The sequence below is a fragment of the Rosa chinensis genome, chromosome 2 (genome assembly GCF_002994745.2).
Source record: "Rosa chinensis cultivar Old Blush chromosome 2, RchiOBHm-V2, whole genome shotgun sequence".
In the NCBI taxonomy this organism is placed as follows: domain Eukaryota; kingdom Viridiplantae; phylum Streptophyta; class Magnoliopsida; order Rosales; family Rosaceae; genus Rosa; species Rosa chinensis.
In genome coordinates, this window is record NC_037089.1 from 23,132,345 (window position 1) to 23,204,433 (window position 72,089).

At 39.4% G+C, this 72,089-nt stretch overlaps 3 protein-coding genes across 4 annotated transcripts; all 3 read right to left on the reverse strand.

Moving 5' to 3' along the window:
• Window positions 1–36,602: 36,602 nt before the first annotated feature.
• On the reverse strand, window positions 36,603–36,986 carry LOC112183940 (probable disease resistance protein At4g27220). The gene has a single exon (XM_024322257.1). It carries the CDS (start codon window positions 36,984–36,986, stop codon window positions 36,603–36,605), a length of 384 nt encoding a protein of 127 aa, XP_024178025.1.
• A 2,988-nt stretch (window positions 36,987–39,974) lies between these two features.
• LOC112187641 (ubiquitin carboxyl-terminal hydrolase 17) lies at window positions 39,975–45,431 on the reverse strand. 2 transcript variants are annotated; one of them, XM_024326518.2, is made up of 12 exons: window positions 44,778–45,431; window positions 44,214–44,332; window positions 43,422–44,122; window positions 43,244–43,332; window positions 42,775–42,860; window positions 42,491–42,653; window positions 42,275–42,389; window positions 42,010–42,167; window positions 41,607–41,691; window positions 41,281–41,493; window positions 40,923–40,984; window positions 39,975–40,840 (listed from the first exon to the last, which is right to left on the reverse strand). In XM_024326518.2, the coding sequence occupies exons 1-12, from the start codon at window positions 45,068–45,070 to the stop codon at window positions 40,288–40,290; spliced, it is 2,637 nt and encodes an 878-aa protein (XP_024182286.1). In that variant the 5' UTR covers window positions 45,071–45,431; the 3' UTR covers window positions 39,975–40,287. The 2 variants fall into 2 exon arrangements, with proteins under 2 accessions (XP_024182286.1, XP_024182285.1); XM_024326517.2 differs by having other exon boundaries at window positions 44,211–44,332; window positions 44,778–45,430.
• A 2,739-nt stretch (window positions 45,432–48,170) lies between these two features.
• On the reverse strand, window positions 48,171–59,892 carry LOC121051200 (putative UDP-rhamnose:rhamnosyltransferase 1). Its single transcript, XM_040513308.1, has 4 exons — window positions 59,743–59,892; window positions 59,421–59,660; window positions 59,102–59,346; window positions 48,171–48,489 (listed from the first exon to the last, which is right to left on the reverse strand). The coding sequence occupies exons 1-4, from the start codon at window positions 59,890–59,892 to the stop codon at window positions 48,171–48,173; spliced, it is 954 nt and encodes a 317-aa protein (XP_040369242.1).
• Between the last annotated feature and the right edge of the window lie 12,197 nt (window positions 59,893–72,089).

The following is a 72,089-nucleotide window of genomic DNA, read 5'->3' on the forward strand; positions in this document are numbered from 1 at the left end:
GTTCCAAAATACTAGGTAATGGCTAATCTCTATTACTATACGGTTTCATTTGGTTCACAGAAATAAAAGTAATTCCTTTGTTTTTCTCAAGGTTCTAAAAACCGCTAGGCGCTAGTCGGGTTGTGGTCAGGGGATTAGCGCCCAGGGATCTAGGCTGGTGCCTAGGCGGTTTTATTTTTTTAATTTTATTTTTATTTTTATAACATTTATTTATATAATTATAAACGTATAAAGACTTTTTTTTTGTTTTGAGAAAGACAACATAAAGTCATTGGTCAACCCAAAATAAAAAATTAAAACTCTAGCTAATTATGGTTGGTAAAATATATATATATATATATATATAATTTTTTTATTTATGTTAAGCTTGTCAAAATGGAGCAGCACGTGGCTCCTTACTAACCAAAGATTCAATCAATCTTTTCTTAACCAACTACTTCACATCTCTTCGTGTTGCATCACACCTCTTCGTGTCCCAGTATTTCCTCGTTCTTCCCTGCCATTCGCACAAAGCCCCAACTTCATTCTCAGCAACTCACTCCCCCCATATTTTAATCCAAACCAAATATATCGAGAAAGCCGCTAATTATAGGAAAGATCAGTGCGACGATTCGCTAGATTAACAAAATCAGTGCAGAGAGAGAACTTACGAGGAGAGAGAAAGAAAGAGATTGATTATTCGAGGAGAGAGAGAGGTACTGTTAGGCTTGGCATTTAAACCCGTAACCCGCAAACCCGCACTATACCCGCACGCTAAAAACCCGCACAAACCCGCTCGTTTATTAATCCAGGCTAAAAAAAGCTCGCACGCAAAAAACCTGCAAATTAATGGGTTTTGCGGGCTAAACCCGTTGGAACCCGTTAACTTAAAATCCTTCCCAAAAACCCATTACCCATATGGGTTCCCCATTTTTTTTTTTCAACCAGGGATTTTTATAATTTTTCTTATTCCCCATGAGGATCCGACAGTTGGATCTTCGTATAATTATGAAAAAACGATTCAAAAGGAGATCCGTGAGGATTCGACCGTTGGATCGTCGTATAATTTTGTGAGGATGATTCTAAAGGCGATCTGGGACGATCCAACCGTTGGATCTTCGTATAATTGTACAAAGATGATTCAAAAGGTGATCCGTGAGGATCCGACCGTTGGATCGTCATATAATTTTGTGAGGATGATTCTAAGGGCGATCCGGGACGATCCAACCGTTGGATCTTCGTATAATTTTGAGAGGATGAACCTAAGGGCTATCCGTGAGGATCTGACCGTTGGATCATCGTATAAATCGGTAAAGATGATCATCTAGGTGATCCGTGAGGATCTGATCGTTGGATCGTCGGATCGTCGTATAATTTTGAGAGAATGAAACTAAGGGCGATCTGTGAGGATCTGACCGTTGGATCATCGTATAATTTTGAGAGAATGAACCTAAGGGCGATCCGTGAGGATCCGACCGTTGGATCATAGTATAAATCGGTAAAGATGATCCTCTAGGTGATTTGTGAGGGTCTGACCGTTGGATCGTCGTATAATTGTGATTTGTGAATTATTTTTTGTCAAAATGAAAGGAAAAAAAATCTAAAAAGATAGAAAATAAAAAATTTCAAAATAGAAAACCAAAAAAGTTCATATAGAGAAATTGGGGTTATATACATAAGTCTTAATTAGTTTTAGTTGCTTTGATAAAAAGTTTAAAAAAAAAAAAATGTTTACGGGTTCCAACGGAAAACCCGCAAACCCGCCGGGTTTGGCCCGCGAAACCCGTTAAGCTAACGGGTTCTTACCGGGTCGGCCCGTTAAGAACCCGCACCGTACCCGCACTATACCCGCACGTTGCCAGGCCTAGGTACTGTCAAAGAGAGGTACTGTCAAGGAGAGAGAAGGATTTTCAGAGTCAGATTGGCGGCCTATTGAAAGAGAGAGGAGGCGAGAGTTGAGGAGAGAGACATGGGTTAGCTGGCCCGCCTAGCCGCCAACCAGCCCAGAACGCCTAGGCTCCCGTCAAGCTCTTCTAGGCGTCCGCTTAAATTCAAATACGATTTTTCGAGCGACTAGGCCTTAATCGGGGAAGTCATCTACCTTCCGGCGCCTAGGCCGACGCCTAGAGCGTTTTTTAGAACACTGGTTTTTGTTATAGGAAGAGAAATAAATTCCTAAGAATTTTCAATTCTGATGTTTGGCAATGTAAAGAAAGTTATTAAAAAATTTATAAATAATGTAATAAAATAATATGTTGTGAGTAATAAATGCAAGGAAAGAATGAGGAAAAGTGATTCCTTTGGTGTTTGAAATGAACCACTTTCCCTCATATTTTCCCTTCCTTCAGGAAATGATTTCTTTTCCTTTTGCATCCCAAACGCAAGAAAGGAATAAGTTTCATTTCCTTATGCTTATTTTCCGTGAACCAAACATGCTCTAAATGGAAGCGGTTGTTTGGTGTCAAAAGGCTTCACCAAAATACGAACTACCCAAATTACCCATCTGTTAATGTATAAAGTCATGCATGTAAATAGTATGCTCATGGGTTATTATGGTAAAACGTTAAATAAAAATAAATCAGAAAATTAACAGCAATATGCTGGAGGACACGGAAAAATTCATGGAACGTGAAATATATAAACTGTTCCCTCCCACGTTTGATGGAGCAGTTCAGTATCAACTGCTACCATTTTACACATATACATGCATGAAGGTGGTTCTCCAAAACTGAAACAAAAGGAGGAAGTCGGTGAGAGTGCCGGGGAAGAAATGCTGATCGAGATCGAGCTTGCTTTTGAAAAAGAAAATGAATTGATGATTTCGTTTATCGTTGATTTCAATTCATAAAATTTAAACAAAGAACTAAATTCAGTTAAGTCCCTCAAACTTTGGGGCTAAAATCAGTTTGGTCCTTTTTCTTTTTTTTTAATCAGTTTGGTCAGCACCATCAGCACAATTCCCATGCCACCAAGGGGAAGACTGAACCGATTTCGTGGTCCTGGGTCGACCCGATGCTTGAAGGCTCGACGATGACATCGTAGACGAAGCCAGAGACGACCATGAAGTAGGTGAGGAGGATAAGAGCGTAGACGGTCATCAGAGAGGGGAGGGTTAGGATTGGGAGCTTAAGGCGAAGGCGACGAGGTCAGAGGAAGCTATAGGGGAGGATCTGGATTAGGTGGACAATCGGGTCGATGGAGCCCGAGGACTGGTCGGAGTGGGTAGTGGCGATAGCCGCCTACAATGACTCAGATTCGGGTGACATTTTGGCTGGATCGGATTTGGGTCTAGCGATTGAATTGAAGGAAGAGGAGGAGGAGGTTCAAAGGCTGAAAATGCCCTTTGATCAAGGAGGTTCAAAGGCAAAAAGTCCATTTTACCCTTCTTGGAGGGTCAAATGCTGAAAAGTGGGGCCCTATGTTAGCTCTAACTCAGTACATGACGTCATATTCGGAGAGAAATTTAAAAAACAGACTCAACTGATGTAATTTGAAAAAATAGAGACCAACGTGATTGAAAAAAAAAAAAAAAGGATCAATCTGATTTTAGCCCCAAAGTTTGAGGGACTAAATTGAATTTAATCCTTAAACAAACCTTACCCAGTTTCTGGCCGAGCTATTGAGGATTTGGAGTTCCAGTTTTGTACCTGAAGAGGCTATATTATTTTTTTCTTTAGTAGTTTTCTTCTCTCTTAATTGTATGCATGGATCTGGTTCCATGTTTAGTAATCAAGGCCATGACTATTGTTTGCTGTAGAATTTCTGAATTTTACAATTTTCTGCAGGAAGTAGTTTGTGTTCTTTATAATTGATTTTGGTTTGACATAAAGAAGGTTCGACAATTAGAGAACCAAGGTATGCCTGCATTTACTACCTTGGTTTCATTAGAAACCTAGCTTTGTTAATTACTGATATCTTTCTCTAAATTTTGCTACAGAACTTGGGAATTAAAATCAACACCTAAATTCATCAATGGGCATTTCAACTTCTCCACCTCAACACTAGGAACTCGGATCTTCAGCAACTTCAAAGGGTTGGTAATCGAGGCCTTCATGGTTTCACCAAGGGTTTTTTTTTTTTTTTCCAATGACTTAGTTCATATAAGAGCAAAATGGCAGTAAACGTCAATAGGAATATAAGAAGTTAGTGAATTAAAGAAGAAGATAACAGCTTAAGAGAGTCGGTATATATGATTATGCAAAATAGTAGGTTTTTTTTTTTTTTTTTAACACTGCAAAATGGTAGTTCATGTCAAAAGGAATTTGTTGTATATAATGTCGTACTTAATTGATACAAGTTCTTAGCATATTTTGGCATATTCTAACTCAATGATATAGTTCCTGACCATAAAAGATGAAAAATGATGTAGAAATTTTCTTTTCTTGCGCACTAATTGTGAAGAATTGAATTAAGTATATACATTTCCTCTATGTTTTAAAACAACATTTGCTCTTAAACAAGAAGTTTATATATATATATATATATATATATATATATATATATAGACACACACACACACCAATGAACCTATGAGAGACTAGGTGATGTTCGTAAGAAACAAAATGAAAATCCATATCATTGTAAATAAAAAACGTCCGCATGCGCAGGAAGGCTAGTAATGGATTAATTTCAAGGAATAACCTAAACAGGAAAACTATTTGGGAAAAAAAATATCCGCTTACTGATAAAGGAAAATCTATCTAATAAGAATAAGTAGAAGAATTAATTACAAAATACTCCCCAGATTATGAAGTTATTTTTATTTTTACACCGAATTATCAAATTTTTGCATTTACATACTTCAAGTTTAATTTTATTAGCATTTTGATACCCTAACCACTAACACCATTATAATCTACTGATAGTCAAAGGCAAGCAATGAGTCAATTCATCAACTTTGTAATTAAAAATAAAATTTCTCCATTAGGATTGTTTCTGCTATGGCTTAAACCCGAAAATGCTTATTCACCGATGGACATCAAGACCAATGGGTTGCTATAATTGAATTGTTTCTTATTGGCTTCTAACTTACTCATATGATAGCAATTGGTATGGAAGGGTTGTTTCTTCTTTTACTATTTGTTTTAGTTTTGGTCTTGTTCTTTTATTTTGCTTAATTTATTTAGGGTTCTAGCCATTTTTCATTCATAATAATATACGTTTTAAAAAAATAAAGTGTATTGTAATTTTGGTGTTTTGTTGAATCTTTTGACAAACTACTATATTTGATAATTTCAAATAAGGGCTAAATACTAGTTACTACCTTGTAGTTTAGGTTCAAAATCAATTCAGTCCCTGGACTTTCAATTTCATCAAAAACACCACTGGACTATCATTTCTCATCCAATAGGTCATTCTGTCATGTGTCCGTGAGATGAAGCCGTTAAATGTCTGACGTGGCATGCCAACTCAGTTCAAGTGGGGCCCACATGGAAGGCGAAATTTCAAAATTAACCCTGCTCTTTTCTAACCCAGATTACACTCACAATCCCTATTACACGACCTCTCCCTAAACAAACAGATCAAAAAAAATCTATGCAAACTCCAGAAACCAAACTCTTTTCATTTGAATTTGTGCGACACCCAAAAAACCCATAAGGCTGATTTGGGTGAATGAATTCTAGGAAGTTATAAACTAAATAGACCAGAATATTCAACCTAAGAAAGCTGCACACTACCAAATTTGACATCACAAGACGAGCATTTCAATTGATTCTCGTTGACCTGCTCCTTGTTTGATTTGAATATTTTCACTCTTGTTTGAAGAATCTGACAGTTTTTTGCTACAAATTCACCACCTACATCACAATCTTAAATCTCAACGAACTCACACAAATTGATTAACAAAGACCCATTTCAATACTGAGCTCAAGCAACTAGTATATTCATTAAAATTGACAAATTCCAAATACCCAGATCAAAATCATGAATGTAAATCCCAAAGAGAAACAAACTAGAAAGGAACTGAAGCAATTTATTGGATAAAAGGGAAAAGTTGGGTCCTTTGAAGAAGGGGACTATGATCGTACTTGAAGCAGAGGCACCGTTGGCAATTGCAGAAACGCTTACAGACAATGTTTGCAGGCGGCGTATTTGCGCCACTCAAGGTGTCGGCCTGGCACTATTTCGGAGTTTGCCCAGCACTTTCTCTTTGCTTTTGGGTGGAAGAATCGTGGCCTATCTTCGCTGTTACTGCTACTATTGTTACTGCCACCATGAGAACGATGAGGATGATGAGGAACTACTCATCTCCCTCTCTCTCTGTCTCTCTCTCTTGGTGATTGGTTTATGCAATTGTTCTCATCGTTCTTCATATGTTATACACATTTAACAGTTTATGTATTTGGAGTTTTGATTTGGGACTATGTTTGTTTAGGGAAGAGCTCGCGTATAGGGACTGTGGGTGTAATCTGGGTTAGAAGAGAGCAGGGTTAATTTTGGAATTTTACCTTCCATGTGGGCCCCACCTGACCTGAGTTGGCATGCCAATCAGCGATTTAACGGCTCCATTTGACGGACACATGACGGAATGACCTATTAGATGAGAAATGATAGTCCAGGGGGTGTTTTTGATGAAATTGGAAGTTCACAGACTGAATTGATTTTGGAGCCAAACCGTAGGGTAGTAACTAGTATTTAGCTATTCAAATAATATATATATTTTGTTAAAGTAATTGTCAAAAATCATAATTTCAATGAAGTGACGGAAATGCCCTTGAATTTTAACAGTATTAGTAGTCAGGGTACCAAAATGTTAAGGCAATGAAACTTAAGGTATGCAAATGCAAAAATTTGATAATTGGGTATAAAAATGAAAATAGTCTTATAGTTTAGGAGTTTTTTGTAATTATTCCTAAGTAAAACTATTTTGGTAAAAAATAATTTAGGAAAATACTTGCATCCGAACCAGTGTGTACGACTGTACGTGAGCATCCAAAGTCGATCTCTTATTTACATATAGTCAAGCAACAATCTAAATCCATAATTTAACCGTTCAAAAGTTAAATCAACATTAAAAGATGATTTCTGCTAAAATTCATTGTAAGTAAAAATTGCTTACTCATGTGATTGCATCAAACAAATGAACAACTACGGTGAAAGTTAACAGTCTCATGACAACCTTCCATTGGTTTGATGCAATATTCAAATGAGTGAACGAATTTTGTTCACAATGAAATTTTTCAGAGATGATCTTTAAATGTTGATTTAACTTTTAAACGGTTAAATTATGAATTTAAATTGTCGACAATATGTAAATAAGAGAGAGTTTGATGCCGTATTGGTTCGGATGCAAGTATTTTCTAGGAATTTATAAGTTTTAAGATGTGTATTTTTTTTTCTCTCAAAATGCAAATATATATATATACATATATATATATATATTATAGTCACACACATATTGTTGATAGCATTCTAGAAAGTCAATCAACACTACCAATGTGCTTATAAAATAAGTACAAACAAATGTGTTTGAAGTACTTTTTAACACCTAGCCTGCATGGCAGAGTGTCTAAGATATTGGGTGGATCTGTTTGCAAGGATAACCTAGATAAATAAGGAAAGCATCTGGATCCAAATCCATAATGTTTCAACTGCGGTAACGTACATTCACAATTTGGCAACAATAAATGCAACAACAAATTAACAGAAGTTTATGAAGTAGAGCAAAGTGCAAAGTAGAAAATGGAGACACAGAAGAAACAGAGAAAATGAGAACCTGTTGGGTTGGAGTTGGGTCGACACAAGAACTGAACCACCAGCAAGTACCGATTAAGCTGCGGAAAAGAGTAATGAGAGTAGTCTTCTTTTCAATTCATCGAGTTGGTACGATACTTGGCCCCGATATCATCTTGGCCATGCAGGTGGGGTCGGATTCCCTTTCCTCTTCAGACTCAGAAAAGAGGAAGGGTGAAGGGTATTGATGCCCAACCACAACTGGGAGCTTGATGAAATTCTTGAGGGAACGGTTGCCCGGGTTTTTATGATGTGTAATTCGACTGAATCTTCAGTTAGAAAGAAGAAGATGAGACATTCTTTTGAAGTCTCGCCCAATTGAAGGACAGTTCGAACTCTGTTAAAAAGAAAAAAGAAAAAAAAAAAATCAATCAGGCCCCAATAGAGAATTTGGGAAGCTGTGTATCATAAAGAATTTGAGTATTCACATTTTTTTGTCATAACACTTCAAAGAATTTTCATCACTGTTTTTGTTTTGTCTATGTGGAAAGTGTATGGTAATATGATTGTTTTGTTCTTTTTAATTAGACTCTATATCTCAAAATTAGAGGGGTTCTATTCAAACCTCCTATAATAGTATTTGGACCTCCTCATACTTTTTACCACAAAACTTTCCATTTTGTCCATTATTTTTCTATTTAAACCTCCTATTCTTCGAACCTCTGTAACTCTTGTGCCTTTCTCTAGCAACATTAATTTTCCTCTCTATTGATTATCCATTTGACAAACTGTTCTTTTAATTGGATCAATTTAGATGTTCCTCCTTGATGGAACGAAGAATATAGAGGAAACAATGAGGTTGAGTTTAATTAATTTGTAGATTTGTTAGCAGCCAGAAGTCATGGAGGAATGATAGGAACTGATGGAGTGGTAAAAACTCGCACTTACCTAGTATAGGAGGAATTCAGTATAAACTTGATTGATTAAGAATAAAACAGAAACATATACCATACATGTCTGCATATATATACAACCAAATTGAAGCACTTTTTCATTCAACCAAATACTGATTGAACACGACCATTGGAGCGGTTTAAGAAATTGAGGACTGAAAGTTAGAAAACATGGAAAATTAGAAGAGTTGAAGGGAGGATTATAGAGGAATTAGAGAAGAGAATAAGAAATGGAGATGGAAAGGAAGAGGAGAGACAGTAAAACGGAACCACAAAGAGGAACTAGGACGATGAGAGCGACATAAAAACGTCAACAATATTATTATTATTATTATTATTATTATTTTTCAGTTTAAAAGAGGGGCAATATTGGATTTTAAAATGTCCAAAAATGAGAGGAGGTATACATACCAATAAATGAGGTATGAATAGAAGCACTCCAAAATTAAAGCAAATGACGTAAAATGCGGGAGAGATAAAGAACGTCATTTTTGTTATTCAAATTCAAAAGTGTCAGGTTACTTAAAGAGCACGGCTAATCAAGTCATCTTTACTTAGGGTTAATTTCTAGATTTCTAGAGTCTCTAGTAGTAATTTGATTATATCGGGTCCACTACAAGTGGGTTAATGTGTATTGTTTGCCTTTTTCTACCAATTTATTAAAAATAAATAAAAATCCTTGTAAGTGTGGACATTTACCAATATTCATTTTCTTAGATATTTTTCATATATGGACTGCCGACATATAAAACCTTAACTGAAACTTCAAGCCTCATATGGACTAAAAGCAGTTGGAATCAAATCAAAGGGACAAAGGAAAACCAGGAAATCTAAACGCAAGGATAAAGCTAGAGTGTGCTGGGAGCACATGCTGCTGCTTGCCTTGTATTCCTGGCTTCTTGCTTTAACATAATATTATGGCAGTATGATTCCTCCTTTTTTCGTTATTAAGTTCTACTTGTCTGGATTAGAAAAGTGAGGTATGCCGTAGTAAAAGAGATTCCTTCTCCAAGCTCTGTTAGGCCATCTCCAACCCAAAGGGCTAAAAATGGCCCTGGGGCTAAATTTTAGCCCTAAATTCTGTACTATTCATTGATCTGACATCAACCGTCTCCAACCCGTCAAGGCTAAATTATAGCCCTAAAATATATTTTAACATTTTGAATTGGTTATATATATATATATATATATGTGCTTATTTTTTAAAGTCAATTGACTTATAGTAATTGAAATAAATTATATGATAAAAAATATTTTTTCGGTTGTATTTTTTTTATAAAGATAATTAAAAATATCTTTAGCTAATTTTGAAATGAAATAAAACTGGAATAGAATTTTTAATATTTATTTTATTCATGACATAAGCATTTCATGTACAAAACCACTTTATTCCATTACAAAATTTTCGTGATATTCCAAGAATCATATTCAGCTTTATGTCATTCTTTGCCTTCACGTACAAAACCACTTTATTCCATTTCAAAATTTTCTTGATATTAGACTTGGATGCATTACAAGACTTGACAAGGAAAATTTATTAATAAAAGATAAAAGTTACAAGCAAAGTTTATTCATAATAAATAAAAGTTACAAGGAATTTTTAATAGATTATAACAATTTATTTGGGCAACATTAATTACTCATCCGAGTCATTGAATGACATTTCAGGGCGGTACTCATTCGACGTCGAACCAGATGACGGAAACAACTCACGGCGCCGAATTTTCTCCATTATCTCCCTTTTCTTTCCGTCATAATACTCTTTACTCAAAGGAGTAAAATTGATGGTTTGCATTGCTAAAATAGCTTCTTCCCTATCACGCTCTCTTCTCTCTTCCTTGAGTCGATCTCTTCTTGCTCTTTCCTCCTTTGATTTCTGGAGATCTTCTCTTAGTTGATTTAGGTGTGCCACCATTTCTTCTCCAACGTTACTTTCGGCTTCTTTTCTCTTGGCAAGTCTTCTTCTTGCTGCATTTCGCCCAATTGGCCTAGGATTTTCAGTTGGAGAAGTTGTTGGTGGAGAATGGGTGGAACTTGTGATGATAGGTTCAACATCATCATCTAATTCGAATGAAGAATTTTGTTGTGATGTTGGTGTGTTGTAAATAACTTGTGGTGTATCTTGAAAAATCGCCCAATTACATTCTTTGGCCAATTTGTAACAATTGAGAAAATTAAAATTTTTTCCTCTATTGTCGTCCCGAAAATACTCTTCCGCTTGGCGTTTCTATAAAATGTATGTTGTAAATGATGAGCATAATTAAATATAATCTACATAACAATATGATACAAAATTTAAAAAATCACATTGTATTTTAAAATAAATTTTTCTTTGAAAAAATACTCACTTGATCTTCAAGATTGCCTCCACTTTGGTTCGTCCTCTCGGCACGTTTGATGCAAGAGTGTCATTTGTTCATTTGAGGAAAAATGTGTTTTTGCCACCGAGATTTGCAACTCTCCCACGTCCTTTGTACCAAAATTGTATTTTGGATCTCCATGAATTTTTGTTGGACTTGGATCCAAAGACCATCTTCCGATTGACTTGTACCATTGACGGAATTTTGGGATACTTTCACGAAAGCAACGGTGAGTGCTTCATCTTCCAATGGTGACCAATTCACACTTCTTTTCGACGAACTAGCCATTTTCGATAAATGTAAAATAAATGAGAGATTAAGAATAGGGAGAAAATAAAAGATTTAGAATAGAGAGATATATATGAGGAAGTAGAAGGAAGATGTGAAAAAGAATGTTGAAGTCATATATATTTATAGTGTAAAAGTTAAAAAAAAAAAAAAAAATTTGTTTCCAACCAACGGTCAAAAAAAAAATTTATTTTTTTCAAACCAACGGCTGGCTATATAGCCAACGGTCAAAAAAAAAAAAAAAAAATTTAAAGCCAACGACTACAAAAAAAAAAAAAAAACTAGCCGTTGCTGACGTCATGCATATGTCACACAGCACTACACGGGTGGGCCTCCCATTTCTGATCCATTTGGCCCTAAGGGCTAAAGTGCTATCCTAAGGGCTATATTTGCCTCTTTGTTTGGCCTTTTGGCCCTAAATTTTACCCCTTTGGCCCTCATTTGTTTGGGTTGGAGACCAAGAAGGCTAAAAAAAAGCCCTTTGCCCCTTTAGCCAAACGGGTTGGAGAAGGCCTAAAGGCTATGGAAGAAAAAGAGAAGCATGTGTTACACAAGGAAAAGAACTTGTTTTACAATTTTCTTTCAGCATAGATTATATATATTATTATTATTAATTTTTTTTTTTTGGGATCAAAACAGAATGGTGTGATTAGGTTAGGATAAATGCTTAACAGGAATCTCTGTAAGTTCTTCTCAATTTATATCATGGTTAACAAAATCCTGTACGTGTAACCTTTTCAAAGTTCATCTTAGTGAAACTCCCAAACAAACACAACATAGTTTAGGTGCGTTCTTATGCGATATTGATGTTAAGGGAAAACTTGCCACGTTAAAAGGTAGGCCGATGTAGATCTCTTCCACCACTATTTTAGATAGCATCCAGTTGTTTTAGATCTATAAAGAAGTGTGCTTTTGTTTCTTTAGTTTCATGTCTGCGTTAAGAATTGTCATTTTTTTGGCTATTAATTTGACGTACTTATTTCATCCCTGTTTTAGGAAAATTGAAATTGAGTCGTGATTTCATTGATAATAAGGGTCTATTTATATAGAGGATTACAAGCATAGAGATAGAGTTGAACATAGAAATATAATCGTACATTGATTAGATATCTACTAAGATTCTCTGAGATTATCTCTAATACAAACCCTATTACAACTAGAGTAAGTAACCTAGAGTTTGGGCCAGACACATATTCTGAATTTACTTGAACACTCCCCCTTGTGTCTCCCAATCGTGGTGCTCCTCTTGTTGCCTCGTCAAAAACCTTGCCGAGTAACAAAAACCCAGTGGGACAAAAATAACCTCGGTCAAAGGAGAAAAATAGTACAACACACCCTTCACGTTTCGAGACCATATATGTACACACACTACTAGAAAAACCCCTCAGTGCACACGGATGAGAATCTGTGTGAAATCATAGTATTCCACACGGAAATCCGTGTGTATTGGCCTATTCACACGGTACAGTGACGGATTATATATCTGTACGTATTACTTGCGTTGCTAATGCTACTTACACACGGAGTTATCTGTCTGTGTGAATATATTCGGTGGGTCCCACTTAAATCACAACTCTATCAATTATTTCACAAAAATAAAAAATAATAGGTGTGTACGAAATATATTTATTAAACTTTATTCAATTATTTACATATTTATTTTTTGGTCCCTCAAGTTTTTGTCTTTTTTCATCCCCAATACCAGCGTATCAATACCACCAATCCATGGGGCAAGAAGAGTTCAATTACAACTTGTGCTGCTGGATATCATATCTTCATAAACGCGACCTAATCCATTCATCTGAGCTGCGACCATTCAATATAAGCCACTACTCCTGCTTCTCACCATTTACACAAATTTTCGCTGCAGTGAGGAAGACACAGATCAAAAATCATAAATTTAAAATTTGAGTAGCAAGCAGGAACTGAAACCTATTATCCATATAAATTCACATAGAAAGAGATAGCTGAGTTGCTCAGATCTACAATATGAAGGCTCTGGAGGGCTATAAGCATCCCAACACCACTTCTTCTATCTTAAGGCGGCCACAGAACCCAGAAAACTCTATTGCCAAGCCTGTCGCGAGTTCGAAGTGTTGGATCCAAAGGGTTATGGCTTGAGGCAGAAGACCCATACTGATTTGAATCCAAATTGGAGGATATTGGAAGAGAAATGGGTCGAGAGATCCTATTAAAACCAGCAAAATTAGATAGATCTACGAGAAATTGTAAAGAGATGAAATTGAAATACCCATTTCTTACCTGGGGATTTGACATCTTGAAAAACATATATGAGCTTTGTAATCGGCGATAGAAAAGCAAATTGGAGCAAAAGGGTTTCAGTTTCAGTTAATGAAGTGAGAACCCAAATCGCGATTGTGAAGAAGAAGCAATAAATCTAGTCGGCAATGAATCGTGTTCGCAGAGGGTAGCAACGTCGGCGGGAGGAGAGGCTTGCTCATCCGCGGTGGCAAAACTGGAAGCAGCTTCTGGGCTTGGATTGCTCCCTCCAATGCCAGATTAGTCAGAGAGAGAGAGATTAGAAGAGATGAATGTTGAGAGAGAACTTCGAAGAGAGAGAGATCTGTGTTTGAAGAGGACATTGGACTTATCGAAAATGCTTCACACAGATATCTGTGTGAAAAAAAATGTTTCCCAGAGATAATTCCCAAATATAATACGTTTATTAAATTTATTTACTTTTGTTTTATTTTAAAATAAACATTCACACTGATGTCCGTATATACAATTAAATAATAAATTTTGATACTTATGGAAAATCTAAAAAAGTAGACGAATTAAATTTTCACACCGACATCTGTGTGAGTTTCTGACACGTATGCACACAGAAATCTGTGTATTATCATAATTCACACGGAAGTCTGTGTGTAAATTTTCGCGGCCCCACTTTTAGAATATATTTCACACGGATCTCTGTGTGAATGTTGTTTTCATACAAAAATCTGTGTGTATTGCCGGTTTACTCATACAGAATCTTATCTGTGTGAATATCCGTATGAATGTCATCTGTGTGCATTGGGGGGTTTTTCTAGTAGTGACATCTCCCCCTGATGTCTACGGTCATGGGAGTTCGGATAACTTCCGTAAACGATGCTATCAACATGTTTCTGAAAAGTGGAATTTAGGCAATGACTTAGTGAGCAAGTCTGCCACATTGTCCTCAGATCGAACCTAGTTCACCTTGATTTTAAGGAGAGTCTGTTGTTGTGATGATGCTTGGTGTTGTCGCTTTTGATGTAGCATTGCTTCATTTGTCCAAAGCAAGAAGTATTATCCTCATAAATGCTCGTAGGCTCATCTGTGGTAGATTTCAGATGACAATTGCTTCGAACATGCGTAATCATGGATCAATCTATATACATTCACAAATGACTTCGTGAAGAGCAATAATTTCTGCATGGTTCGAGGATATAGCGACTAAGATCTGTTCTGTAGACTTCCAAGATATCGCGGTCTTACCCATGGTGAACACATAACCAGTTTAGAAATGACCTATGTGTGGGTTAGAGAAGTACCCAGCATAACCAGTTTACACATGACCTATGTGTGGGATAAAGGATGCAGGCCAGTGTTGGCGGCGTTTCTGGTGTGTGATGAGTCCAAATCCATTATCTCTCTGTAGGGATAGAACAAACTCATATCAATCGTACATCTCAAGTATCGAAAAATATCTTTTACACCAATCCAATGGCGTTGCGTTGGCGCAGAGCTATACCTAGCTAACAAATTCACTGCAAATGAGATGTCCGGTCTTATGCATTGAGCTAAGTACAATAATGCACCTATTGCACTTAAGTAGGGCATTTTTCCCTCTAGCACGTCTTCGTCATCATCCTTTGGACGAAGAAGATCATTTTCAAGATCAAGACTACGGACGATCATGGGGGTGCTTGAAGGCTTGACCTTGTCAAAACGCCTAAGCATCTATCAACATGATGCTCAAGTTCTAAACCGAGACATAATCGTGTTCTCCCAAGATATTTCATCTCAAACTAGGATTTCAAGTGTTCAGCGGTTTCCCTTAACTCTTTAAGGGCTTCCAATGAAGATCATGTCCAACATGAACCGGTATAGAATCCAAAACTTGTTATGGAAACGCGCGGCCATTTAGATATCCCTTCCCAATCAAGTAGTCACTTTAGTAAGCATTTCAACCTCATTACAAACGCGCTCCATGGTCAAGAGCCACTTGACTTGGGTAAATGAAGTTCACTATGAACCTTCATGTATCTAGATCCCCATAGAGATACGTAGTGACCACATTTGTAAGCTGCATGTTTAGTTATTCAGAAACTACCAAACTGACAAGGTAGTGGAGTGCAATGATATCCATTACGAGAGAGTATGTATCATCATAGTCGATTCCAGGGTGTTTTGTGAGAAGCCTTGCGCCATAAGGCAAGATTATCATCTCTTTTTATCATCAACCTTTCTAACGAAGACCCATTAGTCAATAGGTTTTATGTTAGGAGGTGTCGGCATCACTGGCTCGAAAACCTTCCTCTTCATTAAAGAATCCAACTTAACCTGGGTCGCATCTTTCCATTTTGGCCAATTTTCTCTACGTTGGCATTTATTCATCAACGGAGCGTGGCTCGATATCATCGGACTCAACAAACTCATGCGCAATGAAATGTGCGAATAAATCATCAATCATGATGGAGTTTCTATCCCACCTCTCATGTACACTAGTGTAATTTTCAAAGAGCTCTATATTCTCAGGAATAAGTTCTGACATTGAGGCGTCCCCCAACGATAACCATAATCCGGAAGATTTTCATGAGACGAATTTTGAGTGTCGATGATCCAAGGAATGGGTTGTACCAAAGTATCATTCGAACCCACGGGCCTTCCACGCATCCTAGCTGGGGCCATGGCCTGTAATGCCAGAGTGCCACTCTCTACGGATTTGGCGCCATGCCTACCTCCATGTAGGGTGGCGCTATGTCCTTTCGTAAGGACGTCCATCCTTGCAGGCATGTTTGCAGCAGATATGTGTGATCTCGTCACCTTAGCGGGGATCAAGATAAGACATAGTGGGGACAAACCACGACAATTCCTGTCATTCATGCTGAACATCCGTGTTTTTATCTCCCCCCTAACGATGAGAAGACTATCTCATCAAAGTGACAATCTGCAAATCTAGCAGTAAGGAGATAGCCTAGCAAGGGCATTAAGTGGCGGATGATTGTTGGAGTCTTAAATCCAACGTAGTTGCCCATTCGTCTGTAAGGACCCATCATCGAGCGCTGTGGCGACGCAATTGGCACATAGATGGCACACTTAAATATGCGTAAGTACTAGATACTGGTACCTAGTCACTGGCTGTAATGCAGAGGTAGATTGAGTGGCGGTGGATGGTAGACGAATTAGCACAGCTGCATGAGATATTGCATCACCCCAAGCGGATATAAGGAGATTGGTGCGCATTACCAAAGTCCGGGCTACCATCGTAGTCGTTTCCGTGAGACCATTTGGGTGTGTTTATGAGAATATGATGTCCAACATCAGTCCCAATGCAATAACCATCGAAAGTCTTTGATGTTAACTCTCTAGCATTGTCAAGTCCAATTGACTGAATAGGACGATCTAGGGAGTGAGCCCGTTGTCATATGTTATGTGCTAGGAGTGTAGCAAAAGCAGCATTACAAGTGGACAATGGCACAACACGTGACCAGCGAGTTTGCGTGTCATAATGAGATATTTAAACGTCCGCAAGTTAGTTGAATCAGTTCACAGAATCCCCACGGATTCTATGTAAGAACAGAATGAGTATGTTCATATCCTTTGCATAGGACGGTCTCAGTCCTAATTTCCCTAAGGAACGGACTTTGTAAAACGAGCGAGAGGCCTTAGAAGCAACCAATGAGAATTTTGGTTGGGCCTAAGCGTCTGAAACGCTATTTGAAGCAAAGTTGGTGATTACAGCATCACCTGGGGGACCATCACCATGATGGATGCCATTTATGGCATCATGGATAGGGACTGTGCCAGCCCTAGGCTGGTAGTGGTCGGCGATGGCGCCAGAGGCAACAGCGAAGGTCACACTTAGTCCAGGAATCAACTTTTGTTCATACTTCTTTTCGCTCGAAAGAATGGATGTCTGTGTGAAGTCTTTAGTAGATGAATCATCATGACTAGGATGACCTATCCTATCGTGACAAAGTCATTATGTGTCTAAATCCAAGAGATCTTCTCTCATAACTTTATTGGATTTAATAGCTCGAATAGTGACATAGAGTCCACTAGAGAGACACATAAACTTCTCTAAGATGTGCAATATTGGTTCTCAATCATTAGATGTATTGCAAATGAGCTCATTTACATTCTTTACATGTATTTCTGCATGGAATCCGTTGGCTCGAATGGCTCAATAGGGTTTGATTCGCCCTAGGAGTATAGAGAGTTTTTGTGACAATAATCAAGGTGTCATTTGGCAAATAGAATTTGGGCTATTCCGCGTCCTTGAACTAATCCTGATGATCGAGCCATCGTAGTCACAAAGGAATATGCTCAGAATTAAAATGGAGTCATAATGAAAAGAACTCAAAATTTTATTCATAAGCCAACGGTGTACATCATTGTCTCTTAACCATTAAGAGAATTTAATCCAAATGCTAGCTAATGCAAAACAAAGGTAGTTGTTTGACTTCTTTCGGTAACTCCAAAATAAATATGACCAGGTGAGTAGAAAGATGTCGGTGGAGCAAAGCTCGCTTAAGTACCACTTATCTCAAAACATTCCTAGACATCATACTCATTTTGGATGAGCCTATGTGAAGAAAAACTAAACCAATGACATTTACTACAAAGTATATGGCGACATTTACTACAAAGTATATGGCAATTGCCTATTACATCTCTTGGAAAAATAAAGACTTAAACAGAATTGGCGATCTATTGATCCCAGCCAGATTTGAAGTCTTCAACCCTTCACTCTAGATCATCTTCTTGATCTTCTTGTTCCACAGAGTGAGCTTCTCTTGCTTCACAATATGCTTTGTAAGCGGTGACAATTTCTTCACGAGCTTTACAAATGTGTGCCCAATGACCGGATACTCCACATTGGGAACATTCATCTCTGTGCTCAGACTCCACTGATTGAGACGCTTTGAAAGTGTCATTTGGATGGCTCTTAGTGTTGGTGGGGCCACCAACATGGGGTTGCCTCCCTCTCTTTTTCCACGTTGACCTCTTCGGTTCCATGTCCGCATATTTTGGTAGTTACCTTCCTCATTAGAGCGAGAATATGGATCATCCAGAATTGTCCCTAGATTTAGGGTTTCGCTCTTTGTGCCCTCCCTTAGGGGCACGACTATAATTGGACTCCGGAATATGCTATGTTCCCACAGGTCTCAAATTATAGTTTTTCACAAGGATATTGTCATGCTTTTTAGCGACATTCATAGCTCCAATGAAACCTTGTGATCCGTCCTGTAGTAACATTAATTCGATAGTTCTTAGCGACCATCAATGCAGAGATGGAGAAGGTAGAGAGAGTCCTCTCAATCAACATCGCATATGTGATATCTTTTCCACAGAATTTTATTAAGGATTTAATGCGAAGTGCTTCCGAGTTGTATTCAATAACTGACTTGAAATCACAGAAGCGGAGGCTATGCTATCTCACTTCTAGTTCAGGAAGCAGGGAGTCACGGACGTTGCCAAATCTTTTTTCAAGTGAGACCCACAGCCTTCTGGGGTCTTCTTCATTCATATACTCGTATTGGAGCGAATCATCCATATGACGAGTCATTAGGATGATGCATTTCGCTTTATTTGCCTTCAAGGCTGCTCTATTTGCTTCCAAAGCTTGAGCTTGCTAAACAGTTAGCACATCCTGGCTAGGCTTGAGAATCGTATCCAGGATTCCATCAACCTTGAGATGCTGAAGGACATCACGAACCCACTTGTGATATCTAGAGCCAGTTGTTCCCAACGGACCGAAGTCCAGTTTGTTCAGGTTACTCATCCTGAAAGAGAACAAGAAAAAAGGTTAGTTTCGGAGCGAAAAAGGTACCACGAAAACATATAAAATTTTTGGGTGTAATCGCTCCCAAGAAATTAGGGATTTCTGAGTGTAGTTGCTTCCAAGAAATCCGATTCCAAGAGGTATTGGATTAGATCGAAACAATGATGTGTTTGTGGTCGATCATAACTTCTCTACAAACTCTAAGTTTGGAGGACTCTATAAGCTCCAAGTTTGGAGTGAGCACGAACCCCCACAGTTTGGCTTTTGGTCTCCCCTATAAAGAAGAAGGGAGGTTGCAAGTCCCCGAGGAAAAAGAAGAGAAAAACAATAAAAAAAACTTCAAAAACCGGAACTAATAGAACCTTTAAAACATACCTTGAAAAGTGTAGAAAATTGCCGGAAAAGTCGCCGGAAGTGGCAGAAAATAGTCGCCGGAGCTTTGCGGTGGTTGGCCGGAATTGTTTGGCTGTGGGCTGCCCTTCCTTTTTTTTCTTTTTTCTTTTAGCAGTGGCCCAGGCCTGATTCCCTTTTATTTTATTTATTTATTTTTTTCCTCTGGGAATGAATCTGACGGTTCAAGGATGTGTAGTGGTTCTGTAGCCCGGTCCAATTCTGGGAGTCACGTTTCCAGTTCCCGGATGCCTGTGTCAGGGCACCAACAGTGGCCAACTATGACGGTAGGAGGCAGTCTGGAAGGATGTGAACCGGGCAGTGATAGTTTTTCTCTTCTGAGGGCCGGTTCGGTACTTTTCCGTCCGGTTCCGGTGACTCCGCCGGAGGTTTTGGGCTCCTGGGATTGGGGGCTACAAGGTGTGCTGCTGTGGTTGCTCAGATTTAAGGGCTACAAATTTAGGGTTTCAGGGTTAGGGTTTCGTGCTGATAACGTGTCTTAGGAAAACTGAAATTGAGAGAGAATTGAGTCGTGCTTTTATTGATAATAAGGACCTCTTTATATAGAGGATTACAAGTATAGAGATAGAGTTATACATGGAAACATAATCGTACTGTAGATACCTCTACTAGCAAGGCTATTTTCTATGTCACCAAGCATAAGTAACACCCTCTTGGGGAGGGGGGGCGCAAGCCACGATGGGACCCAACCGTGACATGCATCTTGTAGCCCAATGTCCAAGCTAAACCACGGTAGTTGGAAGTGGACAATACCTCGCCGGGAAGCTACCTTCCCGGTCTTGCCAAGTTACCTCCATAATATGACTTCTACACTAGAATGGTGGGTTTAGCATCCCACATGGAAGAAAATGTAAGATGGAGGGGTTCCCTTACCTATAAAAGGGACCCCTCTTCCCACTTAAACACCATCCCATTACATCTTCATGTAATCCCCTTTGGGCCGCAAGGCTCAAACACACTAGTTAAGCTTTCAAGTGGACGTAGTCTCCCGGTAAGGCGGGAGGCGAACCACTATACTTCTTGTGTCTCTCTCTATCTCTTACTCTCTATCTTTAACGTTAATTAGACCCCTCGTTCACTAACATTAACACGTACATTGATTGGATATCTACTAAGATTATTCGAGATTATCTCTAATACAAACCCTATTACAACTAGAGCAGTAACCTAGAGTTTTGTCCAAACATATATTCTGGATTTACTTGAACAATCCTTAAATTTTTCTTATTTTTTTTTCAAAAGAAACGATGATAATGCATTAATCATAAAAGTTGGTTACAATCATGAAACGAAACGAAACATCCTCTAGAAGAGACGGGAGAATGATCAACAACAGCAATGGGAAAATAAGATGAAGGAGACAACCGGTGCGCCACTATGTTGCCTTCACAGAAGTTATGGGAGAAAGAACAACCACATAGCTTTGAAAAGAGGAGAGAAACATCGAAGCTCGTAGACCAACCGAAGATGAACAGCAGGATCCGGGTTGGAGACCCACTTAAACAAGCTGGAAACACTCCAAAGGAGAGGTATTCCAGGATCAAGTAATCGGGTCAATCAATTATAATACAAACCTCAAAGTTGTCGGAGAACACATGGAAACAACGGTTGTGGGAGTGGTCAAATTCTATTGGGCCCGCAATTAAGGCGATTAACCCTGTAGTTAGTATGGAGTTAAATTTCAGTCGTGAATGCGGCGATTATTACGATAATAATACGCACAATGATTATGATTATAAGTGCGCAATGAATGACTATCATAAATACGCAATGAATGACGGTCGTAAGTACGCAATGATTAACTGTTATTAGTGCAGCAATAATTGTCATCATAAGTGTGTAAATAAATGCAGCAATAAAAGTAGAAATAATGGCAGCTTGTTCCCCAAGTAAGTCATCACCTATATAAAGGAGACTCGACGTCCAGGTAATCCATCTGATTCTAATTCTCTCTACTCCACTACTGAGAAACATACTGACTTAGGCATCAGAGAGTTTTCTGCAGGTACCCCCCCTCCTCCTCGAGCCGACGGTCAAACTTCAAGTCAACATTCCAAGGAAGCTTCTCGATCAATCCCTGTCAGCTCCCTCTCTAGTCCGCATTTATTGGTGAGTCAAACTCCTCTACAGAATTTTTCGTCACCAACAACGGTCTGAAATGATGAGGTCTTGGGCTCTAGGCATCCACCTATCCTTCCATATGGCAATAGATTTTCCATTCCCAATTTCCCAACATCCACCTATATCCTTCATGAGCTTGTAGGATACTACGCCAAGTGTAAGAAGGCGAGGAGCCTAGTGATGCATCCGAAAAAGGATTTGGACTGAACATACTGAGCTTTGTAACTAATTTTGTATCATACATTACGCTGTCACATTTAACAATCTATATATAACCAGCCAAGTGGACGTAAAAGAGGATGTCAAGGAGGAGGGTGTGCAACATTACAAAGTGCAGGGAATGAGAGAGGGAGATGAAATTGTGTAGGAAAAAACAATGGAGGGCCAAATTGACAATTTCATAAGAAATTTTGGACCAGTATGTATACAAGGCCTCATAATTTATTTGACTCAAGAAAAAAAAAATGTTATTCAATAAAATCTATATCAAGAAATTGGAGATTTTTATATAAATCAAGGGAAACATAAATGACGAAAAGGTGGTCAACTTAAATTTGATAGCAAGAAAGGAGCAATAGCTATCAGTAACGCTTAATTAATTGATCAAAGTATAAGTCTACGGTGAACAATTAACTGAGCTTCTTTGCTATACAAAAATTTAACTTTGCCAATCACCAAACCTTCCTCTACTTGACAGCCAAGGCTGCATTACGATCTGGAAAGTTAACTTCCTGAAGGATGAGACAATCGTTTAGCCCTCGCAAGATCGGCAAGCTTTTGTTCTATATCTCTCATCTCTGCTTCTTTGGCACTTAATTCTTTCTGCAAACGTCCTATGTCTTCATCGAGCTTAATAGCTAAGCTTTGCAACCATGGTTCAATTTGTACACCATCAAGTTGTATTAATTGAAGTTGCTTGCCTTCATCTGTAATTCTGTATTCAAAGGTTCAATGCAGCCCTCTAGCTTCCCTGCCAAAATCAGCCTCCTAAACATTCTTTGAATTCTTGGTGACAATGTGCTTAATAGTGATTTAGGTCCATAGCTTCAGCATGCTTCATGTTTTGCAAATTGATAGGAGTTTCTTGAATCACAGCTTCAACTCCAACTTCACTTTCATCAATGCCAGGCCGTAAAGGCTCATCTTTGGTCGGCTCAGCTTTAAGGCTGTCATCAAGGAGTTCTCGTGCATTAAACTCAACAGGTTTCTATTTTTTTTATCACACTTGATGCAATGTTCAGTTAATCTCGTTGGGAGGATCTCGATAGGACGGAACCCTTCAAGGAAGATTTGAGTGAGGAGATATTTGTTCAAGGGAAGATCTGAGGGAGGTACAATCCCTTTAAGATACAATCTATTCGAGGCACAATTCCTTCGAAGAAGAATCCTCCCGAAGTGGATCCGAATGAGGCAAAATCAGTTAGCGGGGTATTAGCTCATCCGAGTCTGAAGCAAGTGGAAACACTTTCCCACGTTATCCAAAGAGTGGTGTCATGGGTACACTCAAGCTTGCAGACCAAACACACCACTACGTGAACTAGTCAGGATATTCGCTCGAACTCGAATATAAATACTTGGTGGAGAAAACATTCGAGGTAACCAATCAACTCCATCAACACTCACTGCAACTCAATTGCTAACTTAGTCATCAGAGTGCCTTTTGCAGTTACCTCCTCTATTTTCAAACCCAACTTGCCAGACAGAAAATCAAACATCATAGGTTGCTGACCAATTTCTCAACCGCAAAGCTTTCATTTTCACTCCAGTCAGAAGAAATATGTGAGGAAATCATCCACAGAATTTTTTCGCACCAACTGTTGGCACGTTATGTGGAAAACTCATTTTCCCAAAAACTAAATTAAAGGGTGGGATTGGAAGATCTCTTCTAGATCCACCCGACGAGATTGGATCGAGTGGATCGTGAAACAACCAGAATGCGAACATTCTCGAAAAGATGAAGATGGAGAAGGAACTCGCTCAGCTGCGATAAAAAAAAGGAAGGAGCTCCGAGAAGCCTGTAAACAGAAGCGGTAGGAAAGTGGACAAGAACCAATTGAAGATTCAAGCGATGAAGAAATAGAAGAGGAGGGCATCAAGAAATCTACTCGTGGAGACACCGAAAATTCAGCATAAGGAAGTTCAGGATCCGCGCCAAGGAACCACCAAAAGAGTCAAAGATGAGAGCTGGAGGTCTCAGATAGAGAAAATGCTTAAAGAAGTATGAAATGCTAGTCCCAAAGAATTGAGCGCGGCCACTACAAGGAAATAGAGCTCAGCGTGGAAAAACCACGCAAGTTCATGTCGCCCATTTTCCAACAATACGACGGAACCACTGGCTCAGTAGATCATCTCAAGAAGTTTATGCAACAGATGACCATGGAGACAAATGATGAGAGACTTTTCTACAAGTTTTTTCCCTCGAGCCTAAAGGCGAAGCAGCAACGTGGTTCCACGACCTAAAAATCATATCTATCTTCAATTTCAAACCACTGAGGGAGTCTTTAATCTCTCAATACTTCTGCAACGAAAAACGCAATAAAGACATGGCAGCCTTATTCATGGTGAACAGAAAGTGGGAGAAAGACTTAAGATGTTTTACGACAGTTTTTGGGCCGAGCAAACACAAACAGATGGGTGCACGTCTGAATATGCAGCGGTGGCATTCTGCGAGGGACTCCTTTCCAACTCACAGATATATATGTTGGCGTTAGTTTTCCTGTTTTCTTGTTTCCTAAGTTTCCGTTCAACAGGTTTGTTAATAAAGCCCTATTCTTCAGGGATTTGCAGATAGGGTTTAGACTTCTTTTAATTAGCCACCACATTGTAGGCCGTGAAAAACGTGGTTCTTATTACTGGTTTGTTTTCCTCGTATTGTAAGGCTATAAAGCCAACAGCTTGTTCTTGAATTCAAGAAGATATTCTCTCAGCAAATTGGTGTAGTGTGGTATTATTTCTGTACTTAACAATTGGTATCAGAGCCCCATCACAGGGGCCTGATTTGTGAGTGTGTGTGTGTGAGAGAAACAGTGAGTGAGTGAAGTAGAATGGCGGAGAGCAGTAGTAGTGGTTTTGTGCAGCCGGCCATCCCCAGATTTGACGGTCACTATGACCACTGGGCGATGTTGATGGAGAATTTTCTCCGCTCCAAAGAATACTGGGGTCTTATTGAGAATGGGATCTTATCGGTGGCAGCAGGAACAGAGCCGACAGAGGCACAACGCAAATTGATCGAGGAGCAGAGGTTAAAGGATTTAAAGGTAAAAAATTACCTTTTCCAAGCAATTGAGAGAGATATCTTGGAAACAATCCTCAACAGGGACACAGCCAAACATATCTGGGATTCAATGAAGCAAAAATTCCAGGGCTCAACTAGGGTTAAGAGGGCACAGCTGCAAGCTTTGCGTAGAGATTTTGAGACTCTTCACATGAAGGAAGGAGAGACAGTGAATGCCTATTTCTCGCGTACTCTAACCATAGCCAATAAAATGAAGGCTCATGGTGAAAGTATGCGTGAAAATGTTATTACTAAGAAGATCTTGAGATCAATGGTTTCAAAATTTGATTATGTGGTATGCTCAATTGAGGAATCCAATAACCTGGAGATGATGACTATTGATGAGCTACAGAGTAGCCTTCTCGTTCATGAACAGAGGATGAGAGGTCATGGAGAAGAAGAGCAGGCCCTAAAGATCACCTATGAAGATAAAGTAGGTAGAGGAAGAGGTAGAGGTGTATTCAGAGGAGGCCGAGGTAGAGGAAGGGGAAGACAACCCTTCAACAAGACTGTTATTGAGTGTTTCAAGTGTCACAAGTTAGGACACTATCAGTATGAGTGTCCTGACTGGGAGAAAAAGGTCAACTATACTGAGTTAGATGAAGAAGAAGAGCTATTGTTAATGTCCTATGTTGAGCTCCATCAGGCTAAGAGGGAAGAAGTGTGGTTCCTTGACTCCGGTTGCAGCAATCATATGAGTGGGAGCAGGGAGTGGTTCTCGGAGTTGGATGAAGGTTTCCGGCAGACTGTAAAGCTCGGCAATGACACCAGAATGGCTGTTGTGGGAAGAGGCAGCGTTCGTCTGCAAGTAAATGGACTTACTCAGGTAATCTCAGATGTTTACTACATTCCTGAGCTTAAGAACAATTTGTTGAGCGTAGGACAGCTTCAAGAAAAGGGCCTAGCTATTTTAATTCAACATGGAACATGCAAAGTATATCATCCTAGGAAAGGATTAATTATGCAGACAGATATGAGTGGAAATAGAATGTTTTTCTTGTTGGCTGCCATGGTACCAGAAGCTTCTACATGTTTTCAAACGGTGTCAGAGAATGAGTCTCATCTTTGGCACTGTCGATTTGGCCACGTGAGCTACAAGGGACTGAGGATGCTTTCTTATAAGAAGATGGTAAATGGCCTGCCTTCACTCAAGACTCCGAAGAAGCTATGCACAGATTGCTTGATTGGCAAGCAGCACCGAGATTCCATGCCCAAGAAAAGTCTATGGAGGGCAGCACACAAGCTCCAGCTCGTGCACGCAGACATATGTGGACCCATCACACCAGCATCAAACAGTAATAAGAGGTACATCTTAAGTTTTATCGATGATTTCACTCGTAAAACTTGGATTTACTTCTTGCATGAGAAATCGGAGGCCTTTGCTATGTTTAGAAATTATAAAGCTCGTGTTGAAAAAGAAGTTGGTGCATATATTACTTGTTTGAGGACAGATAGGGGTGGTGAGTTCACCTCAAATGAGTTTGGAGAATTTTGCAAGGCTCATGGCATAAGCAGACAGTTGACCGCAGCATATACACCTCAGCAAAACGGAGTTGCTGAGAGGAAGAACAGAACGATAATGAATATGGTGCGCTCTATGTTGACCGAGAAGCAGGTTCCTAAGATGTTTTGGCCAGAAGCTGTGAAATGGAGCGTGCATATCCTCAATAGATGTCCAACTGTGGCTGTGCAAAACAAAACTCCAGAAGAGGCTTGGAGCTGTGTGAAACCAACAGTAGAATATTTTCGAGTGTTCGGGTGTCTAGCTCATGCACATGTTCCAGACCAAAAAAGAAGCAAGTTGGATGATAAGAGCAAGAAGTGTGTTTTGTTGGGAGTAAGTGACGAGTCAAAGGCCTACAGATTGTATGATCCGGCTTCTAAGAAGATATTGGTCAGCAAGGATGTGGTCTTTGAAGAGCAAGAAGGTTGGGATTGGGGCAGAAGCAAAGAAGAGTGCAGGCTGGATGTTTTAGAATGGGGAGATGAAGAAAATGGGAGTGATACCGAAGAGGAAGCAGAGAATGATGAAGAGGAAAATCGTGGTGCTGATACAAGAAGCTCAAGTGAAACCGGGTCACCTCCTAATGAGCCACATGAGAATGTTCCAGCAACTCCAGTTGAAGGGAGGGTTAGAAGAACTCCGGTTTGGATGGCTGATTACGAGTCTGGAGAAGGTTTGTCTGATGAAGAAGGCTTAAATGTAATGATGATGGTGACCGAGAATGATCCACTTACATTTGAGGAAGCTGTCAAGAGCAAGAAATGGAGGGATGCAATGATGGCAGAAATTGAATCCATAGAGAAGAACAAGAGATGGGAGTTGACTGATTTGCCAAATGGAGTAAAGCCAATTGGGGTTAAGTGGGTTTTCAAGACCAAACTTAACGAGAATGGAGAGATAGACAAGTTCAAAGCAAGGTTAGTGGCGAAAGGATATGCACAACAATACGGAGTTGATTACACTGAAGTATTTGCTCCAGTGGCAAGACTTGATACGATTCGTTTGATACTTGCTATGGCAGCTCAGTATGGTTGGGATGTTTTTCAGTTAGACGTGAAGAGCGCATTTCTTCACGGTGAGCTTAATGAGGAGGTATTTGTACAGCAACCTATTGGTTTTGTAAAGAAAGGTGAAGAGAGCAGAGTTTACAAGTTAAGAAAGGCTTTGTATGGCCTTAAGCAAGCGGCGAGAGCATGGTTCAGCAAGATAGAGGCTTACTTTGTTCGAGAAGGCTTTGAAAGGTGTACTTGTGAATACACACTGTTTACAAAGTCAAAGGAAGGAGGTAAAATTTTAATAGTGAGCCTTTATGTTGATGATTTGATATATACTGGGAATGATAGGAGCATGTGTGATGAGTTTAAAAGTTCAATGATGTTGGAATTTGATATGTCCGATTTGGGGAGAATGAGATACTTCCTCAGGATTGAGGTTGTGCAGAGCTCAAGTGGAATTTTCATATGTCAAAGAAGATATGCTCGTGAAGTTCTAGCAAGGTTTGGCATGGAAAACAGTAATGCAGTGAAAAACCCCATTGTTCCAGGCACAAAATTGACGAAAGATGAGGCAGGGGTCAAAGTTGATTCAACCATGTTCAAACAAGTAGTTGGCAGCCTCATGTATTTAACTGCTACTCGGCCCGACCTGATGTATGGAGTAAGCCTGATCAGTAGGTTTATGTCATGTCCAACAATGTCTCATTGGCTTGCAGCAAAGCGAATATTGAGGTATGTGAGAGGGACAACGGAGCTGGGTATTTTCTACAAGAAAGGAGGAAGAACAGATCTTGTGGCATATACTGATAGTGACTTTGCCGGCGACTTGGATGACCGGAGAAGCACCTCTGGTTTCGTGTTCTCTCTTGGTTGTGGAGCAGTTTCGTGGTCCTCTAAGAAGCAGCCTGTAGTGACATTATCCACCACCGAGGCTGAGTACATAGCAGCTGCATTTTGTGCTTGTCAGTGTGTTTGGCTTAGAAGAGTGTTAGAAAAGCTTGGTCTTAAGGAAGAGAAGAGCACTGTGATTCAATGTGACAACAGCTCTACCATTCAATTGTCCAAGAACCCGGTCTTCCATGGCAGATGCAAACATATTGACGTGAGGTTCCATTTCTTAAGGGATTTGGTGAAAGATGGAGTTGTTAAGTTAAGCTACTGTAATTCGCAGATTCAAGTTGCAGACATAATGACAAAGCCACTCAAATTGGAGCAGTTCTTAAGACTTCGGAGCATGCTGGGAATGATTGAAGCTTCAGAAGTAAACTAAATGTTGGTGCATCTAGTTTAAGGGAGGGAATGTTGGCGTTAGTTTTCCTGTTTTCTTGTTTCCTAAGTTTCCGTTCAACAGGTTTGTTAATAAAGCCCTATTCTTCAGGGATTTGCAGATAGGGTTTAGACTTCTTCTTTTAATTAGCCACCACGTTGTAGGCCGTGAAAAACGTGGTTCTTATTACTGGTTTGTTTTCCTCGTATTGTAAGGCTATAAAGCCAACAGCTTGTTCTTGAATTCAAGAAGATATTCTCTCAGCAAATTGGTGTAGTGTGGTATTATTTCTGTACTTAACAATATAAGGATCTTGTAAGAAAGCCGGCCAAGGAAATGAGCGAGGTCCAAACGCAGATAGTAAGAGAAATCAGGCTAAAAGAAATAAAAGCAGCACATGTCGCAAGAAGCACAGTGGTAATCACATTAGGGCATATGAAGAACTGTTCGGAGCTCGAGCAAAACAAAATAAGTAGTGGAACCAAAACTGGCGACGAGAACAAATCTCGAATGGGTGAGTATTTCAAGAAAGACAGACTAGGTTCACGATAACTCCAGCAACAATCGTACTTGCTCACAAGCACAAGGGCATATACACAAGCCTCCATTGATGCCGACAAACCCAACAAAATGAGACCGTTCCCGATACTGCGAATTCCACGAAGAGTACTCTCACACTACCAATCAGTACCGGAGCCTAAGGCATCAAATCGAAGACCTGATGAAGCAAGGAGAACGTAAGGAGAAAATCAATCCAACCCTGCCAGTTAATACGGCTTCCCCCAAGAAAGGCCGATACAGGAAATACTAACTATTCATGAAATACCGCTTTCTCCTAGAGAGGAAGAAACCATGTTACAATAAGAAATCAGGCAGGCAGAGAAAATCAGGAGAATCTGCAAGGTTGAAGGGGAAGTGAATGAAGAGGCACTACCATACAACGAACCAGTGATAAGCTTCTCCAAACAAGATGTAGTCGGTGTCCAATTCCCACACCAAGAAGCATTGGTAATCTCCATGCAAGTCGCCAACTGGCTTATGAGAAGGGTGATGGTCGACGAAGAAAGAAGTGTTGAGGTGATGTTCCTAGCCGCATCCAAGCAGCTCAAGCTTGATGACAGTTATATCAGACCCAACACGGTGCCACATACAACTTTCGAGGGGACAAAACATTGCCAGTATGGGAGATCACAATGTTGGTGACCACAGCGGGAAAAAATAGTTGAGGTTGAATTTGTCGTCATTGACAAGCCATCCTCATACAATGTAATTCTAGGAAGACATTGGATGCACAAGATGGAAGTGGAAGCTTTGACTAGATATCAAGTCTTGAAGTTCCTATCCACCGAGGGAAACAACATAACCTTTGTCCAAGGAGATCGACCTATATTGAGAAAGCTTTACACCATAGAAATCAACAGAAAGAAGTGTACCTAGGGCGATCGCCTCGAACATTAAGAAGATTAAGTTATTTTCAACTTTTAATTGCATTCCGATTTTCAATAAAAGGCAGCGTCATTATTATTTGTGATGGACAGCGATTCTGCCTCGTTGTATTTCCCTTATAGTTTATATTTTCGTATGTAGTAAGCATTTCATGAAATAAATTTTCCTTTTGACATTTCAAAATTATCAGTCCTCACGACATTAAATCGTTAGTCATTGTGACATTGAACAGAATCAGTGTACGTTAAAATCAAGCGCTCAACTTAACCCTGCAAGATGTAGTCATTAGCAATATAGGATAAGTAAGGATCGTTCGATGCTAGAGATTAAGTGTAACAAATTTTATCACACAAGATGAAGAAAAACTAAATTAAATTAACTAACACACAAAACAAATAACAAACAAAAAAAAACTAAAGGAAATCAAAAACGTAAGAAAGGGGAAGAGGAGAAAAGATGACGGAATCTAAGGAAAAAGAAAACCTAAAAACGAAAACAATGTTTTTGGGGTTTTTGGTTTTAACGAAAATAAAAGAAAAACAAAAAAAAATTCAATTTTTGTTTTTGGAAAGATCAAGGGATGAAGATGTTAGAAGCTCAGTTTTCCACCACCAATTATGCTTAAAACAAGTTATGTATCCTAGTTCTAATTACTAAGGTTGTGAGACAGCAATCAATCAAGAAACAAGTCGGAGCATATCATGTCTCTTATTTTTACTTTCCTTAATTACTTAGACTACGTGAACAAACAATGGCTATGTCTATCAAACATGCAATCAATGTATAGAATGGTATACTATCCACAACACAATTAGTGTAAACATGTTTAAAGCATTAAGCACATATAGAAGTTTGATTGATTATAGAGTTGCATCCTAGCTAGTATAGAACGCCTACCTGCTAGCATGCTCTTCTAATTGTTTGTAACATCAACTTTTGTCCAAAGTCTTTACTACTTGTGAACAGAGAAAACAAGACCAGTAGGTGAATTGTTTCTAAGTCCTAGCTCCAATTACATACTCATATCCTAAGTATGCATCTAAAGAACATAAACATATAAAAGTTTTCATGTCAAGCACAATCAAACAATCACTCTCACAAACCAAGTTTTTAAAACTAGAATAACATAAGAAAGAGTTTATCTTATAATTGGGGCTTCAAACCTTGCCCCTAACAAAAGAAAACTAGCCACACATAGTTTTGAAACCAACAAATAAAAACATGTAAAGTTGTTTTACGAGAAGAGTGAAAACCGTAAAAGAGGAGGTAAAAGCCACGACTACTTTTTGAGATGCCTTGGATGCAATAACTCTTTCAAGGTGCAAGATCACGGCTATGGATGTTCATGATGGTTGATGATGGTTGATGGAAGTGCACGGCGTGCTCTTGGAAGAATCGGATTTCAAGACTTGTGAACTAGGGATTTTATGGAAGAGAAAGCTTTGTAAGGTGGTGTGTTGAATTGTGTTGTAAAGGCCTCTATTTATAGGAGACACCAAGACCTACTTTCCTTCTCCAACTTTGCTTGCAATTTGCTTCCCTAGTTGCTTGAGGTTTTCTTTGATTAAATTGGAATTAACAAATTAATGGATTAAATTCAGTTTAGTCCCTTGAACTTTAGGACTAAAATCAGTTTGGTCCCTCTTTCTGAAAATCGATCTCGATGGTCCCTATACTCTCAAATGACATCACCCGAGTCCAAAATTTGAGTTTGACTCCAAAAGTGACGTCAGCTGCTGACTTGGAGCAGACAAAAGGCCCCACTTTTCAGTATTTAACCCTAATTTGGATGAAATGTCCAAACTACCCCTTATTACCTTTGTCTCAGCCTTTGACCCCATACTCTTTTCCTCATATCACTTCCTCTTCTTCTTCTTCTCAATCCATCTCTCCGACCCAATTTCCATCTTCAAATCCCAATCCCAAACCCTAATCAAAGCCCCAAAACCAAAGAGCTCATCTCTCTCTCTCTCTCTCTCTCTCTCTCTCTCTCTCTCTCTCCACCTCCACCATGAACTCAACCAAAATTCATATCCCAGAAATTGAAAATCAAAATCAAATCCCTGCAGTGGCTTGCTCAACATCGACGTCGAGGACCTCAACACTTCCTCCTACTACTTCATCGCCATTGCGTCTCCTCCTCCCTGCCAACACCAAAACTCGCTGACTTATCACCTGCAGCACCGGCGTCGGCATCGCGACCTTAGCCAACAAGTTCCCTGAAGTCTTCGCGGCCACTTGTCTCTCCCCGTCTGACGCCCTCAACGCCCAGCTCCAACGTCCTCCTGTCTCCGGCATGTCCACTGCGCCGGAATCCGCCATCTAGATTGTCAACACGTGGCTTAACACTCCCTTCAAAGTGCCCTGTCCTGCGTCGAAGTCAAAACCTTGGCCGGAAATTGGAGCTAATTCTGATTTGAAGGATAGCTCTTGTTCCATCTGCTGTTTGGTGAAGAATCGGAATTTGAATCCGATTGATATAATGGGTATGGGATTCTTGAGTTGATTCTCATTCCTATTTGCTTCAATTTTTGTTATAGGGGTTTGGATTGAATCCCAAATCTGTGTATGTGATTGGGAGTAGTTTGGAAAATTGGATTTTGTCTAGGTTGAGCTCAGTTTGATATCATGGGTATGAGATTTTGTTGGAAGTTGATGAGGTCGAGGAGGGTTTGGAGTGGGGCGGTGGTGGTCGTGCTCTGTATTGGGGTGGTCGGTTGGAATTGCAGGTGCAGAAAAAAGAGAGGAGGGTGATTAGAAGAAAAACTGAGGCGAGGTGGTCGGAGGAAGGTGTAGGGGAGGATATGGATTAAGTGGACGATTGGGTTTGGGGATTGAATTGAAAAAGGAGGAGGAGCCTAACACATTCGATCCTAGTTTTGATCGAATTGAAGTTGAAGAAGAAGGTTCAAAGGCAGAATGTCCGTTTTACCCTTCTTGAAGGGTCAAATACTGAAAAGTGGGGCCCTATGTCTGCTCCAAGTCAGCAGCTGACGTCATTTTTGAAGTCAAACTCAAATTTTAGACTCAGGTGATGTCATTTGAGAGTATAGGGACCATCGAGATCGATTTTCGGAAAGAGGGACCAAACTGATTTTAGCCCTAAAGTTCAAGGGACTAAACTGAATTTAATCCTAAATTAATTCACCAAAACCAAGTTGTAATCTTGTAGAATTCTTCTATGACTTTTCCTTGATGGTTATGGCATCATAAACCTTCCAAAATTGCACAACATTGCTACCTAGAGATTCACGGCCAAATTCCCTTTGTTGGAATAGGATTTGATTTCTTCTCTTCAAGACTTCAAGCTTCTTTCTTGGACTAGGATTGACTTGTTGCCGCCATGTTTCTGGATGGTTCTTGACTCCTCTATGCTCGATGACATCATGTCTTCTAGAATGATCAATCACTTTTGAGTAAAACTTCCAATAAGGTCACGGAAAAGATCTCCCAAAATGTTATCTGAAAAGTTGGCGGTTTCTAGCTTCTTGAGAAGCCTACTTTGACAATGAATTCCTGCTGCCTCAATGACATTTCAGACCAGATTTTGGGCTCCTGTTGTACTATCCTATATTCAAGTATTGTCATCCCTTACTGCAAGAGTCCCCTCAAAAAGTTGGAAGAAAAGCACTCCAAAACTCAATCGGAAGAGCTAATTTTGAACTTCTAGTTTTCAGCTTTGCAGCAACTGTTTTGCACAATAATTTTCATGAGCTTCCTTTATAATATTTTACCAAATGAGTGATCAAACCTCTTCCTTTGATCTGTACTTCATGTTTGCTGACTTTATTGCTCCATTAAACCTCCATTTTCTCTTAACTTGCTTCACAAAATACCTAAAAAAATAACAAAGTAAAAGAAATAGCTACAAAAAATGTAAAGGATTAAACAACATAATCGTCGCATTTTATGCTTCTATCAATCAGTCATCGCAACATTAAACCGTTAGTCCTTGTGACATCAAACAAAATTAGTCCTTGCGACATTAAATCGTTAGTCCTCGCGACATTAAACAGAATCAGTCCTCGCAACATTAAAAGAATCAATCCTTGCGACATTAAACCGTTATTCCTTACGACATTAAACAGAATTAGTCCTTGCGACGTTAAACCGTTAGTCCTTATGACATTAAACAGAATTAGTCTTTGCGACGTTAAATAAAATTAGGCCTCGCGACATTAAACGGAATCAGTCCTCGGGACATTAAACCATTAGTCCTCACGACATGAAACAAAATCAGTCCTTGTGACATTAAATAGAATCAGTCCTCATGACTTTAAACCGTCAGTCCTCGAGACATTAAATAGGGAGTCCTCTTTCTTTGCTTCTTCTAGTTTCTGTCAAAAGTGGAATGGTTTTCTAAGTGAAAGCATGCTTGCTCGTTCGCAACCTTTTTATTTTCCTTTCACGTCCTCGCCACAATAAATAGAACGTGTTCTCGCAACATCAAACAGAATATGTCCTCACAACATTAAAACAGATTGTGTTCACTCGACATTAAACAGACCTTGCTCTCGCAACATTAAAATATGTCCTAGTGATATTAAACAGAATGTGTATTCGCAACTTTAAAACAATACTCTCCTTGGAGGCAGCGAAATACAAGTGTCCTCGCAGACATAATACAAGTTTCCTCACAGACATAAAACGTTCCCTCGTTGGCATAAAATAAGTGTCCTCGCAAGCATGCAAAGACTTGTTTCATTCAAAAACCATCAAATTCACTCGAGAACTAGTGGTGCGCAAAGTAAAACTGGTTAGCTTTCGGTGCTTACACCTCGTGCAGAAAGGAAAAGGGGGCACATAGGAGAATCATGTCATGACAGATTATGTCGAAGTAATTGCTGTTGAAGGTGTTATCATGAGGATCATGTAAAGGAGAATCACGCGAAAACAAGCAATGTAAAATCCAACACAACAGCTGGGGGAAAACATGAATAACGTTGGTGAAGTTCGATCACGAGTTTTGCAAGAGATTTTTCTTTACCGCACTCTAAAATTCGAGACGAAAGGGAAAATGGTGCATTGTGAGGGTGAAAAGTTTTGATAATAATTTTAGCAACTCAAAAAGGAGATATCTAGTCGAGGTGGAAATATCTGATCGAGGCGGGAATATTTGATCGAGGTGGAAATATCCAACCCGAGGCGGGAATAGATGGTCGTGGTGGAAATATCCGATTGAGGCGAGAATACTCGGTCGAGATGAAAATATCTGATCGAGGTGGAAATATCTGGTTTCAGATGCGGGAATATGTGGTATCAGAGCTTCAGGTTATCAGATCCTGTAGACTTTGTTGCGTGAGATTGTTATGATGGGTACATTTATTATTGCATTTGGCATGTGGAAATTTCGATGACGAAATTTTTATAAGGTGGGGTGATTGTTACACCCTGTACCCAGAATTACTAGTTTAATGGTCATTCGGACAGTAAACGATTAGAATCTTCACTTTTACTTTCATTTCGAACTTTTATGGGGCTCCAAGTTTGACTTTTTCAATGATTCTCTTCTTTAAGAAACTTCCTACGTGAAAGATGTATAGCACGTATATCCAGTCGAGGCGGGAATATCTGGTCAAGGTGGAAATATCTGGTCATGACGGAAATATCTGGTCGAGGAGGAAATAGCTTGTCAAGGAGGATCTTGATAGGATGGAACCCTTCAAGAAAGATCTGAGTGAGGAGAGATTTGCTCAAGGAAATATCCGAGTGAGGTACCCCCTTTGAGATACAATCTATTAGAGATTTCGAGGCACAATCTCTTCGAAGAAGAATCCTCTCGAAGTGGATCCGAATGAGGCAGAATCGGTCAGCGAGTTATTAGTTCATCAGTGTCTGAAGCAAGTGGAAACATTTTCTCACGTTGTCCAAAGAGGGGTGTCATTGGTCCACTCACGCATGACTTGCAGACCAAGCACACCACTACATGCACTAGTTGGGATATTCGCTCGAGCTCGCATATAAATACTTAACAGATAGAGTAAAAATTCGAGATAAGCAATCAACCCCATTTACATTCATTACAACTCAAACTATTGCTAACTTGGTCATCAGAGTGCCTTTTGCAAGTACCCCCTCCAATTTCAAGCCCGACTTGCCAGACACAAAATCAAACATCGTAGGTTGCTGATCAATTTCTCAACCGCAAAGCTTTCATTTCCACTCTAGTAAGAAGAAGTGGGTGAGAAAATTCTCTACAGAATTTTTCCGCACCAACACTTGAGTTGCTACACTTCCTATATCAACGATTTCTTTAAGAACATCACCTGCCTTCTTTTCAAATAGAAACCAAGCCTCTTCTTTTGTTAAAATGTCTAGTGGGAACTCCTTCTGCATTTTATGCTTCTTTACTTCCAGACGTTAGAAATATCTTGCAAGTAGGGAGACTAGGAAGTCCCGGAGCATCCAAGTCAATTTGTTCCCAAACATCATCCAGAATCACAAGAATCTTCTTGTCTAGTATCCTGGCACATAGACGACTTGCTCTTCCATCTAAATTCTCATTGTCAATAATCTTCATACCTAACTGACGAACAATCTTGCTCTGAATTACTCCCAGGTCTGGATTTCTCTTGACATCTAGGAGAATAACCACATCATCAAATAACATTTTATTTTCTCGAGCTTGCCTATAAACTTCTTTGGCAAGTAGAATTTTACCCACACCTCCAACTCCATACACCCCGATCCTGTGAGCATTAGAATTCTTCAGTTCATACATGATTTGCCTCACAGTTGACGACCTTGATGGAAACCCTGGTACGAGTCTCCGCTGGATACACCCCCCTCAGGTAGAAAAGAATGTTCCGGAGAAGAATGTACTTGTACTGCTTGTACTCCGTCTCCCTCACGCATTCGGAGTAGGCGTCGGGGTCCGCATAGTACGTACTCGGCAATTTTTTTAAAGAATTGAATCCATGCCTGTTGAATACTATCAAGCAAATCATGAGATTCAACTCAAGGAAGAAAACTAAAAAATCTAAAGGCAATACTTATATTTAGTTGGTCTTGCTTTTTCTAATTTAGTAAGTAGACTAAATGAACAATCAAACTAAAAGTTCGATGATGCAACCAACAAATTAACTGCAAGCCGGCCGGCCTACAACAAACCTGGAGGTTAAAGTAACAACAGAGAGTTTTTGAATAAGAATTAATAAGCTTGAACAAGTAAAAACAGAGAGCTGTAATACATTACACACAAAAATCAAGCACACATGAAGTAGAGCAACCAGAGATTAAGAATGTAGTACATGTTAATATCAGGTAGCAATGCCTCTTTTGCCGTGGGATGATATTTGGGTAGTAACAAAAATTAGGTACTGCCGTACTGATCAGAGCAAATGAAATCAAAGGACGTACCTTGTATGCCTCGTTCTAGAATAAAATGATAACAGAATAGAAACGAAAACAACGGGGGAAAGTACTCTTTCAGTTTATGATATATCAAACGATGAAGAGCTATTTCTCAGTTTCTCTGGAGCTTGGGCAACTCGAATTCTAGATCGAATAGTATAGCACACTGGACGAGAAAGCAGCTCTCTGGTTAAAAAAAAAAAAAGATTTGAGCCCTGAAATGTGTAAAGACGAATCAATCAAGCCTAGTTTAAGTGTCAACCAAGCCACGTATGGGTGTATCAACATGCTGACAGATGTAAACAATAAAAAAAAAAGATCTTGACCAAATACTCATATTTGAGTTAATATGAACTCACTTACTCCAATAAGAGATGAATATGCCCACTTACTCAATTTAAGGGTAAAATTACAATTTTATCTTACACTCAACTCATGAATTACAAATCTACCATTCTGCCACTAAAACCATTTAACCACATCTCTCTATCCCTATCCAAATCCCAGATCTCTCTCTCTCTCTCTCTCCCCCCCCCCTCCGATCTCTCCTTCTCCCTCCTCAATTTGGCGGTAGTCGTCCGGTGAAATTCTCACCGGTGTCGGAGAATCCGATATCGTCTTTTTTCCTACAAGCCTCACACGGTGCATTGCCTTCGCTCGGCTAGCTTTTGAAGCACGTCGGAGATGTCCGCAAGGAGGCCACCGTAGACAACAGTGAGGCTCTGCTGCACAGTCACTAGGTTCTTGACATGAGCCACTAGAGTCTTGACAACCCAAGGTCGCTTTCGTTCAACTCTAGAAAGGGACTAGGTGTCTTGACGTTGCTTGAGCTGATGATGAATGGCAATCAAATTCCCAAATCTAAAGATGGTGGCTGGGTTTCACTATTTCCAGTTGCCCACATAGTGCTGTATTGAGTTGATTGACATAGACTTGTAATTTCTTATTCGAAGCTCATACTTTCTTTCTTTTTTACAGTAAAGCTCATGCTTATTAAACTCTCATGTGCAAGTTGCTTTTAGCTTTACAATGGGCCCCATTGAAAATGGCTGTAGTGTGGTGCTCTTCTTCTTCTTATTCCTTAATGTATCAAAATTGTATAACTTTTTCTTCTTATTACTTGTAATTAACATAGGAAAATTTATTATCTGAAGGGGGAAGGGAGAATAATATGTTTATTGGAGGGTAATAATATGATTATTTAGGGGCAATAATATGTTTATTGGGGAACAATAATATGATTATTTGGGAGTAATAATATGATTATTTGGGAGCAATAATATGGTTATTAGGTATTATTAGGAGGCAATAAATTCAGATGCCGGAATCCGGCCACCAGTACGGTATCCGGATTCCAGTCGTTGGAGTCCAGCAAGGTCTCCAATAACTTTTCTATCTAACTGACAAAGAATGAGAGGGCAAAAATGTCCCAAAAATAAATAAAAATGAATAAAAAAAATTAATTGGGTATTAGAGAAATGATCTCTTAGAGTGTTTGGGTAAATAGACAATCTCTTAGAGTGTTTGAGTAAGTGGGCAATTTTTATCCTAAAATTATGTAAATGGTCATTATCCCAAGAAAAAAACGCTTCGCATGGACGAGCACAGAAAGACTAGTCACTAACTGGCGTGTGGTAAACGTTAGTCTAAACAAAAGTTTGGTTCTCTCCTCGTCCCAGCAATCTTTGTTTCCTTCATTCTTTTGCCAATCCCGATTTCTTTCTTCACTGTTTCATCTTGCTCTGAATCAATTCAAACCCAACACACTTGAATCAGAATTATACTTGTCGTTATGTGCTGGGTACTAATCCTTTACGGTGCGTTTGGATGAGAAGATTATAAAATCCGTAGGAATTTATAAATGATTGAATCTTTAACTCCATCAATCTAAAATTACATTAATTGCAATTTCTGTTGTTTGGTTGCATCTATTTAGGATTTGAAATGTATAATAAATTAAAAAGTTTAAAACAAATAAAAAGATAAAATAGAAAAAAGTCTTGTTTTGGAAATAAAAATTTAATACTGCAAAGGAATTCGTAAATGACACTTATTTTGGTGGAAATTGAAGTGAGGAATTTAAATAACGAATTCCTTCTTTTTTTTTCCACAGAGCAATTTAAAATTTCCAATCTGATAATGTCAAACGAGGGAATTGGCTTTTAAGAATTATAAAATCCTCACTTTCAATTAAATTCCTTCATTTTTTTCCTAATCCAAACACACTCTTTAGGAGCAAGTTAACAGCCACTTGACTCCGTTAACTTTTAGAAAAAATCATGTGACAATACAGTACCGTAGTCTCCTCCATCTGCGTCTTCCTCTCCCATCTGACAATCTGCTCCATAGATCGTCAACCCGAAAGAGAGCTCATCTATTGACAATTAACAAGATCGTGAAGAAAACACAGAACCATAACAAGAATTGGTTGATTTTTCTTCATTATGCTAGAATTAGTGAGTAATGCCTCAATGACCTTATCATATTCTCTACTTACATCTCAGCTCAAACCTCGGTAAAATGTTTGAGCTGATCTTTCTCCATCCGTTTGCTCTGCTCTTGTAAACGATACAAATAAACATAGATTACATCGGGAAAGAGCAAAAGGCTGGCCTGGTCCATAAAAATTACGGCTGGTCAATTCCCCTAGTGCTAGCTACTGCTATCAATTAATCTGAGGTTGACTTCCTGCGATGTCTACTTCTGTCACTACACAAAATTGTGGAGTTTCCTCCGCCTTCTGAGTCCGCTGTACGGCCTTTCATATCTACATCAAAGTTTGGAAACAAGGAAGGTGCAACCACGTCTGATGAACGCCTGAATTGGCTGTACGGATTTGTTCCTACTTGACCAAATATGTAATCAGAGAGATCTTCATTGCTGGAGGAGTCCTTGGTGCTCACGGTGCTACAAGAACTTGCATCCGAGGAGCTGAAAATCGATGAACTCTCACTTAATGAATCCATAGCAGGAACTCTGTACATGGAATGAGATCTCCAATCATCTGGATCTAATGATTGATTGCTTGAACCATCAAAACTCATCCTGTACCACTCTCTACTAGACTTTGGTTGTGCTGCAGAACTATTCATACTTGGAACCGTGTATCTCAACTTGGACTTGGTAAGGCTTGAAGGGACTGCTTCCGAGTTCCTTCTATTGGATGTCCCAGCATGAGAAAGGGCGTTACTTCCTACCAAGGGTGGGGGTCGCGGAGAGCGCCTAGAAACATCAAAAACGTAAGGTGTTTGTGCCAAAACAAGAGCAGAAATATGCTGTAAACTGGAATCATCAAGCATATTACCTTGCATAAAGAAGCATGTATGCGCCTTCAGATAAGACCCTCTTTAATTCCACGGGTTCAACCTACAAGAGCATATGTTTAAAAATACATTAAAAAAAAACATATCTAGTTAAAAATCATCGTTCTTCAAATGTTTTTTTCTTTTTTCCAATAATCAGGTCAATTTCATGCACATAGATGATAACTAGAAGCTTCCATATGGCCTCTCACTGGCCAAATGTTGGAGTTATGCTTTCCCAGACCAATATAATAATCAACTTTAGGCAACTATGGATTCGAACAGTGAGAAAGTTTTCCCACAAAACAAAGAAATAAGGTTGAGCCCAATGGCAAAATCAGAAATGTACAGAGAACATACCGAGCTGTCATTAATCTTGAACCAGTTGCCTTGACTATTCTTTACATAACATATATAATGGCCTGAATATGCAGCATTCATAATATCCAGATGAACAATGACGGCATAAAGATTGTACAAAGGAGATTTATCACTTGTTCTGTCCATGTATGGTGACAAGTTGAGAACCTCTGGAAAACGTACTGACTTATCCAGCTTCTCGAAGTTTCGAGACTGCAGCCATTGATGATATAAGGCAAGCATTAACATAAAAAAAACACAGATAAAATCGCTACAACGTGGTATAGATTAAGCACAGTTTAAATTAATGCAAAAGAATTAATTACCTGAAATCGCTTCAACACTATTGTAAGAATATTTGGTGCCTCTAGAACTGTAAGTTTCTTTCTGGCTTTCTCATAAGATTTACACCTATACAAAAGTTGGAGAGAACATACAAAAAAAGGATAAAAAGTATCAGATAAATAGAAAAAGAAAAATTCTTACCAACACGAGAATAATTTATATGTGTGCGTTTGTGTGTGTGAGTGTGAGTGTGTGTGTGTGTGTGTGAACCCCATTAGCCCAGCTCGAATCAAGCAAGGTGTGCCAAAAAGATAGCTGCAAGCCCTGATATTGATCTCGGGATTTCAAATAAAACATATAAAGGGAACTGATAATAATAGAGACCTTTATTATAAGCTGAACAACTAAATCACTAAAGAAGCAATATGCGAGCAAAATACAAACCTGTTACAATGGAACCTATTATCTCCGTCCAAAGTTTCAGTAGCAGTAAATTGTGCAAGAGCCTCTTCCAGAGTTCCAATTGCCCCATCAATTTCGACAGTAAGATCCATCATCCGCTCAAATTGCTCAGTTTTCCCGAGGCACTTCATGCACTTTATCTGACAATCGCAATCATGACATCCCAAAAGGTTTTACATTTGTAAGGGGACAATGAAATCTACACAAAAAATAATATATTTTGACAAAATATTTGCAACTGTAAAACCTTGGATCGAAGGTGACCTCCAAAGGTCATGCCTACTAGAGTTGTTTGTTCTGCCAAAGGACCAATAGCCCCAGCTTCCTTGAGGCAAACAGATTGCATCGTATCAACTGCATACCTGCCATTTTAGCAAGTCAGCACATTATACAAATCTGAAAGTGAAATATATAACATAACTTACAAGGAAAATTCATTTGGTTGAATGTATAGCTGGCTTACCTCAAAAACTCATGAGCATCTTCTTCCTTCCCATGACCAAGATGGCTTCCAATTTTATGTATTCTGGATAAGATCCTAATCGGGGACAGTGAAGACTTCCCTTCCCTTGCCTTCAGGAGCAGAATTTCAAATTCACATATAAAGCACCAGTCCTTTTTTTGACCTAGAATACAGAATAAAATGGTTGGTTGAAAAGAGGTTAAACAAATGGCCCTGATAACTAAACTGGCTGCAGATATAAACATTATATGCATAGATATACAGCATTATGAATAGAGACTTACATGCTCTAGAATGGAGTCCTTGAAGAAGATACGAAGTAAGAGGCTGAGTAAATGCTAAACACTGTAGCACAGCATTAGCATAACAGCTGAGAAACCCAAGGAAAAAACAGTTCAGAAGAACATTCGTATATGCTTTCATGTCTACAAGGTAAGCACTGACGTCAAAGTGTGATAGCAAAACAAAAGAGAAACCCATAATGAAATACCCTTTAAGAAAAAGTTGGCTAGAAATTGTACCCAAAAAAAAAAAAGTTAGCTAGAAAAGCTATTGATCTCAAATTGAATTAATTAATGGAAAAGCGCGAATCATTTAACCTCCCTGAAGTCCTTAACTAGAAAAATATAAAAGTTTCAAAAGAAGAGACTTCATACAAGGATATACATAAGCTAAAACCAATTACACTCTAAGCATAAAAATAATTTTAATTCTCTCTTAATATGTTCTGTGCCAAAAGACTCTCCACATCACCTGTTCCCACAATTTGTCAGGCCAAATGGGCAAAGATCCACATTGTTGTAGGAGTACAGTTTCACAAATAGCTCATATGGAAATATTACCTGCCAATATAATATCATAATAGAATTGGTATCTGACCAAGAAAGAGAAAACTATTAGGTAAAGGAAACAATACTAAATTGAGTATAACCTTGAACTTTCCAGCAATCCCATTTTCAGGACCTGAGAGATTGGATTTCAGCTGTTTTGAGGATTTAAACTGCTGCACAACTTTCTTCATGGATGTCTTCAGACCATTACAAGCATTTTGCGGCAAGCTTGGGGTACTACCAATTTTGGCAGGCAAGGCATGATAACCGTCAACTTTTTCAGATCTATAACTGGAATCCAGTAACCCTCCAGTGGTTGAAGATGGCCGGCCATTAGAACCACTATTTGATAAAGGTCCCTCTTTACGCTCATCTTCCCTGTCACTAGTTGACAACCTCTTGGACTTAAAGGCATCAGTAACTACCTTTTCTATTGAAGTACCCCTTCTAGTTGGCTTTTTACCAGCAAAATTTGCAGGCTGAGCATCAGCAGACATGTCTATCTTAGCTTTGGCCAATTTTGATTCAGATTCTACCTCTTTATCATTGTGACTGGATTTCATCTTAACTAACTTATTTGCAGGTGAAAAGTTATCTCGACAATTTACCAAATTAGTATACTCTGACATATTTCCAAGTAGATCAGGAGCAGTACCATCAAAAAGAGGTTTCTCTGCTCTGTCAACACTGACATGATTAAGAATCTCACCCGAAGAGGTGTCAGCTCCAGTACCAGATGAAGTGAAGCCATCCCATGATATAGTACTGGGTGAGGTTGCACTGGTATGTGCACCTATTCCACCTGCATAAGGGTTAATTCTATCATCATCACCCATCATTAATGAACTTCTTGAAACAACAGAGATTGTCATTGTATATCTAAATATTACCACGATGAAGCACCGCTTCCTCGTCTATATCACTGTTGTGTTGCACCTCCATGGTGCCAATCGAAGGTCGGCATTCGTCCTTGTGACCTTGTCTCCAGTGAATGATTTGACACTTCCCAGAACTACAACCACATTTTCAAGTGAATACAATGTACATGTACTAGTCGGAAGCAAATACGAGTTCAACTACATGTGCACATCAGCTCAAAACATTCGACCAGGCGTCAACCAAACCCCAAAATGTGATCCTCTAGGGATCAAATAGACTACAAAGTTAGTTAACACGTTCATGTTTAGTGACTGTGTTCAGCAATCAAACAGGTACCTAATCTACACCTCCCACTACTCAATTCCAAATGAAACCGCAACGGCAAAATCTTTTCGCAACGGCTACCTAATCTACACCTAACGAAATCGCAACGGTAAAATCTTTTCGCAAATTGAACTGTGATACACAAACACCACAGTAACGGCAAACAATTCCCATTTCTCACTAAACTAAATGTGCAAGCATAAATGTTCCCAAAATCCACAAAATCAATCTATCCAAAAGCAAAGAGAACTAACCAGTATCTAACACTCTTGCATTTCGAGCACCGCATGGTGGTTTGGGAATAACATACAGCACAGTGAAACGGACTGGTCACCGGCGCCACCACCACCGGAGGAGCAGCAGCATACATAGCCGTGGTGGCCTGAAACTCGGCCATTGCGGCCTCCTCGGAAGCCATAGCCACAAGCCTCATGATCTCCTCCTTCTTCGCCACCGCATTCCTCCACTTGTGGCGAATCACAAAGAACGCCGCCAAAACGACCCCAAACAGAAGCCCCTGAAACCCTAGCATTCCGAGGGCCGGCATTGGGGGGAAAAAAAAACTCAACGCTAAAGCCCTAACCTTTATCCGGCGCCGAGGATCAGACCGGAGGAGAGAAACCCTAGGATGGCGCTCCTGCTATACATAGATCCGGCGGCCGCGGCCGTGGCGGGGCGGTGGTATGGAGAGGAAATAGGGGAAATTGGGAGGGGCAGAAATGGAATTTGAGCGAGACTGGGAGTGGTAATGGTGCTGGTGGTGGTGATTAAATTGTGATTGAAGCATCTGGATTTGGATGGGTGGTCAGGTTAGAGAGAGAAAGTGATGAGAGAGAGAGAGAGAGAGAGAAGAAGTGGAGGGAGGAATATTAAGTCGGGATCGCAGTACTAGACAGTGTCGGGTGTCGACGATTTTTTTTTTTTTTTTTTTTGAAAATTGTCAGTGTGATTTATCTCCCTCTCTCTCTGTCCTGGCCCGGTTAAACCCCAGCCCGCGTTTTTTTTTTTTTTTACCACGTTGAGAATAATTGGAGGGTTAATTTAATTGTGTGTGCTTTTAATAATTTGGTCATGGGGTTTTGAGTGCGTCATTATTACTTTTTTATCCGTTTGAGATGGGGGGCCCCCGCTTGGATTACTGAACTTTTTGTTCCTTTGGCTAAAAGGGGATTTGAGATGTTATATGGATTGACTTGGAAGAATAGCAAAGGATGGTTTGATCATTTGATGGAGAATATTACTTCAAGAAATGATTTTATTGAAATAATAAGTTATCATTGATAGGGATAGATCATTGCTAAAATGTTTGAGAATTTCTCTATTTGATCATTCTCTTTTATCTTTTTGTTCTTCTTTATATAAATTTTCTTTTTATTTTTTGATCCTATAGTGAGTTACGTACAGAAAGAATTCGAAATAATCAAATTTTTATCTCTCATTTAATATATATGGCGGTGTATTCCAAAATTTAACTCATTGGTTTTGTGCTTAGCACCTCGTGTATGTGATTGTGCTATTCTTCGACCTTTTTTTTTTTGTGTGGCATTGTGGTGGCCCTGATTAGTGGTCCTCTGTATTTCAACCTTTGGTTAGTCTCAAGTCTACTCCTAGTGATGCTTGGTTTGTTTATCCTCATTTTGCAAGCCAGTGTCTAGATTTGATCAGATGGTTTGTTCTAGTTTAGCCTAGAGTCCACTCTCAATCGTGGTTGGTTTGTAGCCGCTACCTGTTTGTTTTAGTGGGTTGAAAGTGTATTTATCTTTATTATTGCTCGGTTCTTCTTCAAATTATAGGTGGGTTTCTTTTGTGGTGATGCAAGTTGACAATATGTAAAATGTTTCATTGTTGAATTTTATGATCTAGTGGGCGATTTTCCGGCTACTGTTGTTTTGCGTGCGAATGTTGGGTTTGATTGGACAAACTGTTATTTGTTTAGTTAATAAGGTGTCCCATTTTTGATATCAAATTTGGTGGACCTTATTTCAAATTATGATAAATGGTCCTAGTGGGTTTGGAATTTGGGATCTGATCAAATCTAGTTCTAGAATTCGAATCCTCCACGGATCTGACCTTTATGGGCTCCAACTAAAAATATGGATCGTTGGTTCATGTACATCAAAAATAGTAAATTGAGTTTTTTTGCATGAATGAATTACTTCTTTTTTGTGTGGATTATTATATGATTTATATAAGATTATTTAGTCATCTATGATTCTATGGTATTACTAAGAAGATGAAATAAAAAATAAAATAAATTAGGGGCATTCCGAGATTCAAACAAAACAAAACAAAATTCTTGCCAACTAAGTAGTTTTGTTTTATTGTATTATTTTGAGCAAAGAACAAGGTTCTACGTACCAAACTGATATAGACCATCAATCAATTGTATCCCTGAAATTCACTATAATGGGGTAGATAGAGGCATGTGCTTGGTACGTATCAATGAAAGCTCTGCCCCGCCCACCCAAGAGCTGGCGCTTATGTAATGTCATATCGTTGGAACTCAATGCCGGAAGCGATCCTATCAGGGTGCGAATATATTCCATCAAGCGCACAAGGTCATCATAGAAGAAGACAAGTTAAATGTAATCCTTGGAACCCCTCTTGCAAAGTTACTCCTTCCTGTTCAAGATACCTGGATACCAGAGGGAGTAAAAGCCAGAAGGCAGAAGTTGCTGCTGCATTACTTCAATTGATCGAACTCGTTGAATGTCTGATTGCATCCAAAGCGAACTCTTCACTGAAGCCATTTTAAACACAACAAGCATCTGATAGCCAAGAGTACCCTAGAGCATAATTTTTTGTTATATATCTTAGCCACGAGGTCATTTGAATTTGTATCGATCAGCTACAAAAGAACTGCTATGATGAAGAAACAACAATATACGCCAGCAAGTTTCAAAATGCCAAATTGACATTCATATTCGGCAGTACAAAAAGCAATACTGATGGAGGATGTATGCAACTAGCTACTATAAAACGCATATTCACTTATTAATTAAGAAATAAGAACAGCATGCCCATTTGTACGTTGATATGGTTTTTTGTGTGTTGTGAGCTTGGAATCCCCTTTGATATTTAGATGAATTTGTACTTCCATTTTTCGGATACCATATACAGTCACTCAAAATAATAGTGGCCACTGTTTCTGCACTAGTTTATCGCTCGGTTGCTAGAATCAAAAGATAACCTACTTGATAACTGGAAAAGAAAACACATTCTCTGCTAGCTAGGTCATATTGATCTTCTCAATATGCCACTGATATGTTATGAAAATGTCACCAGAGTACCAGCTGACTAATTTAAACAGATCAACAAGCACAATTATCAATCATCCATGATTCCATGGTATGTATGTACTGGATTTGTATGATCATCAGCAGCTTCTTTAAAAACAAAAAAATTGAAGCCTTCACTTGAATAAGTCACTCTAATGCAATTCTCAACTAGAAAAAGAGTTACTAATAAGACCGAATTCAAATAGAACTAAGTGCGCGCAACTGCAATACAGTGCTGCATTTATATGAAGTCGATCTGAACTCCACAAAAGAACATCAGGTTCTGCATCTTATAGAACACACACTGAATCAATTTCTCTATTGCTCACTCTGCTAATGTTCTCTTTATTAGCTAAACACAACTCGATATTATTGATCAAACTCGTTCCCTTTCTTATGCTTTTCTAAATAGTCCAAGAATGTGTCCATGTATCTATCTTGAAGCTCTCTGTCTCTGAATGTTGCACTAAATTCCTTAGCCCCATCCCTATAAGCCTTTCCATCCTCCTCCACCATAACCAATTTCAGTGACTTGGCCACCGAATCCCTCATAAACGATCCACTCTGCTCATCTCTCGGTACCTCAATTCCAACCTTCTTGCCCCAAAGCCTAGCATTTAGCCCTTGGTCAATGAAGAAAGGAAGCATCATAAGAGGACGTCCATAATGGAGTCCCTCTATGATTGAACTGTAAGCAAACTAACATTGCTTATGGAACAGGACATTGTTTAGAACTTGTGTTCTGCATATATACTTCATAATACTTCATATATGTAATTAATCTAAGTTTAGACTATAGTATAAGCGTATGATGTATTTCATATTAAGACAAGCTTATCTGTTATTTAAATTTAAATCAAGCAGCAGTTGAAAGAGCAGTTGAGGTTTGATAAGCTGTTAAGGTATTGCAGTAGTTTCTTTATGGATGAAACTGATTTGCAAGGTTGCTATAAATATGTCAGATCAGTCCCTTCTGATGCACGAGTTGTTCTTGTTGTTAGTCCCATATACTAAAAAGAACATAAGGGTGAAATCAGGAGAAGGCTATCATGGACAGTGGGAGTGCATCGAGTAAGTTTTCTGGGTTCATAATCTTGTGTTCTTGTTTTCTGCAGGTTCAGGATTGATATGTTGTTTTCAATCCCTATTTCATACTTACATTCAGTGTTAGAGTTTGAATGGAAATCAGTTTCCATTGAAGAGGATTAGATCTGTCTCAAAGGAATCCGTTAAGGATTTTCTTCCTCACTCGGATCCATCTCAAGGGGATATTACCTCTCCAAGATCTGTCTAGAGGAGATTTCACCTCACTTGAATCTTCCTCAAGGAGATTTCTTCTCACTCGGATTTAACTCAAGGAGATTTCCAAACACTGTTGGAACAGAATTCAGTTTATTGAATATACATGATTTGATCTAGTATAGGTTCTAAATTATATGTTTGTGATTGCTTAAGCATACTGTTTCTAACAATTGGTATCAGAGCCGCCATACATAGATCAATTACATGTTGAAGAAACTAACTGCATTAAATTGTGAATTCTGGAAATTTTTTGTTCATATAATCCGCATACAGTTATCTACATGTATATTGCATATCTGATGCATCTATCCACACATGCATGCTCTCACCTTTGCAAATCCATTTTGCTCTGGATTGATGTAAATGAAATTGGGTTCTCCCAAATTTAGTATCCATTATCCTCATTTAGTGAGAGGAGGAGAAAACAACCAGAGAGCAATTAAGGCAATCACCAACCTCTATCACTTCTATTGATCATCAAATAGAGTCTTCTACCAAGTTGGTGTTGATCCAGGCCTTACTTTATGAGCAGATAAGATATCTATCCTAAATATTAGTTTTCGATTTGGTGAGTTCCCTTGAGGTATTATAGTGAAACTGTAATTTTATTTGGTTATTGATATTAATGTATGCTGCTTACATTGTTAGTGTGTGGCTAAATTAATTAGTAGTGTTGATGTATTAATTACTTGGATTATAATTGATGAGTCGATCTTGGAGAAGCATCAACGGATTCTGGAACTACATCTTGTTAGTATCACATACACTTATCAGTTTTGTTTTCTGGTTTTAATATTTAATTTGCTGCAGATTGTATTTTGGCCTTGATTCATGTAACTGTTGATTTACAATCTCATATTTGGCATAGTCATCTTAACTATCTAGCATGTGTTGATCTGTGTAATGGCATACTGTTTACACCCGGTTTATTCGAACCTCCATTCCATCAAATTGCAACTGCTGAAAAGACAAAATTAAGATAATTACTAATGATTTATTTAATTATTAGCATGGTTATCTTGATGAGGCTAAGAAGAAGAGATTTGTTCCGACTAGAAGTATGGGAGGGGAGATAAGAATTCCATGCAGCAAGCAAAAACGTTGGAACTAATTAAAGTCAATGTATTTTGGTGGTAATCAAACACTCCAAAGCAATGTAATCATGCCCAATACTTATTGAATTTGAGTGGGTTTCTACTGCATGACGTGGTGCAATGCTGAATTGCATGATCAAATATTGAGAAGTCATATATATCGCGCATATATGTTAGTTGATGATGTGAGCCTTTAGTATATATGCATTAGGAGTCCTAATGAGATTGAAGCAAGCAATTTGAGTTCGATGGAAAGACTTCACATCCGCTTGGTCGCCCAGCAAGTCCACCTCTATATAAAGAAGCATTGACAGAAGACAGAGAGGACACACATACATCTCCAGCCAAAACTCCATCATGGGTTTCCTTTTATTTTTCTTAGCTCCAGATTAGTTTCATTCTCTTTTCAATTCTTAGTTGTTAGCTCTACTAGTTCGAGTCAGTTTCCTTCGTTTTTCTTGTAATCTAGTATCGCTATTTCAATAATTTCCTCTGTTACTTTTTGATAATAGTTGATAGTTTTATTCTTCAAGCCATTTATTATTTTCTTTTTCCGCTCTTTACTTTATCGCTATTTACTTTCCTGTGATTTACTTTATTGCTCTTTACCTTTCTGCACTTAATCTAGAGTTTATTTTCTTGCTCTTTTACTATTGTGTTTATTTCTTGCACTAGGGGTAGTTTTAACGCAATTGTTCGGTTACCAATCACTATTTGCGACTCGTCCATTGAACAACCCAAAAGTCCTTGATCCAAAGGCATCGAACCCTAAGCCGAGATTGTTCCTTCCTCGGCTTTCAGTCGCTCGACGAAGTCAGAACACGTGCACTACATCTTCTACATCTACAATTGCACACTTGGCCTTCTGGTCGTGTGCTGGCACGCCCCGCAATCTACTCATCAAGAAGGACATTTGTTCCTTGATCCCTCGGCTGTATAGGCCAAGGTGATTTTCAGAGGCAACATCTCTTGGCACGCCCAGTGGGACTCTAAATATTTTTAGGCGTTGTTCGTAGCATGCAATTCAATGATGCATCCAAATCACTACTTTAATGACCTTAAACTCGGGGGGCTCACTGACCACCATTTGGTAAAGCATGAGGTTCCTACACTTGAAGAAACCATGTATACTGACATAGTAATTGGAGACAAAGCCGATGTGATGATAGCAATATCGGCTAAATTAGAATTGAAAGTCCAAATTAATCACTACTTCGCTATGGGGGGGCTTGGGAATTTCGCTTACATAAAGGCTGAAGAGTTCAACGGTCATACCAAATACCCATGTTCAACACTTCGCAGCTGTAATCACTATGAAATTCATGCCGCGAACATAAGAAGTGTAGGATTTAAGATTAAACATTGGTGGCCGGCCACCTCCTAGTTGGCCATGATAATGATGTTCTATAATTCTCTACTTTGGTTTATTTAGATTTCAAAATAATATATAAAAGATGAATGAAAGGTAGCCGTATGGTGAATTGAGGAATGGTCGTCCAAGACAGGTGCAAAGAATAAGATTTTAGCTAGAACTTATCCATACTCACTTTTGTTTTCTTATTTTTGATGTCTCCATACGGTCGAAGTCATGAAGGACGAAAAGGAACAATTAAACAACTGCTGCTGCATGCAAATTAGTAGGTGAAGGAAGATGTATAGGTTTTGAGCCATGGATGAGCAATTGTGGCTAGAGGAGCATTCAATCTTTGATCATGGCAGCAGTAAAAAAAAAAAAAAAGAGGGAGGGGGTTCAGCCGAGTTAATCGATGGCTTTAAAGCGCAATAAACCACTAGAAGCATGCACCTTGGAAAGAAGTTTTCATCCTTGTCTTTGTGCTCCGTGCAGTATTTAAACAAGAACATTTGAGCTCCAGTACTTGGTTCTTGCAATTTTTAAGGTGCAATGATAAAAAAAATTTAAAGCCCAGGTTGGGAATTATCAAGTTAATTAATAAAGTCTATGGTTACAACGCTCAAGCTGGCATTCGGTAGTGGCTTTGATTTAATATAAAAGCCATTTGTAAAAGTTGCCTGACGAGAAGTTGAGATGAAATGATGGTGAGGGAGGTGGCTTTTCAAATGCTAGATTAATTAGTCATGCAAGGAGCATTGGTCAGGTTTCATACGTACATGGCTTTGGTGTAGCAAGACAACCACATGCACCATTAGTAAGACATGCTTGAGTTTAAAGTTTTCTACTTTCTAGTTACTTGTCTTACGTATATGTGGATGCATGAAGAGTGAATAAGTTCATGATATATGATTAATGAGTCGAGTAGATTTTCAGAGAATAAGAGCTTCCATTTCCTTAACCATTCGGCGATACTCGCCGATGCTCAAGAAAATCGGGGGGCTATGTTTACACCCGGTTTATTCGAACCTCCATTCCATCAAATTGCAACTGCTGAAAAGACAAAATTAAGATAATTACTAATGATTTATTTAATTATTAGCATGGTTATCTTGATGAGGCTAAGAAGAAGAGATTTGTTCCAACTAGAAGTATGGGAGGGGAGATAAGAATTCCATGCAGCAAGCAAAAACGTTGGAACTAATTAAAGTCAATGTATTTTGGTGGTAATCAAACACTCCAAAGCAATGTAATCATGCACAATACTTATTGAATTTGAGTGGGTTTCTACTGCATGACGTGGTGCAATGCTGAATTGCATGATCAAATATTGAGAAGCCATATATATCGCGCATATATGTTAGTTGATGACGTGAGCCTTTAGTATATATGCATTAGGAGTCCTAATGAGATTGAAGCAAGCAATTTGAGTTCGATGGAAAGACTTCACATCCGCTTGGTCGCCCAGCAAGTCCACCTCTATATAAAGAAGCATTGACAGAAGACAGAGAGGACACACATACATCTCCAGCCAAAACTCCATCATGGGTTTCCTTTTATTTTTCTTAGCTCCAGATTAGTTTCATTCTCTTTTCAATTCTTAGTTGTTAGCTCTACTAGTTCAAGTCAGTTTCCTTCGTTTTTCTTGTAATCTAGTATCACTATTTCAATAATTTCCTCTGTTACTTTTTGATAATAGTTGATAGTTTTATTCTTCAAGCCATTTATTATTTTCTTTTTCCGCTCTTTACTTTATCGCTATTTACTTTCCTGTGATTTACTTTATTGCTCTTTACCTTTCTGCACTTAATCTAGAGTTTATTTTCTTGCTCTTTTACTATTGTGTTTATATCTTGCACTAGGGGTAGTTTTAACGCAATTGTTCGGTTACCAATCACTATTTGTGACTCGTCCATTGAACAACCCAAAAGTCCTTGATCCAAAGGCATCGAACCCTAAGCCGAGATTGTTCCTTCCTCGTCTTTCAGTCGCTCGACGAAGTCAGAACACGCGCACTACATCTTCTACATCTACAATTGCACACTTGGCCTTCTGGCCGTGTGCTGGCACGCCCCGCAATCTACTCATCAAGAAGGACATTTGTTCCTTGATCCCTCGGCTGTATAGGCCGAGGTGATTTTCAGAGGCAACACATACTCATAATTAACCAAAATTCATAATCAATTGTATATGCATGATTTGCATGACAGATCTTGACAAATGTTGTTGCTATTTTAATTGTCTCTCAATTGCTATATATGTCCAAGTGTTTACATAGTTAGAGATAACTGTTGACTTAATGGTCAGCAACAAGATCAAATTTGCTTTGCCATTCATACATTACATATTGAGCATTGTATCATGGGGACATAGGATGTTTACTTGTTTAATTGATGTGCTTTCAATCCGAGCAATACCCTTAGAACATTGCTTAGAAATCACAATGCTTTTCTTGGTTGGTGAAAAGGCTTTTGGCCAAAGAAAGAGATTTTAGCCATTTTCAGATTTTTTGGAATTTCAACCCAGTCGCTTTCTTTTACAAAACTGTACTGATCTACTGGGAATTTGAGGTCAGTTTATACTAAAGAGTTTTAGTAGACATCTTAAAGAGTCATTTGGAACTAGAATCACCCAAAACGGAATTTTCTGGGATTAGTTATGATTTTCTAAAGTCAGGAGTCAGTCACAGAAATTTTCTGATATCAGCTTATTAAGTTTAGCCAAAGGTAGACTCTTATAGCACTTTTGATTCAAAGAGGATCTCTATTTCATATGAAGATTACATTGTATTCATCTCAATGCATATTTATGTTATCCATGTTATTTTGAAATGCTAAATGATGGATATGCATGTTTAAGGTTTCTAATATTGATTTTGAAAACTTGATGTGTGGTGTGCTGTCAAAGTGGCCTCATATATGAATATCCTAAAGGATCAACAAAACTGATGAAATATATAGAATGAATTCAGTTGCATTTTGCATATGAAAATGCTTATCAAAATAGTCTCATATAGATAGCAATGAAACTATCTTCAATTTCATCAGAAAAGAGATTATGAAACTTAAAATTGAATTTGGTCCTAATTTCCAAAGAAATTCTGCATCAAACATTTGGTTTCATAATCTTGTATATATTAGGTGAATGAGCATTTAGAACTATTAAAGAATAGTACTCCACAAAGGATGTCAAATCTCGAAAATAGAAGAGTTCATTTTCTACATATATACATACATATTTCAGTAAATGGCTTTCAGATTGGTCATGATCACATTGTTGATATAAAGTCAATTAAATCTTCTTAGATGCTAAATGCTGTCAAAATGGCTTAGTGTAAAGGAGATTAATTGTCTTATTTGGTTTTCAACAATAAAATCAAGCAACTTAAAATTTAATTTGGTCCTTAATTCCAAAGAAGTCTGGTATCAAACATTTGGTTCTTGATTTTGTATATGATGAAAATTGAACATTCAGAAATCATTGGAGATTAGTACACCCCAAAGGATGTCAAAATCTTGAAAATGATTGAGTTTTATTTTCTGAACATATGCATTTGGTGTGAAATGAATGTTCAAATCATGAATTTTCATTTTATTTGGGACATACAGAAAATTCTAGTATCATGATAAACTAGAATGATTTTACTGATCAATTTCATACACATTTATGCATTTTCCTTTGAGCATCAATTAGGTTGAACTACAGGATGACTCAAATTTATGGAAATGTTAAAGTGACATAGAGTTGAACTTGGGAGTACAAAATTATGATCAATGTGTTGAAGGAAGGAGAAGCATTAAAATGAACCAATCCAGTTCCTCAAGTAAGTTTGTTGTTCTTCAATTTTTGTTTTCTGGAATTCTGGGATTACAAGTACAGTATCTATTCTAGTTATATTTGCACAGAAATGTTAATGTTCATGTATAGCTTCAACGGACAAGGCAATGTTAGGGGAGTTTATCAAGAAAAGGAAAGGTACACTTTTGGATGGGTCCAAAGTTTGAGTAAGAAGAGCACTAGAGGTCTAGAGTAATTGAAAAGGATGATGGAGGATTCATGGACCGGATTTTATAGGAAATCTGAAGTTTGAGAGTTCCAGATTTCAGTTTTTGACTCTTCCTTCTTCATGCATTAATCATGCGTTGATAATTTCCTAGACATAATTCTTCTTGTGGTGCTCTTGCTCAGTATGTATATGAAAGTTAACAAAAAGAGTTTATGTTCCAGCAAGTTATCTAGGCTTTTGAAGTTAGCAAATAGTCTCGACCATTTTCAATGGCGGTGTTGGATTTCTGTACTTGTTCTTGACAGTTTGGATTTTGGAAAAGAAGTTGAGGAATATACATACTATTTTGGCTTTTGAATTGGTGGTTAAATTCATTGATGAAAATAGAGAGGGAGAAAGTTCTGAAGGATTGATAGATACTGAAGTTGCACAAAGAAAATAGAGCAGAAAGTTGCAATACGATAGATGTTCATGGAGCAACTGACCAAGCAAAACAAATTGAGCCATCCTCCCAACCATTAGCATTAAAGACTATTATGACAAAGAATAGGGATGGTAAAAGATCCTTATTAGATGGAAATTCTATAAGAGATATTACATGAAGAGGATCAAGTTACTCCTAGGCTGATTACATTTTGGTGGAGGATATTATGGCTGCAATGAATAATCAATAATGATTTATATAGACCAAAGCTTTCTAATGGTGCTGGAGATATGAAACTAACTACTGGGATTTTGGAGCCTGTGCCCATCAAACCTAAGTAAGAAAAGGATGATGTTTACTTGAGGATACGAACAGATGCATTACGGATGATGAGGTCAGCGTCTCAGCATTCGAAAGCTGCCACTAATGTCTTTGTAAGAGGTGACCATTATTCTGCTCAACAACACTTAATCAAGGATCGCTAGAGAGGAATGGTTAGCTGCTGAAAGCCTCAATAAAAGGGCAGCTAAGGAAATTTTAAGTATCAGAAATTGCAAAAATGATGTTTGGAAATTAGATTTACAAGCATGGTCTTCATACATCAGAAGCAATTTGTGCGTTGCAAGAACACATGGAGAAAATTTGGATCAACTACATCAACTTTAGACATCATCAAGACAAAGACCAACATCCTTACAAGCTATAACAGGTTCGCAAATTGTCTCGATTTTGTGTATATGCATATAAATACATATATTGATAAGGAACAACAATCATATATATAACAAAGTCATCAAAGTCATCAATGTTGAAGAATCCAAAGTAGTTGGATATATGATAAGCAGTGACACAAAAGTACTCGGCTAGGCAGCAAGAAGTAAGGTTAATGAGATTAAGGAGTATATTACAGGAGAGGAGGTTGGGACTATATGTGTTTATGGAATGGCTGATTCTAGCAATATAGCAGCAAGTGGTTCAGAAATAGATGCGGAATGGCTGATTCTAGTAATAGAGCAGCAAGTGGTTCAGAAATAGATGCAAACTCATCACAAGTAGCTAATGAAATGGATAAGTGATTTATCTATTCAAGACAGCAACATATCAGTTCCAGATTAGGATTGCAGCAATATATCAATCCTAGACAATGGAGAAAAATCCAAGTGTGCAGCACAATGTGATTCAATTATGGATAATGTCATCATTGGCACAAATGCACAAAATGAGCAGATTGCAGGTGGTACAGTGTCAATACAAACCATAGAAATTGCAGAAGCATCACAAGCTATAATCTTGAGAAAATCCGTAAGAGCAAGAAAACCAGCCACATCAGATGATAATTACATGTATATGATCGTCATGGTGACTGATTTAGAAGAAGAGAATGATCCTATTTCAGTTATAGAAGCAATGCATTATATGAATAATGAAAAATGCAGAAATTTAAATGCAGCAGCTTGAAGGTTTTATAGAAGATGATCACTAAGACCAGTGGGAGAAACTTCATTTTTCGATCCTATATGTTGATGATCATATGTTATCTTCTAGCAGCAATATTTGTTTGTTGAAGAAAACAAAAGGAGAGTCAACAATTTCCAAGGGAGATGAGTCTCATAAAGATTAGTACCCCAAGAATGCATTACCGAAGAAAAGCATGGAAAATATGTCCTATACAAGGCTAGTTGGATGTTCGTCATCCTTACTTATCATGGCATAGAGTGGTTTTCATTGTTCTGCAGTAAATTGGTCAGTAAAGTTCATCTACATTTTTTGCAATTTCACCTTATTGTCTTTTTGCATACTCAAGTTGTACAAATTCAGTTGGCTATCAATGAATAGCAAATCTTGCAGATTGACAATATTAAGTAGTGTGAAATATAATTTGGTTGCCAATTCTATTAATTTAGAAATTTTGGTAGGACTTTAAACATACATATGTGTGGTTGAATGCATTCATAACACAGGTGTGTTTATACTGTTATTGTAACTGAGATTTATGTGATTTTAGTCTGCTGCAATGTGATCTTGGAACACTAGTGTTTATCCTTATTCACTATAATGTTCTTAGGTTCTTTGTAGTTAGACATTATTGACAGAATCTAGATATGCTGGTTTAAATAACCTAAGTGTCTAAACTTGCAGTGCACACTTTAGTAGATCAGTTCATATGTGAGTATATATATATGCATTCACTTACAATTTGAAATCAATGTCAAGTTCAGTGGGAGATTGTAAGCAAACTAACATTGCTTATGGAACAAGACATTGTTTAGAACTTGTGTTCTGCATATATACTTCATAATACTTCATATATGTAATTAATCTAAGTTTAGACTATAGTATAAGCTTATGATGTATTTCATATTAAGACAAGCTTATCTGTTATTTAAATTTAAATCAAGCAACAGTTGAAAGAGCAGTTGAGGTTTGATAAGCAGTTAAGGTATTGCAGCAGTTTCTTTATGGATGAAACTGATTTGCAAGGTTGCTATAAATATGTCAGATCAGTCCCTTCTGATGCACGAGTTGTTCTTGTTGTTAGTCCCATATACTAAAAAGAACATTAGGGTGAAATCAGGAGAAGGCTATCATGGACAGTGGGAGTGCATCGAGTAAGTTTTCTGGGTTCATAATCTTGTGTTCTTGTTTTCTGCAGGTTCAGGATTGATATGTTGTTTTCAATCCTTATTTCATACTTACATTCAGTGTTAGAGTTTGAATGGAAATCAGTTTCCATTGAAGAGGATTAGATCTGTCTCAAAGGAATCCATTAAGGATTTTCTTCCTCACTCGGATCCATCTCAAGGGGATATTACCTCTCCAAGATCTGTCTAGAGGAGATTTCACCTCACTTGAATCTTCCTCAAGGAGATTTCTTCTCACTTGGATTTAACTCAAGGAGATTTCCAAACACTGTTGGAACAGAATTCAGTTTATTGAATATACATGATTTGATCTAGTATAGGTTCTAAATTATATGTTTGTGATTGCTTAAGCATACTGTTTCTAACATGAACTCCAACCGCAATGAGTCAAGAAACCGCCAATAGACTTGTGAGCCAAGATTTTGGGCCGAGGTGCCCGGTTCTCCAAACAAGCCCCTGGCCCTTGGTTCGATGCTCAAACCCGTCTGGTAACTTGATCTCCAAGTTACCATCCCCTGAACCACTTGGTAATTTCCTCAGTACCCAAAAGAAAGGCAACCCAGAAAGTTCCAATCCTAGAGCCAATTCTGTGAAGTCTTCTCGGCTTGGATTCACTTCAGTTCCTAACGCAACATAAACAACAGTCCCCTTCTCTTGCTTGTTCAACCAGTCGACAATTATAGTCCAGCTCTTATCCTCCTTGTCTTCATCAGATTGCTCTACTATCTGTGGCAGTAACCCCACTGGAAGCACTAAAGGTGTTGGATGAATTATATCCTGAGCCAAATCCAGCCACTCACCCTCGATCTCTTTGCAAAGGCAGCATTGAGGATGCTGAAATAGGCTCGTGATATGCCTAGCTTTGTAGCTATTGGTGGCAACCAATGAGGGGAAAAATCATGAATAATCCAATCCGGAGTATGAGCTTCTAGAAATTCATAAATACCGGCTTCAAGTCCATCGTGAGCTAATTTGAGGTATGGAATAATGTGGTATAAGACATCCATGGTGGCCTCTGCGTTTTCTGGGAGGTTTTCGACCTGTGGAAGTGGGATTTGGACAAGATTTTGTAGGGATTTTGGGGAGGCGTTGGATGTTTCTTAGGGTGGAGATGAAGGAAACCTTATGCCCTCTTCGAGCTACGCACTTCGCATCCTCAATAAATGGTGCTATGTGACCAAAGGCTAGCCATGGGAACAAGGCTATGTGAAGTTTCTTAGGAATATCAGTGGCGGAGCTCATGTTGATGAGTTGGGGTTTGGCCGCGCACATTATGCATTTATGCTATCGATCTTCTTGAGCTTTATAGGCAAAACTGTTAAATTTGTAATCAAATAAACTGTTTGACACGAAAATCCTGTAGGTGTGCAAACTGTCTCTTTTGAGCGTGTGTGCTCAGACGTGCCAGCACCGTGGGGTGCAGTCGTCAGGGTAGTCCCTTGACCTGACTTCTTCTTCAAGCGCTGTGGACGAGGAGAGCACCAACCTCGTCACAGGGTTCTTCTCTAGCCTTCCGAGAAAGGACTTCTTGCCTTACGGATAAGGACTTTGGGTGTGATCTCTTCGCTTCACCGAATCGATACTTAGTATTGTAGACTAAGCAGAGCAATCACTGGGAAGTTTGGAGAAAGCACGGGTTTTGCTAAAGCGTGACTTTAGCTTCGCTAGTTTGCGAGGGCGTTACCCTTGCTTCGCTGGTTGTATTGGTGGCAGTAGTACTAGCAGTCGGCTCGCGAGGAGACTAGGACTAGAAGCATGGTCGCCGGGTTGATCTGGTGATGCTGACAGTCGGCTCGCGAGGAGACTAGGACTAGCGGGCGGTCACCGGGTTTCAAAGAGGTTGAAGGTTTGCTCCGGGGAGACTTTGTAATCGCTGGGATTAGTTGATTCGAGAGAGTTCCTTCTTCTGTCCTTGAACCCTAGTATTTATACCTAGGGCTTTGACTGTTCCTTGCTATAGAAGGATTATTGATTGAAGTTTCCTATTCAATCTCTGCTACTTGATTCCAATAAGGTTTCGTTTTCCCTATGGATTACGGAATGGGCGAAGCTGTAACCCAAACCCAAGCAGGCTTATTTTTGGGCCGCAGGTATCGGCCCGCTATGCTAAATCCACTAAAGGATCTTGCCAAAAATACTTTTGGGCTCAAACATTGCCCCCCAGGCCCCGAAAGCAGGCCCGCGAAGATGTAACTGATTGAAGGGGACTAAAACGACGCGTCAAACGCTTGAACCGATGTCATTAATGAAGGTCGCGTCCCTTCATTTGCAAAACAGCTTTCTGTCGTATCGTTTCCCTCACAAAATTCCTTATTTAAACCCACGACCGCAAGACCTGTCACATCAGAAACCCTTCCAGTCTCTTAAACCCAGAAAAATCCATTTCTTCCGATATCTCCTTCGCAGACACCCAGAAAATAGTCATCGATCAAGAGGAAGAGTTAAACAAAACAGTCGCCCATACTTGGGGAACCAACATCGGTGCCCGCATTCATCTCCAAACATCTATCCATCGACCCCTGCTCCTTCGATTCTTCGACCACCAAACCGGACTGGGGCCAGCGCCACAAGTTACTATTCCAGCCGATGCTGCCGCTCTCTACGGCCTACCCGTCCGGCGGCCTATTCCGGTCCTCCGAAGGACTCCTGGAGATTTCAGTAGCTGGGGCGCTCAAAACCATCGAGCCAAAATAGGACAATGGCCGTCCTCCATCAGTTCAGCGGAGACCTCTTGGTATCGCGAAACACGGGCGCGGGATCTGGCTCGCTGGAATGCAGCAGGTATCACACACACCATCGATCTATGTTTCCATCTTCCGCGCGGCGGCAATCGTTCGCCGCTCGCTGCCTTTCTGTGTTTCTGGAATACAGCCACCAACACTTTTGACTTTAGATTCGGTCAAATGAGTATCACCTTGCTGGATATTCTTGCCATTACTGGCTTGCCCATCGATGGCGAGCCCTATTTGCATGGTCAATTTGATTCTGTGAACTTTACTTCGACCATGGCCCAACACGGTCGCAGCGCCCACAGTGGCTCCTACCCACGATGGTTGGCGTATTACAGTCAGGAGCACAATGCGACTGGCGAAATCGCTTTCCTGGAGTATTGGCTCTGCAAGTTCATATTCTGCACCTCCTCCTGCAAGCCCACTGGTACTTGGACTCTTCTGGCGACGGCCCTCTACAACGGCCGCAACGTCGGGCTCGGGCAACCGGTACTAGGAGCCCTCTACTGCATGTTATATCAGGCCACGATGCATCCATTTGAGACTAGCATGTCTGGCCCCTTCTGGGTCTTGGACTTCTGGATCCAAACTTACTTTCCATTCTTCCGTCGCGATGACATCCCGCTACTTCCGCCGGCCTACCAACTCCTGGGTCGGTGGTTCAGCCATGAGGGAAGGTACTCATCCCCCCTTACTCCGAGTGTTTTTCCTACCTGTACCTCCTGGATGAGATGCCATACTGCGATACAATTTTGGGTAGAAGATTCCCACCTTTACTTGAATATGGCTTCCTTCCTGGCGATCCTCGCTACAGTGATCGCGCGCGCTTAGACTTTCGCCGCGCGATCTCCTACTCAGATATCAGGATCGCTGCTGAAGAACTTAGTTACGATCTCTACGCTCCGAACTATTTCGCTCGCCAATTCGGCCTCGTCCAATTGGTGCCAATTCCTCTGTACGATGCTTGGAACTATAACACTTCTTGGTGTAGATTCGGGCCCCCTACCGGGCCTGCGCCAGCACAAAGCATGCTCGTACTGGTTGATCTTCCTGACTGGGCTTAGGTTATCGACGTTGTGGACGGGACTGAGGAAGGATATGAAGCATGGTGGGCAGAGGTCTCCGTTAATTGCTGGACCCAGCGGGATGATGAACTCTTTGCGGCCATCTTCGGAGAACTGAAAAACCCCTATCCTGCCGATGTTGAAATGCTCGCTCGCTTCTCTGAGGACGCTACACGATCCCAGCCTCTTCCGGCAACACAAACGGCGCGAGCCCCTCGGCCGGCCCAGGCTGGTATCGTAATCCGCAAACCCCCTCTGGAGGTAAGTATCTTAGTTCTATCTTATGTATTTTTCTTCATTACTTTCTTTTCACTCATCCCTCATTGAATCAGGGGAACGCGCCACGTTCTGGCAGCCGCACAATCCGCGCTTCCCCGGCCGCTGGCCAGCCTGGAAAGCAGAAAGAGGTGATCGCGGAGCCTGAAGTTGAAGATTCCTCCTCTGACGATGATAATCCGCAGACCGTAAGAATCCTCTATTCTTAGGACCATGCCTTCTCTACGAGCTAAGTCTGACCCCTTGATTTTGGCAGGTCGCCGCTACTTTGGCTCTCAAGCGCAGCCGGTCGGATCCTCGTACTGACCCCTGGGAAGAGGATGAACCAATCGCTGATCGACTGGTAAGAAATAGGAAATCCACGTTAGGATTTACTCATCCTTTATTTCAATTCCTGTAACTGTCTTTGCTTGCAGGTTCGTCGCCAGTCCTCTAGACAAGCTGGGGAAGGCTCTTCAGCTGCTGGTGAAGAGACATCTGCCTCGCAGGCCCAAGCACCCACGGATTCGAGCAATCTTCCACCTCCTGCCAGTACCGTGAGCGACGCTCAATTGGCCTCAATTCTGGTGCAGGTCATAGACAATAGTTCGCCCGAATTGGAAGAAGGAATAGCCCCTTTAGACGCGCCGCCTGAGGAACCGATCGCCGCACAACCCCTAACACAAATAGCACTTGATCCCCTTCCTGATGAAGTAGCTCAAGAGCCTGCGCCAATGGCAATCCTGCACGAGCCTCTGGCCGCAGAGGTACACTCTCCCCCAAGCATAATGTCTTAATCCTTATTTTATTCTTTGTGCACTAATAATTCCTCCTTAACCACAGAATCCTGATCCTGTCGGGGAAACAGCTATCGCTGCGGAGGTACCTGTCACTGATCCAGCAGACCCAATCGGTGAGGATATGGTGATCCAGGAGCCGGCCCCCCTGTTCCTAAAGTGAGAGAAGGAACGAATGTCGAACCAGAGCCAGAAGCGATCCCTGTTATAGAGCCTCAGGAAGCCCACGCTGCTGCTGCTCCTCTACCTAAGCCTCCTTCCAGAATGGAAAGGCTTGTTCGCGTACTCGAAGTAGCCCCTCCCGGAGTTATAGATGAGGCGACGGATGGGCTACAGCGACTTCTGAGCCCTGATATCTTACTGCCGGGGGCGTCCGCCAGAGCTCAGGAGTACTTGATGGTTCTTCGCCGCGAGCGAACTATCACTGAGGCCGAGTTCATCGAGATATATGAGCTGTTACAAAACCTTCCTGAGCGGATCAATGAAAGAACGACTGCGATCGCACAAGCGAGGCAAGCTCAGGTCTACTATCGGGGCCTTGCACAACAGACAGAGACATCTCGCGATTTCTTAGGCGATAGAGTTATCCTCGTCAGAGACTTGAGGATTACAGAGAATCATCTTCGGACTCAAATCCAGGAACTGCAAGCCCAATTGACTGCGGTGACGGCCCGGCTTGAGCATGAGGAACCTCTGCTAGAGCAACCCCTAGCAGCCTTCGAAACGATGTCTCAAAACTTAGCTCAGGCTCGCGAAGCAGCCCGACAAGCGGAGCGAGCTGCTGCCGACGCTAGTTTTCGTTTGGATGAACACTTACTTCGCTTGACCCATGCGGGCCGAAAACTTTAGGCCTCTTATGTTTAGGCCCTTTTTGTTTTGTATGAACAATATTATAATTAATATTTATGTTTTGGCCCACTTTGCTTGGCCCAAATATTACTTTAATTCCGGTAGTTACTGACATCGAAACTATTGAACAGATAACCCCAATTTGGGCGGTTATCTCCTTGAAGACTGCCCCGCTTCCCACGCGTTTTCAAATCCTTTCATTTCCGAGATTCTAGCATTTAATTCCATTGATTCTCTCATTGATGGCGTAGAAAGTACTTCAACTGCCCATTGCGCGGTTGGGATTACTACGACTGGCACTATAAATACCTGTACTCAGGGAGAATAAGCAACCAAGCCATCATGTCTTTTCCAGAGATAACCTCGCGAGCCTTGCTGCTCTTTCTTCAGTTTCTAAAATCTTCTTCCCATGATCTCATCCTTAGCCACAAATTCATAGGCTTCATGGCTTAATCTCAAGACCTGGGTAGGCCTCATGGCCTAATCTCAGGTCCAGTGGCATGTCTTTGGTTTCTGGGAATCTGGACGACTCGCCAGTCTCAGTTAAACCGAAGAACATGTCATGCTCCTAACGCGGCAGAACCTGATTCTGAGGGGTCCCTCTTCTCAGACTGCTCGCGTGGAGCAGGAGGGAGAAGGGCGGAAGGCCACTTTGAGGCCGCCTGTTCTTCTTCTGCGGTCTACCTCCAGGGCTCGACTACGAGGCTTCTGTTTTTCCCCTGGAGGTAGATGTGGTTATGAGTCTCGCTCGCTCTAGATACCAACTCCATCCCGGAGGATATTCAACTTGAAGGGTTGGGATGGATTATTTCCTTCCCTCTTCCTCCGGTACAAATGAGAGCAGCGGCGACTCAGATCGGAGGAGGATCTGTGATACGCCCAAAATAGACGCTCAATTTAACCCTGCAATGATGTAGTCGTCAGTAGTAAAGGATAAGCAAGGATCGTTCGATGCCAGAGATTGAGGGTAACTATATTAATCACACAAAAGAAAAGAAAACTAAACTAAACTAAACTACACTAAAAGAATACGTCACACACAAAAAGAAAAGAGAAAAAGATGGAGGGACAGAGAGGAGGATTGCAGAGGCGTTGCAATCCGGAAACACACTAAACTGGGGGTTTTTGGGTTTTTAACGAAAATAAACAGAAAATAAAGAAAAGAAAACAATTTTGAATTTAAGGTTTTGAAAGATATGGATGAAGATGTTAGGAACTCGGAAATCCACCACCAAAATATGCTTGAGACAAATTTATCATCCTAGTTTCAATTACTAAGTAGTGAGAAAGGTTTCAATCAAGAACAAACCATGAAGCATGCGTGAGTTCTTATTACTTCCCTAGATTACTTAAGCAAGATGAACGCACCATTACTAAGCCTTTAGAATAAACAATCAAGGTATAGAACGCTATCCTATCAACAATTTATTCTAAGCATTAATCACATGTGGAAGTTTGATCGAAACAAGTATGCAAAACTAGTGTGGAACGCCTACCTAGCATGCAATCCTTTTTATTTGGTTTCACCTATTGTCCTATAGGTTTTACTACCATTGAAACAAGCATTATTAACCGTTTAGGAGATTAAAATACCTATTTCTAGCCCCACTTACAAGTTCATAATGTTCTATGCACGCGTTCATGAACATAAACAAGTAAGAGTTATCTGTAAACCAAAACCAAATAAACAATTTCACAACAAAGCAATCACAAAACTAGGAATCAAAATATTGTCAAAAACATATCTTAGGGGCTTCAAACCTCGCCCCTAACAAAAGTAGATTAGCCACACATTGTCTCAAAATTCACAACTAGAAACATATAAGTTCGAATTACAAGAAAATAAAAACCGTAAAGGGCAGAAGATGAGAGCCACGAATTCACTTTTAGGCAGCCTTGAACGCAAGAACCCCCTCAAGATGGTACACGGCAAGGCTTGATGAAGATGGATGATGGTGTGCATGGTTTTTGCTCTTGGAGGACTTCGGAATTTCAAGATTTTGTGTGCTAGGGTTTATGGCAGGAGATGGCGCTGTAGGGTGGTATTTTTCAACGTTTGCAGAAGCCCTATGTGTATGTGGAGCACCCTCAAGTTTCCTTTTCCAATTCTGCTTTGAAAATCTCCCCTAGTTGCTTGAGGATTACTCTGATTGGTGCACAATTAAATGATTTCCAAGCCATAATAATCTTCTAAAAATCTTGAGGAATCCTTATAGGACTCTCCTTCATATTTGCAGCAGCAATAACCTTCCAAAAATGCCCTGGAAATCCGTCCAAAGAAGAATCTCGGCTAAAATGCCCTGTTTTGACTAGGATTCAATTTCTGTCTCTGAAGCTTCCTTCTTGGACAAGGAACGACTTCTTTTTGCCAAGTTTCTGGATGGTTCTTGACTCCCACGTGCTCTATGACATCATATCATCTAGAATGATCAATAACCTTCTGGAAGAACTCCAAGAAAATCGCCTGAAAAGATCTCCCAAAAAGCTTCGTGAAAAGCTGACAGTTTCTGCCTTATCGGGAAGCCTAGTTTGTGCTTAATTTCCTGCTGCCTCGTTGACACTTATGACCAGTTCTTTGGCTCTTGTTGAAGTATAACATCATGTCTTCAATGATCGCTGGCCATTTCTGCAAAGGTGCATCTGGAAGGATGCAAGAATTGCTCCTCAAAACCGTTCCCAGAAAGCTGATTCTGAAACTGCAGTTTTCTGCTTTGCAGCAACTGTTTTCCACAATGATTTCCGTCATCTTCCCTTGTAATTTCTGGCCAAAAGGTTGATCAAACTTAGTCCTCTGCATCAATAATTCATTATACATGGCTCCATTGCTCCCTTTAAGCTCCTATTTCTCTTGAATCTCTTCAGGAATAACCTAAAAAGAAAACAAAGTTAAAACTGACTTTTTAAAGGAAATAGCTAAGAAAAGTGTAAAGTATTGCACATTATATTTAACGCATTTATGCTCCTATCAAATTCCCCCACACTTATCTTTTGCTAGTCCCTTAGCAAAATCAAAACAAAGAAAATAAAACAAAGACTCAAAAGACTCAAAACAAACTATGCCTTCAACATTGTTGTCTCAGAAATCTCTTACTTTCATAGCATCAAGATTAGCACGCAACCAAGAATCAATCGTAGGTAATTCGAGAGTTAATTAAAATATATATTTCACATATAAACATGTAAGACACGGATGTGACAATGGTGGTGGGTGGAGCTCAGCATGTATCCAACAAGTATGATTCAAACCTCACAGGATTCACCACTCTTTCTTCTCTCAGATCAAGGCTAATGCTTAAAAGCTTTTTCACTCAAATATATGTGAGAGATGATAATATTTTCGACAAACTAAAAGCTCACATATATAAAGAAAGAAAGGCTATGTCGAAATCTATATATTTTTTTTCCTTTTACGATCTCATGAAGGATACCAACTACTTGTCGGACGGACCGAACCATATGCTCAACTCTTGTAACCAATCTCCACAGATCAAAGGCTGCCCATCTTAAGGATCAAAGAGGACTTACTTCAAGGTTGTAATGAGGCCAAGGTTTAGGGGTTTAAAGAAACGAAAGGGTAAGGAAAAATCACAAAGTGTTCTAAAAACCTAGTGGAGCTTTCATTGAAGCATTGAGACGTCTTCATTTAGTCACCAAGGCATCTTGCAGCGTTGAACTTCTTGTGAAATAGGACAAAGACCAAATTCATCGTACTTAGGCCTTCACTTCAAAACAAACTCCATATCCACAATGGGGGGACTAAAATCCACAAATACTTGCACTCTTTTCCTTTTCATTGCCGTACACATTTTTTTTCATTCTCTTTTTTTTTCTGTTTTTTTTTTCGGCATACATATATATATATATATATATATATATATATATATTTTCATGGACGAGTCTTTCCCCCACACTTATTCTTTCTCATCATCTCCTTTGTAGTGCCTTCAAAATCTTATCTGTCTCATGAATTAGCTCCACTAAATCCTTAGAACAAGGGTAGGGATATAACTATACTAAGGTTCAAAGGTTAGGATTTTGAGGGTGATGAAAGAAAAAGGTTTAAATGTAGGCTCAAAGGGGTTAACTAGAGGAGTCCCACGACGGGCACAAATATGGACACAGGCTATTTTTGGCTATGGTGGAATTTCCTAGGTGCCTTTATCCTTTCCAGAATCAGGGACATGTATTGATAAAAGTTTCAACCAGTACAAGAGCAAGTTCTAGTAATCTCTAGAGTCCGTCAAACTTAATCTGTGGCAAGCAGTCAATCAAAGAGAAAGATAATGAGATCACTAAGCATCGCCAAGAAAGTAAGAATATATTTTTCAATAAACACTCACAAAGAATAGCAAATAGGCTCAAATTCTCACAGGGGTCATTATGAATCAAAACTCATCATCAACATGCTCATAATTCTGTACCAAGGTCATCAAAAACCACATCTACTACACAATCATATGCTTTGTATATATCGTAATTAACCAAAGAATTATTTTAACATCATCTCAATATTGTGATCCTCTCTTATCTATAATTTCAGAGATTAAGTTCATCCTAGACAGTTGAAAGCAACCTAAGACTCGAAAAACTGAAAACAAGAACTAAAGACTCTATAGAAAGAAAAATAACTAACGAAATTTTTTTTTTTTTTTTTTTTCAATAAGACTCAAATTAGATTCCCTTCCCCCACACTTGAATCATACATTGCCCTCAATGTGTGGCAAATTTAATCAAACAATGCATAATAGAAGCGTAAAGAGAGGAAATCAAAAAAATTAAAAGAAGATAGGTGAGAATGTTGATAGAAAAGCTCCCCCTTGTAGACCTCCCAATGCTCACGACCTTTGGAGATGACAACAAAAGACCCTAACCTCAAGACCATAAGGTCTTGACTTCCTAACGTAAGCTCCATGTGAAGTCTTGGTGCATCTTCGGAAACCTTAAGTTTGTGTCGGCAGCCCATGTTCCAGGTCCCATAATGGTTTTATACAGCTTCAGATGACGATTATACCACTTGGAGGTGAAAGTGGACATTGCGAACTCTCTGTGCATATGTGGAACACCTTCTAACTCCAAGCGGTTTGAAAGTTATAGCCCTATAAAGTTAGAGAAAAAGCAGGAATTGGAACAGAAAACCTGGCAAAATGACCGTTACCCATTCAAACCTTTATTTCGGGAGCATCACTGGTTCAATTGAGGAGATTTTTGGCCTGAAGGTAGTATACATATAGATCTTTGAGTAAATGTAAAGAACTCCTCATTTGAACCCCGGAAATACGCCCAGTTTTTTCTTTTCTGTGACACAACTGCACAGTTTTCTGTTTTCCCGAACTGACCTTGCTGCATTCAAACTGGAACTGGGAACGCATAGGAACTCCGAATCTAGTTCTGTAAAAACCTACAGAAACTACACTCAATGATATTTCCATCCATGTATGGTACATCTTCTGGTTCCATCTGAGCGAAAAACGGCAGCCGTCTAAAGTAGACTGACTGTATGGTCAGCACTCTGTTTTTACAGAAGGGACACTTTTCACACTTCTTTACAACCTTATGACCTGCACACAAACTAAAAACATAAAAAGAAACTAAATATAAAACAAAGAAAGCAAAGAAAACATCCTTTGGGTTGCCTCCCAAGAAGCGCTTGGTTTAAAGTCTTCAGCCTGACATAGCAGCTCTTCATCAAGAGTAATCAGGAGGTTTAGGCCGCGGTTCGATCAGATGCTTAAGCTTCTTCAAAGATGTTTCATGGGTCCTTTCTAGCAGCTTAGGTAACTTGGGAGCAATGGAAATATAGGATTTGATGCTTCTCTTTTTCTTTCTCTTCTTCCATTGACTCCTTCTTCTCTTAAGTTCAACAATCACGGCTACAAGGATCTCCTTATGTGATTTGAGATGTTCACTTATGACCATCTCCACATGATCAACAAACTCAACCATTGGTTGGATGTGGAGAACACGTGTAGAGGTTGAATGAGGCGTTGTAGGATCAGATGGTCTTCCATGTGCTAGCAATAAAGGTCCAAATGTAGGAGCTTTGATGGACTCCTCTTTTAAGCAATCCTCCCTTGTGGCCTCATATCCTTTTGGATCTTCATTAGGTAACATGATTGTTTCAAGCACTTGGGGCACATTTGCATGAAGCTCATCCTTACTTTCTTCATGATAGGATTCCTCATCATCAAAGGGATCTTCCATTTCCCACTTTTCAAGCTCGGTCATGTAATGATCCTCGAAAATCTCAACGTTGAGTGGCTCTTTATAAGACTCCTCCAAATCCATTACTTCATCCTCATCAAATGTTGAATCATGGACTGCATCATGAGGTTGACACAAAACCGTAGTTGTGGGGAGCTCCCCTAAAGTTGCCATCGGTTTAGAAGGGTGCTCCTGAGATATAAAGTTCTCCCAACGCCTTTGAGTTTCTGCCCAAGTGTCATCACCCTCACGAGTTTGTTGAATAGAAGCATTCAAAGCTTGTTGTCCCTGAATCACAACTTGAGTAGCAGCATTTAGTTCCTTAATAATCTCATCATAATTATTAGACATACCTGAGTTTTGAGAAAGTGGTGCTTGTGGCCAGTAGTCATGGTATGAATATGGAGAAGCTTCGAACTCATTGAAAGATCCTTGTTGCACGTTTGGATCGTCATTCCACGAAAAGTAAGAAGGATTATCCCATGCCGGATTGTATGGAGGAGAATAGTAATTATTCCAATGCCTTTGGTTGTCTTGAAATCCTCCAAGCATGGTATTTTGATTGTAGTATCTTTGATATTGGATGCTTGGACATGTCTCCTTAGAATGACCAACTATGGAGCATATGGAACACACCTCGTAAGATTGATGCCACATTGAAAAACAAAACAGAAATTTAAGTTAGTAATATATACAAAGAGAATATGAAAATCCTAAAAATCAAAATATAAACAAAAATAAACCAAACAATGTGAATGTGAAAAATAAGTATTTTTCAATCCCCGGCGACGTGGCGCCAAAAATTGATACGCCCAAAATAGACGCTCAATTTAACCCTGCAATGATGTAGTCGTCAGTAGTAAAGGATAAGCAAGGATCGTTCGATGCCAGAGATTGAGGGTAACTATATTAATCACACAAAAGAAAAGAAAACTAAACTAAACTAAACTACACTAAAAGAATACGTCACACACAAAAAGAAAAGAGAAAAAGATGGAGGGACAGAGAGGAGGATTGCAGAGGCGTTGCAATCCTGAAACACACTAAACTGGGGGTTTTTGGGTTTTTAACGAAAATAAACAGAAAATAAAGAAAAGAACACAATTTTGAATTTAAGGTTTTGAAAGATATGGATGAAGATGTTAGGAACTCGGAAATCCACCACCAAAATATGCTTGAGACAAATTTATCATCCTAGTTTCAATTACTAAGTCGTGAGAAAGGTTTCAATCAAGAACAAACCATGAAGCATGCGTGAGTTCTTATTACTTCCCTAGATTACTTAAGCAAGATGAACGCACCATTACTAAGCCTTTAGAATAAACAATCAAGGTATAGAACGCTATCCTATCAACAATTTATTCTAAGCATTAATCACATGTGGAAGTTTGATCGAAACAAGTATGCAAAACTAGTGTGGAACGCCTACCTAGCATGCAATCCTTTTTATTTGGTTTCACCTATTGTCCTATAGGTTTTACTACCATTGAAACAAGCATTATTAACCGTTTAGGAGATTAAAATACCTATTTCTAGCCCCACTTACAAGTTCATAATGTTCTATGCACGCGTTC

Bases quoted from the DNA above. Each gene is read 5' to 3' on its own strand.
- LOC121051200 (XM_040513308.1), bottom strand. From the start codon at position 59,892: ATGTGCGCGGCCAAACCCCAACTCATCAACATGAGCTCCGCCACTGAT. The intron at 59,661-59,742 runs GTTTCCTTCATC...CCACTTCCACAG, and splicing joins TAGCTCGAAGAGGGCATAAG to GTCGAAAACCTCCCAGAAAA. The intron at 48,490-59,101 runs GTTTGAGCATCG...GTTTGCTTACAG, and splicing joins GAGATCAAGTTACCAGACGG to TTCAATCATAGAGGGACTCC.
- LOC112183940 (XM_024322257.1), bottom strand. From the start codon at position 36,986: ATGTATGAACTGAAGAATTCTAATGCTCACAGGATCGGGGTGTATGGA.
- LOC112187641 (XM_024326517.2), bottom strand. From the start codon at position 45,070: ATGCCGGCCCTCGGAATGCTAGGGTTTCAGGGGCTTCTGTTTGGGGTC. The intron at 43,333-43,421 runs GTTATACTCAAT...TTATATTGGCAG, and splicing joins GGATTGCTGGAAAGTTCAAG to GTAATATTTCCATATGAGCT. The intron at 42,168-42,274 runs GTTTTACAGTTG...TGCGATTGTCAG, and splicing joins GAGGTCACCTTCGATCCAAG to ATAAAGTGCATGAAGTGCCT.